Here is a 52,497-nt window from a genome sequence, read left to right on the forward strand (position 1 = left end):
TAGGCCAAGACCCTTCATCAAGACTGGAAAGGAAGGGGGCAGAAGCCAGAAGAAGGAGGTGGAGAGAGGGGAAGGAGGACAAGCTGGTTGGTGATCAGTTATACCAGGTGAGGGTGAAGGAGGGTGGGTGGGGGGAGTGGGGTAAAGTAAGAAACTGGAAGGGAACAGGTGGAAGAGGTAAAGGGTTGAAGGAGAAGTCAGAGGACTATGGAAGAAAGGGAAGGTGGAGGGAGGTAATAGGCAGGTGAGGAGAACAAGTGAGAGGGAAACCTGAATGGGGAATGGAAAAAGAGAGGAGGGTGAAGAAATTATTGGAGTTTGGAGAAATCAATATTCATAACATCAGTTTGGAGGCTACTCTGACAATATGAGGTGTTGCTCCTACAACCTAAGTTTGGCCTCATCATGGCAGTAGAGACCGACATGTCGGAATGGGAATGGAAAGTCACCTTGAATTGGGTGACCACCAGGAGATCCTGCCTTTGTAGTGGATAGACCCAAAGATACTTAAACGGTCCCCCAACCTGTGTTGGGTCTCACCAGTGTAGAGAAGGTCACACCAGGAGCTCTCTCACTGCTCTCCCCTCTGTGATCTTCGCTGCTCTACGCTTAACTCGACTATGTGAACTGGTGCTCAAAATAATCACATAGAATGGCCTCTCTTCAGTAAGATGTCAGTGCATTTGGATGCAGCGCCAACCAAAGGAGTTTCTGTTGTTTTTAAATGTCTGTTTTATGATTGCAGGACAATGCTGGACATTAAGAACCCCAGATACTGTATGTCTACTCCATCAGTGAGCTGCCCATTGGTGGGGGAGCTAGAAGACCTGGACTTGGTGCAGACAGTGTAATTGCCTGCTACAGGAAGGCATCGGAGTCAGTGTGTGGTGTATAGTCTAACAGCGAGTAATTGTCTTGGGCATTTTTCTTGGGATCACAAGACCCAGTTGGACATTGGTAATGTAAAATACTGCAAGTCCGCATCTCTTGTTTATTGGTGAGACAGATGGCAGGGGAGCTGCATAGCCTCAATTGTAGCAAGGACTAGGCCTCAAGCTGTGGGTTTGCCTATTTCAGCAGACAAGGAGAAGAGACGTCAAAATCAGTGTGGTGTAGCAACTATGCCTGGGTTGGGGTCTGGCCCCGACCATAGTGCTGCCCTCCTGTGTTCACTCAGTGAGAGACAAGCTGGATTTTGTGCACATGTATCTGCCGCTGCTGAGAACTGCCTGTTCTTGCCAGTAATACCCATTCACCATCAATTTACAGGACACATCACTCACGGACTTGGGATATATATATTTGTGTGACTATATGTCTACTGCTATCTTATATGTACCTTGTGCTGTGTATGACTGTTGGTAGTGTGTTTGCACCTTGGTCCTGGAGTAATGCTGCTTTGTTAGGCCGTTTTCGTGGGTTGAGATGTATGATTGAATGATAATTAAAATTGAACTTGAAATCCATTTTCAAGCGCAGCTATTTTGTGTTTCTGCTGGTTAATGTTCCACTGACTCTCTCTCCTTCTTCCAATGGTGCTGGTTGGCTTGACTTGTCCATAGCCTTACCATTATTTCACAAAGATTGATATGATCGTAACTACTCATGGACCGTTTGTCCCACTCCCATCAGGGAGAAGGCTATGTAGCAACCACACCAGGATCAAAAATCAGTTACTTTCTCTGAGCAGTAAGGCTGATCAACACTTCCACCATTACTTTATTACTTCCTGTCAATCACCTTATGTACATACAGGCACTCCTGTGCCTAGTCACTTTATGGATATACAATTAATCTATGTACATAAGCTATCTTACATATTTACAATATAGTTATTTTTATTATTATTATTGTGGTCCCCACCACCCAGGAAATGGCCTCTTGGTAAGGAAATACAGAAGCCTGAAGACACACACTCAGCAATTCAGGAACAGCTTTTTCCCTTCTGTTATCCACTTTCTGAATGAACATTGAACCCATGAACACTATCTCATTGTTTTATTTGGGTTTTTTGCACTACTTATTTTAACTATACTGCTGTTGTAAATGAATTTCACGACAAATGCTGGTAACATGATTCTGACTCTTATCTTACTGTATTTTTTTTGCCAGATCCAGAGTAACAATTATTTTGTTCGTTCACACTTGTGTACTGGAAATAGCATTAAACATCTTTAATTTTGAATTAATTCACCCAGTCTTGCCCTACCAGCGATATTCCCTCTCCCATATCCACTGCTACTGAAAACTAATGGTCCCAGACCTGAAATGTTCATGCGTTCTCTTTCCATAGATGCTGCCGACCTACCGAGCATATCCAACAACTTGTGTTTACGGTGACTCCATACAGCTCTAGGAGGGAACATTTTCTTGCTCTGCAATCCCAAAAGAGCTGAATGTACACATCAAACAGGCTGTTTGCTATCAACTTATTTACATTTTAACACCATTATGTTATATAGTTCAGTAAATAAAATTCTCTCAGAACATAGACAAAATGGTTAAGAGACCAGACAGTTGGTCTCACTTCAGCAGGTTTTTGGTTATGAGAATAATTATTGTCCTAAATACAGGCAAACCTGGAAGACAACAAACTTTCTATCTAAGAAATCAAAGGGAGCCCCCTTCCCCGAGAGTCATGGAAAAATCTCCCAATATTTTTGATTCCCAAGTTTCCCAACCCCACAAATTTTCTCTGATCACTCCAGCGATCAGACAATTTAAGAAGGTAGGTATGAACTCCCAACATTTGGTAGTCCAGCTGTTCTGTACTTTTCACATCTCCTATGGCTGAACTGATTGAAAGCTCAACTTCAGTGCCATAAATCATGCTGAGATTTTCCTCTGTGCTTAGCTGGCTACCAGTCCCACTTTCCTCACCCTGGCACAGAATCGCACCAACTCACAACTTCTCTTTCTCCAGTTCTCAAAATCAAGGTCTCCACACTCTTACAACTCCAGCCTTTGGAGGAATCCTCATTGTACCATTGTTTCACTGGTGATGGCTGTGTCCAAATCCTAAGTTATAGAATTCCTTCCCTTAAAAAACCCCCTCCCTCCCTCTTTCTCTTCTCACAGAAAGAAACTTCTTTCAACATCAGACCCATTTCCCTTTTGTGACTCAGTGCAACACCTACTGGAACTTCTACTGTAGAAAAGGCACATCATCAATGCAAATACTTTAAGTAAATTTATATCCTTTGCATATTTAGGTGAATCACACTTTCTAGCAGTTGAGTGCTGGTCATTTCTGTCTATTGTGCATCTAATATTATAGCTGTTTTCTTACTAATATCACCTGACTATTGGGCATCAGCCAGGAATTACTGTTAGCAACATATAGGAAAGCAAAGAAGCAGAGGCGTCAAGCGATCACAGACATTCACTTTGTTCCATCCATCATTCCTCCAACTTTCCCAGCGACAGAAAGAAGCTGAGTTTTCTTATTCCGGGGATGCTGCAGGTGCTCACTTCAGAACCCCACTCCCACACAGATTGTCTCTGAATCCCTCTCGTTAATCACCAGGCTCCAGACCGTCACATGACCGCACGCCATCTCTGTGACCTGATGGCGCACATATGTTGCACTGGTCGTGCTGAGACGAATTGAGAAGAACACACACCTCAAAAGCCATATAACTTTGTTGGATTGGTGACAAATGATAAAGGATTTGCACTTCCATTGTAACTTTTTCACTGCCAGGATTCTCCAAATAGCAATGAAGATAATTTTAAAGCACTTCATGCAACTTGCTGCATTGGCCAGAAAGTCCAATCTGACCACTGGGATTTTCACTCCAGTGAGGAAATTCAGTCAGGGTCTTATGCTCCTGACTGCTAGGATGGGATCCCCTATGCTTTACAATAATCATTAGTTAGCAAGATTTCCCAAATTAACTTCACCATGGACAGTCCCAAGCCTGGCTGCAAATGGAGGGTTGGAACCCCATCCCATAAAAACTCAGAGCTACAGAGTAAACACCAGAAGAAGCTCCAAAGACCTCATCGCTGGGAGAGGAAGGATCAATGAAGATGTGCTACACCTTGAGTGACAGAGGACTGAAGGCTCTGGCGAGCTGCTGTTGGTGACCTATTCTCCATTAGTGGTGACGGGGTTAAGAAGATTACCTCAGTTGGACAGATGCAAGAGGGTGGTAATGGAATCATAGCAAGGGAGAACTAGAATTTAACACCGCTGCCACAAAGGTCTTGATCACAGAGGCGAGTAGAAACTGTTTCCAGAGTATCATGGGACAAAAATCAAAGACAGCTTTTAAGCAAACGGGAAGGAAGATGAGGAGAATTTTAATACAAATTACAGTCTGGAATGTGCTGCCTAAAATGCCATGAACCAGACTGAATGGGAGCCTTCAGAAGGAAACTAGATAACCACTCGTGGGCAAAACTCAAGCAGAATGAAAATTAAACTCTTTCAGAAACCAGCATAGGCATAATGGGACAGAGAGCTTCCAAACTACAACTTCCATTTCAATTACACTTTTACAAGCGAAAAATTAGCATTTCTGAAATTATTGCATCAAAAGTCCTAGAACTGGGGAGGTTTAGGGCAATATTGAAATAAATCCAGCCAGTGTTTTAAACAATTCAAAATGCATTTTCTAGGTTGAGTAAAAGTCATTGGGTATATTTAGGGCAGAGGTAATTAGATTCTTGATTAATTGAAGCGTCAAAGGTTATGGTGAAAAAGCAGAATAGGATAGACAGAATTATGATAGAATGACAGAGCAACTTGATGGGCTGAACAGCCTAATTCTGCTCCCTCGTCCTATGGTCCAAATGTTAAATTCCAAACACTCTGTTTAAAATATATTAACCTGCTACTCCACTGACTTGAGGGGGAGAGAGGGGAAAAAGGAAGAAAGAGACAAATACCTTTTTGTACCTTTGTACACCATTTAAAAATACACACATTGAAAGCACTATTACACCTACAATAATATTTGGTTATAGTGCTCTGTAGTTGTATCATGTCTGAATTTGGTAATATCTCTCTAATTTTCTTCAGTTCTTTGGGTTCAGGCACTGATATATAAATAAAATAGTTCAATTTCTATAGACAATTTCTCATCCTTCACATCTGAAGGGCAAATTTCTAAGCCCAGTCATGTTAAAGGCAGCCCATTTACACAGCTCTGAGACTGCAATGTGTTGACCAGCTCGTCTCTTTTTATGGAGAAGGGTCTTGAACTGGTGAAGGGTCTCCAGTTCCACAGGCATCAGGCTGGGCTGAGATGAGCAGAATTATTTTACCCCCAAGCTGCAGTCTGACTCCTGCTCCCTGAAAGGGCAATGGAATCAGATCCGCGGGGCCTCTCTGGGGTTGAATACTTGAGAAAAAAGCAATTGCTGGGCTCTGAAGAGGAAGAGAACAGGGAAGGGAGTGGGATCAAACACAGGCTCGTTGTACTGTTCCATCCCTTGAACTTTCCCCGGCCTGCTCAGGCAATTGGGAATCACCCAGGAGACCAATTTATTGTGTGTGTGTGTGTGTGCGCGCGCATGAGAAAGGCGGGGGGGGGGGGGGGGAGAGGGGGGAATGAGAATCCACTAGGATCCAGGGTCTACTATCTGGATCGATGCTTGTTCATTGACAATGTTACAACAGAGGACTGAATACAAAGAATGTCAGTGGGAAACAGTTTCAACAAAATGTACTTGAACAGTTCAGGAAAAGTGACTTGGAATAAGTCACCCCTGATGTGACTTGGAGTAAGTCCACAAAATCTGCAGGGAAACAGAAACAAGAGGTTCTGCTCATGCTGGAGGAATTCAGCAGGTCAGGCAGCATCTAATGGAGAAAATCGCCAGGATTCCCTTCATTTATTTAGGACATGATGCTGCTTCTTTGGGACAGGAGACTGTTGCCGAACAGTTTCTAATGTGCATGGTCACTAGACACACCATGCTTGAGCGAAAATAAGTTTTAAAATAGCGTCAGTTTTTTTTTCCGCGATCTTTGGACACGGAGCTCGAAAAAAGCAACAAAACAGACTTTTAACATTTTAAACCAGTGGGATGTTGTTTTGTCTCCCGCTCGCTGTGAAAATGGGGGACACCTCCCTCTCCCTTGCCAGGGAGAGGGAGAACCTGTGGTGTGTTGAATGTCGGATGAAATGCGAAGCCTTTGGGGTAACTTTGGTCTGTGTTTTTGCTATTGCTTAGCACACGCTTGTGCTCAGTGATGGAACTGTTGAGCTTTTTTTTGTTGGTGGGGGAGGGGGGATCGTTGCTTGCCGCCGCTTACGCGCAGGAGGGGGGAGCTGGGGACTTCGGGGTTCTCACGTTTAACTGTCGTTCATTCTTTGGGCCACTTCTCTGTTTTCGTGGATGTTTGCAAAGAAAAAGCATTTCAGGATGTAATATACATTTCTCTGACATTAAATTGGACCTTTGAACCATTGAAGTGCTTGTGCTCTAAAAGCAGTGATTTTCCTCACTGACAGTTGGTGACATTAAGAGTAAGAACAGATTTACTCACTGCGGTTTCAAGCGTTCAGACTTGGAGATGCTAAAAACAGCAGAGAGTGAAAATCACTACTTCAATAAGTTAGAAACTACGAAGAATTTGAAAGTATCGACAATCATCTTGGATGTTACAATGAAAATGAAGATGTGGAGGATGCAATCATTCACAGCATTGTATGAAGGCAGTCCATCATCTACACTAGGAGTCTGTGCTGATTTTGTTCATAGGCAGTCAAAAGAATGCGATGCAGATGAATTTTCCCATCGATAAGTATTAGGAAATATTACACGGTTTTCATAGCACCTGATGAGGGGACTCAGCCTGCAACATCGACTGTTTATTTCTCTCCGTAGATGCCGTCTGAGTTCCTGAATTCTTCCAGCATTTTGTGTGTGTTACAACAGAACACCCTGTCTCCTCGTGTTCAGATATGGACAGGAGGCAAGTCCCTGCTTCCCTCTGCACCATCCCTAGAAAACTTCTTTCCAGTCCTGAAGAAGGGTCTCGGCCCAAAACATTGACTGTGTGAACATTTTCATGAGTTTCACCAGACCTGCTGAGTTCCTCAGTGTTTTAAGTGTATTGCTCTGGATTTCCAGCATCTGCAGAATTTCTTATGTTTAAACAAAAAGCAATGGCAGAGACTGAAAGAGCAGGGGGTCAGCAGCTGTTAGAGAGGTTGAAGCAGTAGCAAGCACCATTTTTGGCATAGGTCAAAAGACTGGCAGGATAACACAGGAGAAATACCTTGCCAAAGTTATATGAGCAACAACACGGTAACTGTGGTGAACAGGGATGGCAAGATCAATTAAAAATCGATTTGGCTGCAGTAGATGATGACACAGATCAAAGCTAAGAGCTTTGGTTAGTTCCGCTGTCAATCAGCCTGGGGGCCACACCAGGGTTGACACTGGACACTTAAATAAGATCATGTAACTCTCCTGCAGTCACTGTCAGAATAATTTGTTTGCTTCTACCCATGAAAGACACTGCAGTTTTGTAACATGTATTTTCCACAGTGCACTGAGGCTTTTTTCAATTCGATGCCTTTATTTCAACTCTACGAGTAAACACCTTGCTTGAGGAATGATAGATTTATTTAGATATACAGCACTGAATTGGCCCTCCGGTCCTTCAAGGCAACCCTAGCCTAATCAAAGGACAATTTGCAATGGCCAATTAACTAACTAGTCCATCTCAGGACTGTAGGGAGAAACCAGAGCACCCAAAGGAAACCCGCACATTCCACGGAAGGACATACAGACTCCCTACAGAATTGAACTCTGAATTCTGCCGCCCCAAGCTGTTTATAGCGTCGTGCAACTGTGGTGCCCAGCTTGCTGTCAATTCTGCCATTCGCCCCCTTCACCTTCAACTCAACTGAAACACTGACAGACGCCCTGGGAATGATTAGTCAATATTGTCTCTCCCCAGACAAAATCAGCATTAAGAGGAAATAATTTTAACATAGATTTCTCATTTTTGGAACCATTAACACGTGTATCTGTCAAATATTAAACAGTTAATCAGTTTTTAAACAGAACAGCATGTAGAAAAGTAGATTGAGTTCACAAATCATCAGGTCCCTCCAAGAGTGGGGTAGGAGAGGAAGAGGCTTTAAATTCCTTGCTGGGTGATGTTGAGCAGGCAAAATAGTCCCGTAGAGTAACTGTGGGACTACGTAGCGTGCGTGTAACTTGTAGATACGATACCCCCACTCCCCCACCTTCCTGGTGCTCACTTCTGCTCACCCAGTCAAGCCTTACTGAGGGCGAGCGGCCGCCGCCAGTGAGTCCTGGGGGTCCTGTGTGTCACTGTTTCTGCTCACGGAGTCCCGGCAAGCCAGACTGGGCAGTGGCCTGATCACAGAGGTCTGGCGCACTCCCAGCTCCACGAGCCCACAGTTAGTCCTCAGCTGACTGGGGACTAGGGGTGAGGGTGAGGGTGAGGTTCTCTCTGGCAGTTTCATAGTGTTATCCACGGGCGAGGTGACTGGCAGAGGGGCTGTGGTATTGGCACCTGTGCCCAGTTTGGTGTGACGTGTGCTCTCTAGCAGGCAGGCTGCAGGCATGTCTGTGGTGATGGCCATCCCGCCAGGATCCCCCTTCCCTTCAGACACCTTTCGAGGACGGCCCCTTCTCTTCTTGGAGGGCTGCCTGTCTTCGGAGGCTGGCATCAAACTGGCCGGGCGCTTCCGCGGCGAGGAGCTGGCCGGCGGGCTCTTTGGCTGGTCAGGCCAGTGCTTTCCATCCTTAGGCTTGCTGCTGACAGGACCCTTGCCAATGGACAGGTCGAGTAAGCTGGCACAGGGGGTCACCTCTGGCGCAGGACCCGGGAGGATGACAGCCACCTTCTTCAGCACTGGCACACTTCCCGCAGCCATGATCCCTGCGCTGCTGGCCCCTGGTGGCAGAGTGAGTGGCACGGGAGGTGGGATGGCACCCATACGGACGGGCAAGGCAGAGGGGGCGACGCAGGGACCAATACTGGCAGTCGGAATTGTAAGCAGTTTCTTGGCCTGTGCCTTAGGCCGAATGGGGGCGAAGCGATTTATCACGCTGTCGACATCAGCCGTGCTGATCTGCTTTCCCCGGTTGGCTGGCAGCCCGTCTTCCTTCCCACTCTGGACACTCGGCACTGCCCCCTTGGAAACCTCCGTCTGCGAGATTGAAACAAATGGGAAATTCAGTTCAGAAACGCAATGGGCTGAAAGCTCAAAGAGTGCGCCAAACACACAGGACAAGCAGCTAGGAGCAGAATTAGGTCATCTGGCCTAACAAGTCTGCTCCGCCATTTCATCATGGCTGATCCATTTTCCCTCTCAGCCCCGTCTCCTTCCCATATCCCTCCATGCCCTGACTAATCAAGAATGCATCAACTTGAGCCTAAGATACACCCAATGACTTGGCTTCCAGAGCCACCTGTGGCAATGAATTCCACAGTTTCACCACTCTCTGGCTACAGAAATTCCTTTTCATGTGTGTTCTTAAAGGACACCACTCTATTCCTCGACAACGTCAGCACTTCCTATCTTAGATAAAGGGCCCAAAACTGTTCACAATACTCAAGTGAGACCTCGCCAGTGCTTTATATAAAGTCTTAACATTACATCTTTGCTTTTCTATTCTAGTCCCCTTGAAATGGATGATAACATTGCATCTGCCTTCCTCACCACTGACTCAACCTGCAAATTAACTTTTAGAGAATCCTGCACAAGGACTCTCAAGTCCCTTTGCACCTCAGTTTTTTGTATTTCCTCTCCATTTAGAAAATAGTCAATCCTTTAATTTCTTCTACACACTTTCTTCCATACACTTCCTAATACTGTATTTCATCTGCCACTTTGCTCATTCTCCTAATCCAAGTCCTTCGGTAGCCTCTCAAAACTACCTGCCCCTCCACCTATCTTCATATCACCTGCAAACTTCACAACAAAGCCATCAATCCCATCATCCAAACCCTTGACATATAACGCAATAAGAATTGGTCCCAACACAGACCCCTGTGAAACACCATTAGGTACTGGCAACCAGTCAGAAAAGGCATCCTTTATTCCCACTTTCTGCTTCCTGCCACTGCTTTATCCATGCTAGAATCTTTCCTGTAATACCATGGGCTCGTAGCTTGTTAAGCAGCCTCATGTGTGGCAACTTGTCAAAGACCTTCTGAAAATCCAAGTACACATCAACCGATTCTCCTGAGGTCTGACTGACTGACTTAAAGTTTTCTTCCTTCTGTCTCTCTCTCTTCATGAAGCGTGGAGTGACATTTGCAATTTTTCAGTCTTCTGGAACCATTCTAGAATCTAGTAATTCTTGAAAGATCATTACTAATGCCTCCACAATCTTTTCAGCCACCTCTTTCTGAACTCTGGGGTGTTCACCATCTGGTCCAGGTAACTTATCCACCTTCGGACCTTTGAGTTTCCCAAGAACCTTCTGCTTCTCCTTCTCAAATTGCAGAGTGTATTCTAACATATAATGATCTCTTTTCCTTAAGGGTTCTTTTACCTTAAGCTCTCTAATCAATTCTGGTTCATTCCACAACACCCAGTCCAGAATAGCTGATCCCCTAGTGGGCTCAACCATAAAGTCATCTCGTAGCCACTCCAGAAATTCCCCCTCCTGGAATCCTGCACCAACCTGATTTTCCCAATCTACCTGCATATTGAAGTCCCCCATGACTACTGTAACATTGCCTTTTTGGCATGCATTTTCTATCTCCCATTGTAATTTGTAGACCACATCCTTACTACTGATTGTGGGTCTGTAAACCACTCCCATCAGGGTCTTTTTACCCTTGCAGTTCCTTAGCTCTATCCACAATGATTCACCACCTTCCAACCCTGTCACCTCTTTGATTTCATCAGAGGAACGCCACCCCTCTGCCTTCCCGCTTGTCCTTTTGGAACAGTGTACATACTTGGACGTTAAGCTCCCAGCTGTAATTTTCTTTCAGTGATTCAGTGATGCCTATAACATACCTGCCAATCTGTAACTGTGCTACAAGTTCATCTACTTTATTCAGTACACCGCACGCATTCAGATACAACACCTTCAGTCCTGTACTCACCCTTTTCAATGTTGTCCTCCTTTTACATTGCAACTCATCCTTTTGACTGCAATTCTGCCCATTCAACAGCCTCTCCTCACTACACATTGCCTCTGTAAACCAGCTACCTCGCCCTCAGTACTATCACCTGCCTTTCCTATGATATTTCTTGCATTGAAATGTACGCAGCTCAGGACACTACTCACACCATGCTCAACCTTTTGAATTCTAACTTTTGTCTGAGGTCTTACCAACATCTGCCTCCACAACCTCTCCCCTGACTGTTCTGGCACCCTGGTTCCCATCCCCTGGCAACTCTAGATTAAACCCCACCATGCAGCATTAACAAAATTTACTGCTAGGATATTATTCCCCTCCAGTTCAGGTGCAAACCATCTCTTCCGTACTGGCCCCACTTTCTATTAAAGAGAACCCAATGTTCCAAAAATCTTATGCCTTCCCTCCTACATCAATTCTTCAGCCACATATTAAACTGTATAATCTTCCAAGTTCTGGCCTCACTAGCACGTGGCACAGGTAGCAATCCTGAAGTCACAGCCCTGGAGGTCCTGCCCTTTAACTTAGCACCTAACTCACTGAACTCCCCAACTTGTCACTTGTCCTACCCAACTTCTGGCTGCTCACCCTCCCACTTAAGAATGCTGAGGACTCCATCAGAGATATCATATATAACCATATAACAATCACAGCACGGAAACAGGCCATTCCGGCCCTCCTAGTCCGTGCCGAACTCTTAATCTCACCTAGTCCCACCTACCCGCACTCAGCCCATAACCCTCCACTCCTTTCCTGTCCATATACCTATCCAATTTTACCTTAAATGACACAACTGAACTGGCCTCTACTACTTCTACAGGAAGCTCATTCCACACAGCTATCACTCTCTGAGTAAAGAAATACCCCCTCGTGTTTCCCTTAAACTTTTGCCCCCTAACTCTCAAATCATGTCCTCAAATCATATCCCTGACCCTGGCATCCAGGAGGCAACATACCATCCAGGAATCTTATTCTCATCTACAGAACCTCCTGTCCGTTCCCCTAACTAACAAATCCCCTATCACCACAGCACGCCTTTTCTCCCCCCCTTCCTTTCTGAGTCATAGAGGCAGACTCAATGCCAGAGACTCGCCCACTGTGAGTTTCCTCTGTTAGGTCATCACATCCCGACAAAAGTGACTGAAGTGATATACCTATTGTTGAGGGGGATGGCCACAGGGTTACTCTGCGCTGTCTCCTTAACCCCTTTCCCCTTCCTGACTGTCACCCAGCTTCCTGTGTCCGGCACCTTGGGTGTAACTACCTCTCTACATGTCCTATCTATCAGCGTCCCGAATGATCTGGAATTCATCCAGTTCCAGCTTCAACTCCTTAAAGCGGATTTGTAGAGGCTGTAGCTGGAGGCACTTCTCGCAGTTACATCCATCAGGGACACTGGAGGTCTCCCTGCCTTCCCACATCCTGCAAGAGAAGCATTTCACTATCCTGCCTGTCATCCCTACTATCCGAGCTGAGCACATACAAAGAAGAGAATGAGAAGAAAACGAGCATTTCATTCCTTTGCTTTCTCTGAGTGAAGTTTCTCTTCATTGAAGCCTCAAAGAGCTAAAGCTTTAAGATTACGACGGCCACTGCGTTTCCCTCTGCCTTCCTTTGATTTGCTCTTACTAATCAACCCCAAATGCCGACTGGTCACTAGTCAAGGCTCTATTACATTGCTGCATCTCATATTTAAAACATCCATGGTCACAGGTGGGGTATCGGAAGATTGCGGGATAGCTAATGTTGCTCAATTGTTTAAGAAAGGCTCTAAGAATAAGCCATGAAATTATTAGCTGATGAGCCTTACATCAGTAGTGGAAAAATTACTGGAAGGTATTCTAAGGGACCAGATATACAAGCACTTGATCTAGGCAGGGAATGATAAGGGTCAGTCAACATGGCTCTGTCCATGGTAAGTCGTGTCCAACCCACCTTATTGAACTTTTCAAGGAAGTTACTGGGAAAGTTGATGAAGGCAAGGCAGTGGATGTTACCCACATGGACATTTGACAAGGTCCTGCATAGAAGGTTGGTTCAAGAATGTTCAGTCACTTGGCGTTCAAGATGAGGTAGTAAATTGGATTAGACATTGGCTTCGAGAAAGAATGATTGAGAGAGTGGTTGTAGATGGTTACCACTCTGACCGGAGATCTGTGACTAGTGGTGAGCCACAGGGATTGATGCTGGGTCTGTTGTTGTTTATCAACGATCTGGATGAAAATGTGGTAAACTGGATCAGCAGATTTGTGGATGACATGACGATTGTGTGTGTGGTGCAAAGAGGAGGACTATCAAAGCTCACAGTGGGATCTAGACCACATGGACAAATGGGCTGGAAAATAGCAGATGGTATTTAATGTAGACAAGAGTGAGGTGTTGTATTTTGGGAGGACCAACCAGGTTAGGTCTTACACTGAGGAGTGCAGTAGAAGAAAGGGATCTGGGAATACAGATCCATAATTCCTTGTAAGTGGTGTCACAGGTAGATGGGTTGTGAGGAAAGCTTTTGACAAATTGGCCTTCATAAATCAATGTATTGAGTACAGGAGTTGAGATGTTACATTGGAATTGTATAAGATGTTGGTGAGACCTAACTTGAAGTCTTGCATCCAGTTTTAGTCACCTACTTACAGTAAAGATGCAAATAAGATTGAAAGAGTGTAGAGAAAATTTACAAGGATGTTGCCAGGACTGGAGGACCTGGGTTATAAGGAAAGATTGAATAGGTTAGAACTTTATTCCCTAGAATGTAGAAGATTGAGGGAAGTTATAAGGGACATAGGGTAAATTCAAGCAAGTTTTTACCACTGAGGTTGGGTGAAACTACAACTAGAGGTCATGGGTTAAGGGTGAAAGGAGAATTGTTTAAAGGGAACTTCTTCACTCAGAGGGGGATGAGAGTGTGGAACGAGCTGCCAGCACAAGTGGTGGAATGGGGTCACTTACAACATTTAAGATAAGTTTGGATAGATACATGGATGGGAGGGGTTTGGAGGTCTATGGTCTAGGTGCAGGTCGATGGGATTAGGCAAATTAATAGTTTGGCTTGGACTAAATAGCTGAAGGACTTGATTCTCTGCTGTAGTGTTCTATGACTCTATGACCATAACAGATAGGGTCTCATTGAACGTTGCATGTGAAGTACGGTGACATTGCCCACTGTACTGTGTGGGTTTGCCCAGTTTTTGAGCTCATGTTCAAATGAATGTTGAATCTGTGACTTCAAGAAAGGAGACACTAAGATTTTGTTCCAGGCCAGTCTGATCTGTCAGGAGGTTCTGGTTTTGTTTATGAGCCACTCAGAATCCTGGAACAACTGGCTCTGTCAGGGTAATGAGGAGTGGCAAGAATGTCAGTAATGCCAGTCTGATCTGTCAGGAGTTTCTGGTTTTGTTTATGAGCAACTCAGATTCCTGGAACAACTGCCTCTGTCAGGGTAATGAGGAGTGGTAAGAATGTCAGTAACACGTACAATGAGCAATGCTCAGCGCTCATCTGCAAGTCTTGTTGGAACATTAAACAGTACAGCACAGTACAGGCCCTTTGACCCACAATGTTATGCTAAACTTTTATATTTTTTAAAACTTAGTTTTGTTTATCACATGCAGGTTAAAACATACAGTGAAAGGCTTAATTTGTGTCAGTTCTGGGGGAGCTTGCAAGTGTCACCATGCTTCTGGTGCCAACGTACATGCCCACAACTTACTAACCCTAACTTGTACGTCTGGGAGGAAACCAATGTGGCCACGATGAGAACATTCAAACTTCTTACAGACAGCAGCAGGATTTGAACTAACTCTGTAAAACAAGGTGTTAACCACTAACCTACACTAACGTCAGTCTAATGCTCCCCATCCTTCAAGTTTCTATCCATGTGCCCATCGAAAAGTTTCTCAAATGTCCCCAATGCATCTGCATTTACCACCACCCCAGTTCCTTAAGGCTGGCATATCCGGGGGGGGGGGGGGGGGGGTAGCGGAGATAAGCTCCCACTACCTATTAAATACTCCCAGTAGTGTGCGTTTCATATATCCTTTCACTCTCAAGTCCAGCTCCTGGCCTTCACACATAGCTTAGCTATGAAGCCCAACAGAACTGTTTCTACTGACAGGAAAAAGGGCAAAGACAGGTTATTGGTGCCTTAAATCTGGTCGCTTCGGGCAGATGGGGCTTGTCAGCCATGGTTGGCAGTTCATCTACGAGAAGGAAAGCTGTGATCTCAAATCTCTGCTGCCTTGTGGCTATGCCCATTCATGGGGAAGGCTTCGGGAATAAACTGTGAGGAAAAATCTGGAGCTAGAGTTCCTTAGGCAACATTGAATTCAACATTGACTGGCAACTCCTGCAACATGCTTTTCACTCAAACTGTACTGGTCTCTGCTCTTTTTTCTGAATCCATCAGCTACATGGAGAGGGGGAGCCTGTTGCATGGGCATACTGCCCTGTGTTAAATTGACAGCTGGGGCGCAGCATCAACGGAGAACTTCATCACCCCAGCAGCCCAATCCACACACTCACCACACTGTAACAAAGAAACCTACCTCTGACATTCCTGTTCTCTCCTCAGCTTCCTTCCCAGTGATCTTGGACTGCTGTCGCTGCATTGGGTCTTTCTGGGTTTTCAATATATTTTCTGCAGGTTAAGTAAAGAGTGGAAATCAACAGAATGGAAGTGCAAGTGTAAAGTTTTTAAAACTGAAAGTGGGGGAGGGAATGGTGAAAATTTCTTTCATGTCAGCATGACCTTCCATTACGGTGTTTGTTGCTAGTGTGGTTCAATACAGCACCTTTCCTCCTGAACACGAAACGATGCAAGATCTTCTGTTACAGAAGCACACCTTTCAGCCCAATGGGACTTGACAGATTTATACTCGAGAAAAGCCTCACTGCACTGCACGTAGGGTATTAACAGAGGAAGTCTAGGCAACTGTTTTCGCTTCCACTTCACTGGGCCGGAAGGGCATGTTCAGCGCTGTATCTTTAAATACACAAATCACTGCTGTTGTTATTTCAGGTACTTTACGTGAAATAAATATTGGAGCACCCTCCTGGTTTTCTTCACAGAAATCTATATCCATCAGAGAGGAAGTCACTATTCATGTGAAACATGTTTGAGAGGAAATCATTTGCAATCCTTTGGTGGAACTGCATGGTTGGGGGAGAAGCAGCACATTGAACACAAGAAACTGTAAATGCTGAAATCAGAGCAACAAACTAGGAGCTGGAAGAAACTGGCTCAGGCTGCATCTGCGGAGGGAAATGTTTCAGGTCAAGGCCCATCATCTGGACAGCTTTTTGAAAAGGAGCCACTTTGCTTGTTGGGCTGAAGGGCCTTTTGATTTGCTGCAGAGTTCTACCAGTTTGAGAAGGAAATTCAACAGATTAGAGAAGATTCTGGTTCAAGGACAGGTGCAAATGCTTCACTCACCAGTCATAAGCTCCTCCTTCACCAGCATTGCGTTTTTGGTCCTGGGGCTGATGAGGTGCTCCATCACGAGGAAACGGGCCAGGTCCACAACTGAGTCGAACTGCCTCATCAGCACCCGCTGAGCCCACTCACAGATCAGGCTGATGGCCGCTGACACCAGCACATCGTTCTGCTGGGACTTGTCCGCTTCCTTCGCCTCCAGCTAACATGGGAGAGAAGCAGAAGGGGAGGGGCAGAGAGGGGAGAGAGGTGACAAAAACATAAAGAGAGGCAAAGAGCATTGGCATATATCACGTTACATAAATTGGCATGTCTGGTCCTTAACAAAGGATTGGACAAGTATGGCACAGCCTTGGTCCAGCTCTATATAATGTGCCCTTCTCCGTACCCCAGCACCAATCAATCCCACTGTGTACTATCTCTCTCCCCATCGTCCCTGACCATATCTCTCCCCCACTCTCTTTTCCCCATCGTCCCTGTGTACCATCTCCCTCCCTCATTCCCTGCTCCCCATTGTCCCTACTATGTACTATATCTCTCCCTCATTCCTTCTCCCCGTCGTCTGTGTGTACCATATATTTCCCCCATATTCTCCCCATTAATCTGCTCTCTTTCTCTCATCTCCCTCATTGCAGACCTCTCTCCTTGCTGTGCATCGCCAACTCTGCTGGCGGGTTAGGTGTCTCTACAGACCCACTCTGTCTATATGTCACTCTTCTACATTTGGATTGACATCCCACACAAAAAAAAAGCACTTCTGACAGTGGTGGACTCCCAATAACACAGCAGACTCCCTCAGTATAGCATTTAGTATTGAACTGGGCAGTGTGCTTAAGTCTTTGGAGTTATGAACTTGTACCCACGACCCTGCAAAGAAAAACAATAAAACTCTGACCACACTTGGGAGTATTGTGTTCAGTTCTGGTTGCCTTACTATAGGAAGGATGTGGAGGCTTTAGAGAGAGTGCAGAGGAGATTTACCAGGATGCTGCTTGGATTAGAGAGCATGTCTTATGAAGATAAGTAAACTTGGGCTTTTCTCTTTGGAGCGAAGGGGGATGAGAGGTGACTTAACATACGAGATGATAAGAGTGGGCAGCCAGAGATTTTTCTCTCCCAGGGCAGAGATGGTTAATATAAGGGGGCATCATTTTAAGATGATTGGAGGAAAGTACAGGGGGATGTCAGAGTTAGTTTGTTTTTAATGCCTTTCCAGGGGTGATGGTAGAGGCAGATACATTAGGAGTATTTAAGAAACTCTTACATTGGCATATGGGTGATAGAATAACGGAGGGAATGATTAGATTGACCTTAGAGTAAGTTAAAAGGTTGACTCAACATTGAGGAGTGAAGGGCCTGGACTGTGATGTTCTATACTGTGTCCATTACTGATAAGAGAATGAAAAGTTACATAATCGTTCTGTGACTGCAGAAGTGGGAAGACAGGAGTCAGTGAAGGGTCGGCTCAACCTGGCAAGTGATCGCTTTTTTAGGAATGTACATAATGACATGGCCAATCCTCCTGGTCCAATGAGTCTACAAACATACTAACGCAACAATATTTTGCAATCCCACTTACCGGGTCTGGGAGCTTCAAATCCAGGCTTGGAAGGGAAGGCATGCTGACCACGGTCTTTCTTCTAATTCCACCGTAGCAATATGTTGGAAAGAGTTAAGTATATAAACAAAAACCACCAGATTCTGCAGATGCTGGAAATCCAGAGCAACACACACAAAATGCCAGAAGAACTCAGCAGGGAAATAAACAGTCGACGCTTTGGGCCTTCTTCAGGACTGGAAAGGAAGGGAGAGGAAGTCAGGGAAAAACCTACCTGGTTCACTAAGGAAATGTTTCATAGTCTGGCCTATTTCTCCAGCATTCTGGGTGTTGCTCAAGTATATAACTGCCTCTCAAAGTCCAACCCTACATCCCCATCATGAGAGGTGGAAATGGGTAAGGATGGCCAACGCAGCGCTGATAAAGCTGTATAGGCCAATCCCCTGTACAGTGGATACAATGGATTATAGGAACATTGATGAACCATCAACTTTGGACAATGGAAAAGAGGATGTCATCAATGGGAGCTAAGGGCTCAAAAAGAAGTAGTACGTGAACACCACCATTGCAATTGTGGATTATGATAACATTGGAATTAATTACCTGGATTAGCATACAGTAATAGATAATAATCTTTATTTATTTAAATGTTTTAGAGATACACTGCAGAATAGGCCGTTCTGGCCCAACAAGCCATGCTGCTTAGCAACCCACCTATTTAATACAAGCCTAAATACAGGACCAATTAACCTACTAATCGGTATATTTTTGCACTGTAGGAGGAAACCGGAGCACCCAAAGGAAAACCACACAGTCACAGGGAGAATGTACAAACTCTTTACTGACGGTGCCAGAAATGAAGTCCGAACTCCATTGCCCTGAGCTGTAATAGCATCACACTAACCACTAGGCTACTGTGGCACCCCAAGATAGTGATCTGGGGGGGGGGGGGGGGGGGGGCATGTTCAAATACCACCCTGAAAGCTGAGGAATTTAGATTCATTTAATTACTTGAAAAACTCACCTAAGGTTCGCTAAGGATAAAATGTTTCATAATCTGGCTTGTAAATTACTGCAGACCCACCCAGATGTTGGTACAGGCAGAGATGCTGCCTCACTACTCCAGTGGTCCAAGTTCGACCCTGATCTCTGGTGGCGTCTGTATGGAGCTCTTTTCTCCATTTTCCCTGAAACTCTATGTTTGCTCCAGGCTCTTGTGAATCCTCCTACATCCTCAAGTTGGGCAGCCAGTGGGTTAATGGCCCCTTGGAATGAACGTGAGGGGGAGCTGAAGGGAATAAGGAATTTGCACAATCAGCTTGATGGTTGCAAGCACACAATGGGCCACAGGTATGATCAAACATCATGCTTATGATTCTTTTTTCTCTTTAGTTTCTGAGAACCAGAGCAATTTGGGCAAATAATATTCTGCTGACTCGCGACTGCATTGTCAGATTCAGCTCAAACTGCACCATCAAGTTAGCTGATGACACTATAGTGGTGAGCCAAATCAGCAACATTGATGAGTTGGGCATGCAGAGGTGCAGGCTTGTCAAATGGTGTGCGAACAACAACACGAGTCTTAACATGATCAAGACAAAAGAGATGACTGTGGACTTCAGGAAGGCGCAGGTCACCCACTCTCCATTGCACGTCATTGTCTTTGCCGCAGAGTGAGTGACGAGCACAAAGTTCCTTGTGTGTACATAACAGATGATCTGACCTGGACCCACAACACCTCCTCACTACTCAAGAAGGCACAGCAGTGTCTACATTTTCTGAGGAGACTGAGGTGTGCAAGGCTCCCCACCCCTATTCTAACAACTTTCTACAAGAACACCATCAAGACTATCTTCTCTGGCTGCAACACTGTGTGATACGGAAGCTGTAAGGCATCAGACCACAAGAGCCTACAGTAGATAATAAAAACTGCCAAGAGCATCATCAGGGTCTCCCTTCCCTCCCATATGTGACAGTCACCAGGAGCATTGCAGATGATGGACCCAAAGCATCATTCCGAATCCCTACCACCCATCCCACAATCTCTTTGACCCACACCATCAGGGAGGAGGTACAGGAACATCGGGACTAGGGCTGCCAGACTGGGTAACAGCTTCTTCCCTCAGGCTGTGAGACTAATGAACACTCTGTCACCACCGAGGTCTCGTCACTAGGACAGTGAGCTGTTTACCTGTGCTGTGCTTTACTACGTACATTTTGAATTATATTTTAATAACTCATTTATGGTATAACATTGTGGCTTACATGCTGTGTGAAATATATACTGAGTAGGTGCACCTTGGTCCAGAGGAACATAGTTTGTGTTGGCTGTATATATGTACAGTAAAATGACAATAAACTTCAACTAATATAGGGGTGGCAGAACATTACAGTTAGCAGAACACTACTGCACCAGTGATGTGGGTTCAATTCCCATCGCTGTCTGTAAGGAGTTTGTATGCTTTCTGCGTGGGTTTCCAAAGACATATGGGTGAGTTGTGGGAATGCCACGTTGTCACCGGAAGCTCCTAGCACAGCCTCGGATCACGTTGGTGGTTGATGCAAAAGATGCATTTTGTTGTACATGTCACAAATAAAGCTAATCTCTGTAAAAACATCTTGACATTAATATTTCAAAGAATAAATAAGTTAAAACATTGATGAGGGGTGTACAGTTAACAAAAGAGAATGCAGAAATGACCAAAGTATAAAGAAATGGCTTTCTTCATCATAGTGCCTCACATCACAAATTGTTCCACAGTCAACGAAATTGTTTTGGATGTAGCAATTAATTTTGGAAGAATTGATTATGGAATAAATATTAACCCTGTTTGTCTTCATTTTTATACAGTGGGTTCTGCGCTGGCTTCCTGTATCTTTTAGAATTGATTCCAAAGTTCTCTTACTGTTTTTAAAGCTCTTAATGATCTGGGAGTAGAGCACATCACAGAATTGTTTTAGTTTTATAATCCTGCTCAAGTTCTCGGGTCTTCTTTTGCCCTTCCTTTAAATTTAAGCAATCTCCGTCAAAAGATAATTGGCTGGTCAGATTTTATGAACTACACACCTAAATAGTGGAATTCAATACCTAAAACTACAAGGGATGAAGACTCAATTGACACTTCTAAATGCCAGCTCAAAACCTATTTATCTACTGTAACCTTGCTTTTAACTAACAACTTTTTGTCTTTTACTTTCATGCTTGCACTTTATAGCTTTGCAATGCACTTTGAACTACATTGTCCGTATGAAAAGTGCTCTGTAAAGGAAGTCATTATTATTATATTGTACATCGCTTGAATGAGCTCCATTCTAATATCATGCCCCAAACGTGACATCTGCAATAATATTGATCTTTCTGCACTTCACTGAGGGTCCTTGAACACCATCTTGGAGGTTACTACTCACAGAGGCCTCGGAGCACCACCATGATGGAGTCACAAAACACAAGCTGCTTTTAAGAACAAGAGTAAAAGGATATTTAGACTGGCCTCGCCCTCCCAGCCGTCGAGCCTTGAAGTTCGGAAAGACATCGCGCATGATTTTGCCAAAGTTTGCTGCACTCAGGAGCCGGTAGGATAAATTATTACAGTAACGTCTGTGTTCAAAAACAAAAGATTATATTTTTCTTATGTTAAAGGTTGTGAACCCTTTTGCTTATTAGAATCAGAATCAGGTTTAATATCACTGACACTGTATGTTGAAAAATTTGTTTTGCAGCAGCAGTACAGTGCAATACAGAAAAAAATTATAAATTACATTAAGAAATATATATTAAAATTTTAATGAAACAAGTAGTGCAAAAAGAGAGTGGAAACAGAGGTAGTGTTCATGGCGTTATCAATTTATATCTTGTTTGACAAATCTTTCTGTCAGCCACCGTGATGCGTTAGTAACCATGTGATTGGTAAACCAGCTAACAACCCAAATAACCTCGGTCCCTGAAGAACTCTAGAACCAGAGGGGGCAGACAAATCATTCCTGTGCACATTAGATATCACTTACGTACTTGTAAGCGTCGTAGACATCTTGCTTTGGTAGACAGGTGTCCGGATGTTCCTCCAGGTGGTTCCTTATCCAGTTGCAAGCGTGCATTTGGTCAGCAGTGCTTGTGGGATACGGGTCACTGCTACTGATGCTGGAGCTGTGATCAAATAGGGGTAGTGATAAAGATAGTCTTATGCTTTTAGATCCGTACACTACCTCACAAATCTTTTGAGAGAATAACAAAGCAGGGGATAAATAAAATCAAACACAGGCTAAAAACTAGAATATAAAAGCCAGTATGTAATGGTGAAGGTCAGACTGCAAGGATTATTGTAAGCAGTTTTGAACTCCTTATTTAAGAAAACATTTGCTGGCATCAGGGAGGGTCGGAGGATCGATTATTCCAGGAATGAAAGGGTTAATGCACAAGGAGTGTTTGGTGGCCCTGGGCCTATACTAGCTGGACTTTAGAAGAAAGTTGGGGGGAGGGGGGGTTTATCTCATTGAAACCTATCAAATATTGAAAGGCAAAGACAGAGTGGACATGGAGAGGAATAGTGGGGGAATCCAGGGCCAGGGGGCACAGCCTCAGAATAGAGGGCATATCCAGTTAGAACAGAGATGAGGAGGAATTTCTTTAGCCAAAGGGTGGTGAATCTGTGAAATTCATTACCACAGATGGCTGTGGAGGCCAAGTTATTTGGGTATATTTCAAACAGGGGTTAATAGGTTATGGGGAGAAGGCAAGAGAACTGGGTTTGAGAGGAATAAGTTAGCCATGATGGAATGGCAGAGCAGACTCAATGGACTGAATAGTTTGATTCTGCTCCAATATCTTATGGCCTTGACCATTTGGATGGAAATGAAGTATCATATAAACTGCCATAATAACTGACATTCTGGCCTAATTTTGCTCCTGTGTCTTACATAATATAAATCAAGGGTGTGCCTCAAGATTAAGATGCTAGCCATTAAACATCACTCACACTGACAAAGGGGAGGCAACACTTAATAAACCATGGAGGCATCATATCCTCAGTGTGTTATGATTTGAGGCTGACTTCTCAACCAAGTCATCGAGGACCCCCACCATCCAGGTCATGCTCTCTTCCTGCTTCTGCCTCCAGGAAGGTACAGGAGCCTCAGAACCCGCATCAGCAGGTTCCATAACTATTATTAGTCCTCACCGAGCAACCTCCTAACCCAGAGTGTATAATTTCACTCACAACACTAAACTGACTGCAGAAACTACAGACTCACTTTTAAGAACTCTACGATATGTTCTCAATAATATATATTTATTATTTTTATTTTGCTTTTCTTTTTGTATTTGCACAATCTGTTGTCTTTTGCATATTGGATGTTCGTCTATTTTTCCACTGATTTTATTGTGTCCTTTGTATCTACCTTGAATGCCCACACGAAAATTAATTTCAGGGTAGTATTTTGTGACATTTACGTATTTTGTTAACAAAATTCACTTTGAACTTTGGTTTTTTGCTCTCTCCCTAAATCAGTTGTGCCATCAGCAGCCAAGACTCAACATCCCCTACCTAAATAATCCTGTATCACTTTCCTAGTCAAAGACGCTTTTTAAAGCCAACCTACTCTACTCTAATTAAAGCCCTGATGAAGGAACTTGGCTCGAAACATTGATTGTTTATTCCACTCCGTAGATGCTGCCTGACCTGCTGAGTTCCTCCAGCATTTTGTGTGTGTTGCTCTGGATTTCCGGCATTTGCAGAATCTTGTGTTCATAACTCTAATTATGTTCTTTGCTGTTGAATTTTGTTTGATAAACCAGTTAATGCATTTGGGATCACTTGCATTTAAAAATCTAATGCATTGCTTGAGAAAGCTGTAGGAAGACTTACTAAGATACTTTTATAACAAGTTGAAGAGGAAGGAACTGCAGGGGAATGAAGAGAGGGCTTGGTGCACTCTTTCTAAGAACTGTATCACAAGCAGAATAATTTCCTTCCTCACTGCATTGTTCATCAGTCTCAGCTGAGCGAGTGGCATTGTTACTCCAGGTCATATGTTTGAACAGCATCAGACAGTTCATATGAAAAGTCTCAGCCCAAAATATCTACTGTTGATTCACGTCCATAGATGCTGCCTGACCTGCTGAGTTCCTCCAGTATTTTGTGTGTGTTGCTCTGGATTTCCAGCATCTGCAGGAACTTTCGTTACTTCAGACCCAGTGACAGGAGCATAGAACATAGAACAGGCCCCTTTGGCCCATGTATACCTTCGCCACAATCAATCCCACCCTTCCCTCCTACACAGCCATAACCTTCCATTTTCTTACACAGTCTGGGGGGGGGGGGGGTTGTGGAGGTGGGAACAACAATCCTTGAAGGAATCAGAATAGTGTCAGGTAATTGCCAAACCCTCATTTCTAGTGCAGGTAGGTGGAATTTGAACCCTCACCCCCTGAATTACAAGTTCGTATCTTAATCCTCCATGCTACCATGTCACTCAGTTTGTAGGAAGACAGACACAATGTATTTATTGAGATACACCGTGAAACAGGCCCTTCTGGCCTTTCGAGCTGCACTGCCCAGCAATCCATCTATTTAACACAGAACAATATCCACTGACCAATTGACCTACTAACTGGTATGCCTTTGGACTATTGACGGAAATGGAAAGAACTGGAGGAAACCCATGCACACACGGGAAGGGTGTGAAGCAATTGAGCTCTGACCACCCACCCCCACAAAAGCTGTGATCATGTCACTTTAACCACTTTTACCGTGGACAGGGAGACACGACCATAGAAACATAGAAAATAGGTGCAGGAGTAGGCCATTTGGCTCTTCGAGCCTGCACCTCCATTCAGTATGATCCTGGCTGATCATCCAACTCAGAACCCTGTACCTGCTTTCTCTCCATACCCCCGATCCCTTTAGCCACAAGGGCCATATCTAACTCCCTCTTAAATATAGCCAATGAACTGGCCTCAACTGTTTCCTGTGGCAGAGAATTCCACAGATTCACCACTCTCTGTGTGAAGAAGTTTCTCCTCATCTTGGTCCTAAAAGGCTTCCCCTTTATCCTTAAACTGTGACCCCTCGTTCTGGACTTCCTCAACATCGGGAACAATCTTCCTGCATCTAGCCTGTCCAATCCCTTTAGAATTTTATATGTTTCAATAAGATCCCCCCCTCAATCTTCTAAATTCCAGCGAGTATAAGCCCAGTCGATCCAGTCTTTCTTCATATGAAAGTCCTGCCATCCCAGGAATCAATCTGGTGAAGCTTCTTTGTACTCCCTCTATGGCAAGAATGTCTTTCCTCAGATTAGGGGACCAAAACTGCACACAATACTCCAGGTGTGGTCTCACCAAGGCTTTGTACAACTGCAGTAGACCCTCCCTGCTCCTGTACTCGAATCCTCTTACTATGAATGCCAACATACCATTCGCCTTTTACACCGCCTGCTGTACCTGCATGCCCACTTTCAATGACTTGGTGTACAATGACACCCAGGCCTTGTTGCACCTCCCCTTTTCCTAATCAGCCACCATTCAGATAATAATCTGTTTTCCTGTTCTTGCCACCAAAGTGGATAACCTCACATTTATCCACATTAAATTGCATCTGCCATGAATTTGCCCACTCACCTAACCTATCCAAGTCACCCTGCATCCTCTTAGCATCCTCCTCACAGCTAACACTGCCGCCCAGCTTCGTGTCATCCGCAAACTTGGAGATGCTGCATTTAATTCCCTCGTCTAAATCATTAATATATATTGTAAACAACTGGGGTCCCAGCACTGAGCCTTGCGGTACCCCACTAGTCACTGCCTGCCATTCTGAAAAGGTCCGTTTACTCCCACTCTTTGCTTCCTGTCTGCCAACCAAATCTCTATCCACATCAATACCATACCCCCAATACTATGTGCTTTAAGTTTGCACACTAATCTCCTGTGTGGGACCTTGTCAAAAACCTTTTGAAAATCCAAATATACCACATCCACTGGTTCTCCCCTATCCACTCTACTAGTTACATCCTCAAAAAATTCTATAAGATTCGTCAGACATGATTTTCCTTTCACAAATCCATGCTGACTTTGTCCGATGATTTCACCGCTTTCCAAATGTGCTATTATCACATCTTTGATAACTGACTCTAGCATTTTCCCCACCATCGATGTCAGGCTAACTGGTCTATAATTCCTCGTTTTCTCTCTCCCTCCTTTTTAAAAAAGTGGGGTTAGATTAGCCACCCTCCAATCCTCAGGAACTAATCCAGAATCTAAGGAGTTTTGAAAAATTATCACTAATGCATCCACTATTTCTTGGGCTACTTCCTTAAGCACTCTGGGATACAGACCATCTGGCCCTGGGGATTTATCTGCCTTTAATCCCTTCAATTTACCTAACACCACTTCCCTACTAACATGTATTTCCCTCAGTTCCTCCATCTCACTAGACCCTCAGTCCCCTACTATTTCCGGAAGATTATTTATGTCCTCCTTAGCAGTTATATACAGAACCAAAGTAGTTATTCAGTTGATCTGCCATGTCCTTGTTCCCCATGATCAATTCACCTTGTTTCTGTCTGTAAGGGACCTTCATTTGTCTTAACCAATCTTTTTCTTTTTACAGAACACGGATGAAAGAAAAGAGAGTTATGTGGGAGGATAGGGTTAGACCGATCTTGGAGTAGCTTAAAAGGTCAATACAGCATTGTGGGCTGAAGGGCCTGTACTGTGCTGTAATGTTTCATGTCCTCTGTTCTAAATTTAAATGATCGGCATGCACAAGACCTATGTATGAAGGACCAAACAACTTCAGTGGAGTCCAGCGCATTCTCTAGCAATAGTCCTTATAACATGGGAACGGGATACTGGAGCTGGCACCATTTTAAGAACCTGCCCACCCTGTACCTTTTGTCTCCATGGCTGGGGCCCGAAGGGAGCTGGAGGTAGAGGTAGAGCTTCTCCGAATCCGTAAACCCTTTGACTTCTTGCTGCAAACAAAGTGAGAAAGTGAATCAAAACCCTAATCGAATGTTTGAAGAGTGATGAGATTGTTACGGTGGGAGAAGCAACTGAAATGATGCTCAAAGCATTGACAGGGTTCAAAAATGGCTACGTGTCTTGCATACTTACCACTCATGTTCTCCATATTTATTGCCTAATTATCCATCGTTAATGTATCCCTCTGCAATATTGTTGCAGAATATCACTATGTTGTGTAGTACCTGCATACCACATAGGCTCAGGAAACAGATATTACCCCTCAACCATCAGGCTCTTGAACCAGAGGGGGTAATTTCACTCGTCCCATCACTAAACTGCTCCTACAACCTATACATTCACTTTCAAGGACTCTACATCTCATGTTCTTGATATTCATTGCTTGCTTGTTTATTTAATTATTTATTATGCATTTCTTTTTCTTCCTTTTTGCATTTGCACAGTTTATTGTCTTTTGGTTGTTTGTCCATCCTGTTGGGTGCGGTCTCTCATTGATTCTATTGTGATTCTTGTATTAACTGTCAACGCCTGCAAGAAAATTAATCTCAGGGTTCTATATAGTGACATATATGTACAAACCCCATTTCCAGAAAAGTTGGGATATTTTTCAAAATGCAATAAAAACAAAAATCTGTGACATGTTAATTCACGTGAACCTTTATTTAACTGACAAAAGTACAAAGAAAAGATTTTCAATAGTTTTACTGACCAACTTTATTGTATTTTGTAAATATACACAAATTTAGAATTTGATGGCTACAACACACTCAACAAAAGTTGGGACAGAGTTAAAATAAGATTGAAAAGTGCACAGAATATTCAAGTAACACCGGTTTGGAAGACTCCACATTAAGCAGGCTAATTGGTAACAGGTGAGGTATCATGACTGGGTATAAAAGTAGCGTCCATCAAAGGCTCAGTCTTTGCAAGCAAGGATGGGTCGTGGCTCACCCCTTTGTGCCAAAATTCATGACAGAATTGTTAGTCAGTTCAAAAGGAACATTTCCCAATGCAAGACTGCAGAGAATTTAGGTCTTTCAACATTTACAGTACATAATATTGTGAAAAATTCCGAGAATTCAGAGACATCTCAGTGCGTAAAGGGCAAGGTCAGAAACCACTGTTGAATGCGCATGATCTTCGAGCCCTCAGGTGGTACTGCCTAAGAAACCGTCATGCTACTGTGACAATTATAGCCACCTGGGCTCGGGAGTACTTCGGAAAACCATTGTCACTTAACACAGTCCGTCGCTGCATCCAGAAATGCAACTTGAAACTGTAATACGCAAGGAGGAAGCCATACATCAACTCTATGCAGAAATGCCGGTGAGTTCTCTGGGCCCAAGCTCATTTCAGATGGACCGAAAGACTGTGGAACCGTGTGCTGTGGTCAGATGAGTCCACATTTCAGCTAGTTTTCGGAAAAAACGGGCATAGAGTTCTCCATGCCAAAGATGAAAACGACCATCCTGATTGTTATCAGCGAAAGGTGCAAAAGGCAGCATCTGTGATGGTATGGGGGTGCATCAGTGCCCACGGCATGGGTGAGTTGCATGTATGTGAAGGTACCATTGACTCTGAGGCGTATATTAGGATTTTAGAGAGACATATGTTGCCATCAAGGCGACGTCTCTTCCCAGGACGTCCAGGCTTATTTCAGCAGGACAATGCCAGACCACATTCTGCACCAGCTACAACAGCGTGGCTTTGTAGACACAGAGTGTGTGTGCTTGTCTGGCCTGCTGCCAGTCCAGATCTATCTCCTATTGAAAATGTATGGCGCATCATGAAGAGGAGAATCAGACAACGGAGACCACGGACTGTTGAGCAGCTGAAGTCTTATATCAAGCAAAAATGGACAAAATTTCCAATTGCAAATCTACTACAATTAGTATCCTCAGTTCCAAAACGATTAAAAAGTGTTATTAAAAGGAAAGGTGATGTAACACAATGGTAAACATGCCTCTGTCCCAACTTTTGTTGAGTGTGCTACAGCCATCAAATTCTAAATTTGTGCATATTTACAAAATATAATTAAGTTGGTCAGTAAAACTATTGAAAATCTTTTCTTTGTACTTTTGTCAGTTAAATAAAGGTTCACGTGAATTAACATATCACAGATTTTTGTTTTTATCGCATTTTGGAAAATATCCCAACTTTTCTGGAAATGGGGTTTGTACTTTGATGATAAATTTACTTTGAACTTTGAATTCAAACAATCAATCTAAATAGAAATTCCTAATGGCATTACTGGTGGAATATTTCAGTGTGTTTCAGACAAGATATAAAACAAGGTCAGTATCTATCTTCTCAGGTGATCATAACAGTTCCCTTACACTAGAGGAAATGCAGGCCATCTTGACCCCATTGTCCAGCGGGCAAAGCTTGCCCCTCACCCAACTTTAAAAGGCAAATGATCCAGTCGTTACCATGTTCTTTGTGGAAGCCTACTGTGTGCAAATTCAATGTTACAGCAGTGGTTACATTCAACAGTATTTCACTGGAGCCATCACAGGAATATAAAAGGAAATTTAGGAGAATGATCCTGGGAATGAAAGGGTTACAGTAGAAGCATTTGATGGCTCTGGGCCTGTACTTGCTGGAGCTTAGAAGAATTTGGGGGGGGGGGGGGGTGGGAAGGGCAGGAGGATTTCATTTTATATAATGAAATGCCCAGCTAGAGTGAATGTGGAGAGGATGTTTCTATAATGGGGGAGTCTAGGACCGGAGGGCACAGCCTCAGAATAGAGGGACATCTATTTAGAAGAGAGATAAGGAGGAATTTCTTTAGCCAGATGGAGGTCATTGAGTATATCAGATAGATTCTGGATTGGTAAGGGTATCAAAGGTTATGGGTAGAAGGCAGAATGGGGTTGAGGGGGATATTAAAAAAATCAGAATGATGGAGCAGGCTTGATGGGCTGAATGGCCTAATTCTACTCCTGTCTTATGATCATAAAAATGCAGGTTCCCCAATAAAGGTTTCATCAATGTTTCAGGCAAAAAAAGGGACTCATTCATTTTTAAGAAATAAAGCATCCTTTGTCATTGCCCCACAACCATTGCTATTGAGGTATTGACGGACTATTTATTGATTGAGAGCCTCTTGGCCGAATTCTAGAGATAAGAGTTGAATGAAGAAACCTTATTTCCATATATTTCACACCCTTTCAAACTGCTCGCCTGTATGCCGGGGCGGAAAGAGAAAACATCAGAGTGTAGGAGACTGAACAAGTGCTTACCAGAACATTGTCGACCTTTAACTGAACATTTTTGCTGTAAGGAATAAAGAGAATGCTGTTAATTGTAGCTTGGATCTTGTAATGCAGATGAAGCACTGAAGTTCAGTAGATCATAGCTGATCACAACACCATGAGTTCCTGATATTAGGAGCCATATATGCAGACTCTATGCCACTTCTCCATTCTGCTCCAACATCTCCTGTACACAAGCCCAATTCCTCACACACTCTTCCAGATGTGTAAGCATGTAACAAGGCTTACACAAAACATCGGAGGAACTCAGCTGACCGGGCAGCATTCATGGTGGGAAACGTTTCGGGTCAAAACTCATTGCCCCAGATGAAGGGTCTTGACCCAAAACTCAGTAGGTCAGGCCCTTCATCAATGCTGCCAAGTTCCTCCAGTGTTCCATCGCCATCTTACTCTGTTTTCAGCTTCTCAGTTTGGACCCACTGAGGCTCACCTCACCCCCTCCCCCCTCACCTTACTTCACCCATCACCACCACGCTTGCCCTTTTCCCCTTCCTCCACCTTCTTTTTCTGGCTTCTTCCCCCTTTCTTTCCAGTCCTGATAAAGTCTCAGCTCGAAAAGTCAACTGTTTATTCCTTTCCAAAGATTCAAGATTGTTCCAGTACAGAAGTGTAAAGGGGAACACAATAATTGTTACTCCAGATGCAATGAAGCACAAAAAAACACAATAACTTAAAGAACGCAATAATAGAAAAATGCAATAAATATAAACACATGAGATACTTTATATACAATAGAACAATTCCATATCCATAAAGTGACTACACACAGGAGTGTCTGTACATAAGGCAACTGACAGGAAATGATAAAGTAGAGGTGGTGCAGATGTGGAGGGGTGGGTTAGTGGGTGGAGGTGTTGATCAGTATTACTGCTTGAGGGGGTTGGGGGGGAAGCAACTGTTTTTTGATTTGGTGGCCCTGGTATGGATGCTATGTAATCTCCTCCCTGATGAGAGTAGGACAAACAGTCCGTGAGCAGGGTGGATGTAACTGACCCTTTTCTGGCACCTTCCTGTCCTTGATAGTAGGTAGGCTGGTGCCGGCAACATGTTGGGTAGTCCTGACATGTTGTAGGGCCTTCCTGTCTGTTACAGTGCAGTTTCTGTCCCATACAGTGATGCAGCATGTTAAGATGCTCTCCACTGTGCATCTGTAGAATGATGCAAGTAAAGATGTGCATTGAAAGTGGAGGTGTTGGTGAGCTTTCCTGATTGTGTAGCATATGCTCTGGGACCATGACAAGTTGTGCAGGATTTGCACTCCCAGGAGCTCCCTGACTTGCTGAGGTCCTCCAGCATTTTGTGTGTGGTCTTCCAGTGTTTTGTGGGTTGCTCAAGATTCCAACATCTGTTGTCCCATAGATCTCTACGGAATGAGGATTGCCTTGCCTTTGGGAATTGGAAACCAAAGGAAACCAACCCCACGTAGTAAGAGTTGATGTATGGGCCAAACCAGCTGGAATTCAGGGCAACAGTCAAACCAACCTGCAGACATCAGCAGGAGACACCTTTGAAAGAATGTGTACGTTTTCGGGAATGGGCTGTATCTGCTGAGGTATAGCCAATTGGTTAGGACACAGCATAAACAACACAGGACAGGAGTGGTGAACCAGTGGCACACACACTCAAGATGGAACGCATAAAAATTTTGTTAGCACTTGGTGCCCCTCGATTCCTAAACCCCACCCATTATGAAAAGATACATCATGATTATCTTTACCTCCAAATGAAGAAGCAAATAATTTTTTTTACAACCCGAGAGCAGTGAGATGATTTCATACACCAGCTTGGTGCCAGCTAGACAGTTGGAACAGCAGGTCATATTGGATGACACATTTTGAAATCCATGCAGACCTGGTGTAAACATCAGTGTTTGGATAGTAAACAGCTGGGCCAGTTGGTATTGGCTTCGTTCTGCTTATATTTTTTTCTTCTGTCATTTGTGAGTGGACTGTTATTCAGTGATAATGGTAAATACTGTATGGAGCAGAGTGCCTCCATTTAGTCATGAATTTGGCCAAGTCTAATTCTAGGAGTACAGCTTACTGAAGAAACTTGTGCTACGAGCAAGGCTCTCAAATCAACCAAGTAGAAACTAGATATAAAATATTTGCCATTGTTCATTCAGCAACAAAGGTCTCACTGAGAGTAAAGTATGTTTATTTTTTCTTTCCTTCAGCTTTTATAAATTTCGAGTTTCGTTTCATTATCATTCAACCATATAAAGCCAGGGTGCAAAACACATTACCAACAGCACATAGCAACAAACAGCATATACAATCACGATTTCAGAAAAACATACATTCACAGAGGGAAAAAATTGCCCTGGTCCCTGAGTGGCATGACTATAGATTGATGGTAAATTGACCTGGTCCAGTTTGCACCAAATCTTATTATTTCACGTACATTTTTCTTATGTTATATATGAAATACAGTAACAATCCCATGTAGAAATGATTCTGCAGGTGTGCACATTGTTCTGGATATCCAGCACTTGCAGAATCTCTGATGTTTATATTTTCAAATGTGTTGTTAAAAAATAATAATTTTTGAATGTTTTTCCTAAAGTGCTTCATTTGTTTCAATCTGTCTCTGGTATACTTTTATTAATAGTCAAACAATGAATACATATAAAAAAACAACAGGATTCATCCTTTTTCCTTAAAAAAATCTGTAATTATTATCAAATTCATTAATCAATGGTAATCTCTGCTCAAAATTACCCTGGCACAAGGTAATTTTTAAAGTTTTTTTAATATCCCAGAAAAGGATCGCCATCCCTGACATAAGTAGACGCACTTTATGTTGTGATGGAAATAACTGAGCCTCAACAGTAGAGGCCTGGACACGCACAGTTTTAATAATAAGGAATTTATTATTAAAGGGGAAGTCGGGTCAACACAAGCAACTACAATACACAGGAAGCGGTGTGGGGACAGGGTACTGTTACACATACAAGGAACAAGGGAAAAGCACTACAACAGCTAACCCCCTTGACCTTGGATAGCTGCGGCTCCCTTACCAGGACAAACGATAGACCTTCCCACACATAAATCAATGCACTTACCTTCAATGAGGTGGTCTGTAAGAGAGACCGTGCCAGGGACAAGTCTCACCTTTTATAGCATGGGGCTGGGCGAGATAATCCAATTAAGGTGACCAATAATTTAGGTGTGCATTGATTAGTTGGGAGGGACCAAATGTTGATTGGCATGTGGTGTGTCCTCCGACCAGCCAGGTGACAGTGCATCTGTCACGTGGCCGGTATCTCTGGATACACCTTACTACTATTGTGATGACAATCAGAATAGCATTGTTACTGTACTCACTAGAGGCATTTATCAGGAGCACTGTGTACACAGGATATTAGCATTGTCAATGATCCTTCCCATCCAATCTTTGGCTGCACCCCTCTCCAACTATCCACCACCCACCATCAGGCAGGAGGTCCCGTAGCATTAGGACAAGGACTGTTAGGATGGGAAACAGTTTCTTTCCACTGGCCGTGAAACAAATGAACTTCCTGCCACCACCCCGGTCTCATCTCGTATGTAGTGCCAGTAGCGCTATACTGTTTACTTAGTAACTTGTGTTGCGTTTAATTTCTTTGTGATATTACTTTATGTCTTATGTGCAAGTTATATGTTGTGTGTTGTGCACCTTGGTTCAGAGAAATGTTGTCTCGTTTGGCAGTGTAGATCGAATTACAATAAACTGAACTTGATATAACATAAAAACTGTGAACATGAAATAAGCAGAAGCCCTGCTTTATCAAACAAATACTTGCTATTATTGCTTTTTAAACAGCACAGCCACGATCCAATCTTTATGGAATACTACATTTCTAATAGTCTCTTCCACTCCACTATGGCATAGGAGAACCAAAACACCCCATAGGGAAGTAAAGTTGATAGTTTACTCTTCTGCAATTATGGATAAGAATAGGAGCCCCATGCTGAGTAGTATTCAGACTGCTTCTCACCTGATACCACCCTTTAACTTGTGGAGCAGAGTACTTGGCTCGGTATCCACTGCCTCTGAATCAGGGGGTGTTAGACTCCCTCGGTTCGGTGATTTCAGATGGGCCTCTTCTTCCTCCATGGAATCCAGTCTCTAGGATAAATGACATAACATTTTCCCAGTGAGTCAAATGATCCTACCCACCACAGGTGTTAGTGAGGCTCAGTGAAAACCCATAAAGTTTTGCTCATTAGCACAACAAGTTCACGCTTACTGTCATCTGACTAAACAGGTGGCCCCTGTTTTTCGAACGCTCGCTTTATGTTAGCTTGCTGTTACCAAAGACCTACATTAGTACCTGTTTTCACTAACCAAAGAGGATTTTCACTTTTACGAAATAAAGACACCCGCTTTATACGTGTGTTTACCCCGAGAAAGACTACCATGACTGTGAAGCCTTGTGCGGGCAGTTGTGTGCGCATGCGTGTACATGCGTATGTGTGTATGTATGTAGGCGTGTACGTGCATAGGCTTGTATGTATGTAGGCATGTTCGTGCCGATTTTTTTCCCTCCAAATTGATTTTGGCTCGCTGTCTTCCCGATTTCGATAAGTGAAACTACACCATACATACAATATTTCTACTTTATATAGGCTGTGTATTTATCATATCATTCCTGCTTTTACTATATGTTAGTGTTATTTTAGGTTTTACATGTTATTTGGTTTGATTTGGTAGCTTATTTTTTGGGTCTAAAATTTTTCCTATATAAATTAATGGTAATTGCTTCTTCACTTTATGACATCTCGACTTACAAACAGTTTCATAGGAATGCTCTATATTCGGATAGCGGGGGAAACCAAACGAATTAACATTTCTCTGGACAACGGTACACCCACAAAACATATATGGTGCACAGCACATAAAACAAGATAATACTATAAATAAGTTAATAAAATATCATTCGAAGTGCATGTAGTGCGCAGCATAGGGTTCCTCAATAATGCTTTGAGCCTTGTCTACAACACTCCCGATGAATGTCATAAATCGGGTCGAGGGAAACCCTGGTGATCCTCTTGGCAGTTTTTACTATCACTGGAGGAACATTGTTTTTATTATTTATTTAGTGACACAGGCCCTTTGAGCAACACTGCCCTAATATCTCATCCAAGAGAATGGCACCCGTGGTCATTCATCACCCCGCAGGATTCTCAGCCTGGATTTTTCTGCAGCAAATACAGCACCGTCAGTCTCATTCTCAGAGGCCATAGTGCTCTCAGCTGGGCTACAGTTAGCACGAGCACTCAGCTGAGCTAGCACTGGTAGGTTTGGGCAGGAAAGGTGCATAATATCAAAGTACTGGGGTCAATTAGACCTACTCCATGCTCAGCTCATATCAATTCCCAATTAAACACACATGACAGGTTACCACAAGCAAAAGAGATTCTGCAGATGCTGGAAAACCTGATCAACACACAAAATACTGGAGGAACTCAGAGGTCAGACAGCATCTATGGAAAGCAATTGTTACGTACCCGTGACACGTGACAGTGGTACCCTTGTCACGTGACTGGGGTTGAAGTTATACTGGACATGAGGTAATGGTGGAGTGATGTCATTTTCCCGCCAGTAGAGGTCATGTGACAGGTTTTTTCTACAGGGTATAAAAGGGAGACCCACCCTGTCAGGTGGGGCAGTTCGTGGCTGGATTTGCCAAGATGACTTCATGTTACTGTGTGATTTAATGTGATGACGCAGTTTAGTTAAAAATGAAGTTTTATATAATGCCTAAAGTTTAAAAGGTCAGAGCCAACGGTTTCTTTGCTAATGGAGAGTGAAGTTTGGAAGACAAATCGAGAAGAATCGATTTTCGACGATGGATTGACTTCGACCTTGTGTGATCCTCATTCGGAAGGATTCCGTTTACTATTCTCACGATAGTCTCCGCTGGAAAAAGCGGGAGATTGAGAATATTATGGAAGGAAGGTCAGTCACTTTAAGCTGTTATATTTAATAAAATTCGACGTGGGAGTTCGACGCTGGGAATCGAAGGACATCGACGTGGAAGAGAATTTACATCTCTTTAAAAAGTCTCTCCTTTTAAAAGTACCGTGAGCTTTTGAACTTTCGCCATATCGTTCTAAAGAACTGATTTTTTTTCAATACCGCTTTAAAGACTGTTTGGGACTGCAACGCTATTAAGGACTGTTTGAGCAGCTGAGCTCGGATCATTGTTTGGGTTTGTTTACATTTGAAGGGGGTTTGTTATCAGTGTTTAATAAACGTGTTATTCGTTATAAAACCCCTTGCCTAACTCATCTATATTATTGTTGCCCGAATACGTAACACAATAAACAGTCAATTTTTGGGGCCAAAACCTTTTATCAGGACAGTTGTCATCTATGTAGAAAGGAAGAGGGAAGAACCATAGAACATTACAGCACAGAAACAGGCCTTTTGGCCCTTCTTGGCTGTGCTGAACCATTTTTCTGCCTAGTCCCATTGACCTGCACCTGGACCATATCCCTCCATACACCTCTCATCCATGTACCTGTCCAAGTTTTTCTTAAATGTTAAAAGTGAGCCCGCATTCACCACTTCATCTGGCAGCTCATACCACACTCCCACCACCCTCTGTGTGAAGAAGCCCCCTCTAATGTTCTCTTTAAACTTTTCCCCCTTCACCCTTAACCCATGACCTCTGGTTTTTTTCTCCCCTCGCCTCAGTGGAAAAAGCCTGCTTGCATTTACTCTATCTATACCCATCATAGTTTTATATACCTTTATCAAGTCTCCCCTCATTCTTCTACGCTCCAGGGAATAAAGTCCTAACCTATTCAACCTTTCTCTGTAACTCAGTTTCTCAAGTCCTGGCAACATCCTTGTAAACCTTCTCTGCACTCGTTCAACCTTATTAATATCCTTCCTGTAATTCAGTGACCAAAACTGCACATGATACTCCAGATTCGGCCTCACCAATGCCTGATACAAACTTACCATTACATTCCAACTTTTATACTCAATACCTTGACTTATAAAGGCCAATGTACCAAAAGCTCTCTTTACGACCCTATCTACCTGTGACGCCAGTTTTAGAGAATTTTGTATCTGTATTCCCAGATCCCTCTGTTCTACTGCACTCCTCAGTGCCCTACCATTTACCTTGTATGTTCTACCTTGATTTTTCCTTCCAAAGTGCAATACCTCATACTTATCTGTATTAAACTCCATCTGCCATTTTTCAGCCCATTTTTCCAGCTGGTCCAGATCCCTCTGCAAGCTTTGAAAACCTTCCTCACTGTCCACTACACCTCCAATCTTTGTATCATCAGCAAATCTGCTGATCCAATTTACCACATTATCATCCATACCACTGATATAGATGGCAAATAACAATGGACCCAGCACTGATCCCTGTGGCACACCAATTTAATCCAATTTACTACCTCACCATGTATACCCTAATGCGACTGAATTTTCCTAACTAACCTCCCATGTGGGACCTTGTCAAAGGCCTTACTGAAGTCCATGTGGACAACATCCACTGCCTTCCCTTCATCCGCTTTCCTTGTAACCTCCTCAAAAAACTCTAATAGATTTGTTAAACATGACCTACCACGCACAAAGCCACGTTGACTCTCCCTAATAAGTCCCTGTCTATCTAAATACTTGCAGATCCTATCTCTTGGTACTCTTCCAATAATTTACCTACTACCGATGTCAAACTTACCGGCCTATAATTTCCTGGATTACTTTTAGAGCCTTTTTGAAACAACGGAACAACATGTGCTATCCTCCAATCCTCCGGCACCTCACCTGTAGATACTGACATTTTAAATATATCTGCCAGGGCCCCTGCAATTTCAACACTAGTCTCCTTGAAGGTCCGAGGGAATACCCTGTCAGGTTCTGGGGATTTATCTACTCTGATTTGCCTCAAGATAGCAAACACCTCCTCCTCTTCAATCTGTATAGGTTCCATGACCTCACTACCTGTTTGCCTCATTTCCATTGACTCCATGCCAGTTTCCCTAGTAAATATAGACACAAAAAACCCACTTAAGATCTCCCCCATTTCTTTTGGTTCCATACATAACCGACCACTCTGATCTTCAAGAGGACCAACTTTATCCCTTACTATCCTTTTGCTCTTAATATACCCGTCGAAGCTCTTAGGATTATCTTTCCCCTTGACTGTCAAAGCTACCTCATGTCTTCTTTTAGCCCTCCTGATTTCTTTAAGTTTTTTTTTGCACTTTTTAAACTCAAGTACCTTATTTGCTTCCTGTTTCCTATACATGTCATACATCTCTCTCTTCTTCTTTATCAGAGTTCTAATATCCCTAGAGAACCAAGGTTCCTTATTCTTATTCACTTTGCCTTTAATCCTGACAGGAACATACAAACTCTGCACTCTCAAAATTTCTCCTTTGAAGGCCTCCCACTTACCAATGACATCCTCGCCAGAGAACAATTTGTCCCAATCCACGCTTTTTAAGATCCTTCCTCATTTCTTCAAAATTGGCCTTTTTCCAGTTTAGACCCTCAAGAAGCCAGAGTAAATTTACTTATTTAGCAATACATACTGATTAGGGCTTTCTGGCCCTTTGAGCTGTCACCCCAGTAGCCCCAATTTAACCCTAAACTATTCAGGGGACAATTTACAGTGACTGATTAACCCACCCAGTACATCTTTGGATGGTGGGAGAAAACTGGAGCACCCGGAGAAAACCTACAGTGAGGATGCACAGAGGATGCCGGGATTGAACTCCAAACTCCGACACCCCAACTGCAACAGCGTTGTGCTAACCACTACGCCAACGTGGTAATAAAGTGGGGGGGGGGGGGTGCGGAGGGAAAGTACAGCTAAAGGCAATAAATGCAGGTGAAATGAGAAGAACTGGGTTTCTCAGCGGGTCCAGACTAGGAAGCCTCAAAAGTGAGCTGGAAGCCATGTGCAACAAGATGGCAGTGGAGAGACGGGTTCCCAGGAAGCTGGGGTAGTGAGTCTGTGTGACCAATATGTTGGCCAATTAGGGACAGTAACGTATCTGTTTTTGTTTAACACCATGACAGACAGAAGAACCAAAGGCCTTGCATCTGAATTGTACATTTCCTTTCTTTTCAGGCCCGCTGAAAGGAGAACTTAAAGGACTTTTCAATTATGACTTGATTCTTCCCACAGCAAACTTAACGATCCAATCTGGCACTGGGTCGAAAGGGCAGCATGCCAACAAAAAAGCCGGGAGTACCTCTCAAGACAGGGACTTGCCATATTTATCACCACCTTCAAGGAAGGAGAGAAATCCAATGACTGTAATTGTTGACGGATCACCCTGCCATCAGCCATCGGGATATCACTCAGTGGCTCAAGGGCAGCTGCCCGAATCACATTATGCAGAGTGAACATAACATTCACCACATGACAACTCTAGTGATATTAGAGACCTGGTGAATCAGAATCAGGTTTAATATCACAGCAATACTGTATAAAATGAAATTTGTTGTTTTGTGGCAGTACAGTGAATAAGCTATAAATAACGTTAAGAACACAAATAAGTTAAAAAAATAGTGCAAAAAAAGAGCAAAACAAGAAGAAAAAAATAGTGGGGGAGTGTATATGGGTTCATTGTTCATTCAGAAATCTGATGGAAGGAGAAAAAGCTGCTCCTAAAATATTGAGTGTGTGCCTTCAGGCTCCTGTACCTCCTACTGGATGGTAGCAATGAGAAAAGGGCATGGCCTGGGTGGTGGAGGCACTTGATGGATACAGCCTTTTTGAGGAATCACCTTTTGAAGATGTCCTCAATGCTTGATGCTGAATGGTCCTGACCTAAAATGTCAACTCTTTTATTCCCTTCCATAGATGCTGCCTGACCTGCTGAGTTTCCCCAGCATTGTGTGTGTCTTACTTTAGTGACATTATGGTCTTCTTGATCTAACTGTCTATCAATCACGAGGAACCATGAAGAATCTTTTGGAATTTCAGGAATCCTCAAAAACTTATCTCCATCCTAAATCTGTTATAAACTTCTGTGATGGATGGTCCCAACCCTGGCAGTGAAAAGAGGAGGGTTGGGCATTGGGCTAGTAACTCCGTCCTGTAAAAACCCAGTGCTACAGAAACACCAATTAAGACCTCATCCCTGGATCTTTGCTGGGCTACACCTGGGGACAATTTGAGAGACTGGCCCAGGATAGAGGACTCTGGTGAGTTGCTGTCAGCAGCCTATGCCCTGGTAGGGGTGATGGACTGAAGTAAGTAAATAAGTAAGACAGACAATCTGTGATTTTAACCACAAGATCCAATTTCAATGCAAGCTGGTGTTAAGGAAGCCCACATCATCCCAAAAATGTGATTTTTAACTTTTCTTATCATAATACTTTCATTGGAGTGCAGCTAACTGGAAAGACAAATAGGAAATCTTTCACTCTACATAACCTCTACTCCAAGACCAATGTCCATGAACCCTCTGAACTGCAGTAATCTGATGAAGCTTGGATGTACACCCTCTTAGAAGCCAAGCTCCAAATGACCATCAATTCACTTGAGAAAACAGACAAGGAAACAGGTTTTTACACTTAACAGCTGCAACTCAAAGGCCCTCTACCAAACTGCCCCAGGTGGACAACACAGCCCACTGACAGCAATGCAAGGCTATAGACCCTACCAAACCAACTTTTCTTCCTAAATCATAAACACCCTCAAACAAGGCAGTACCATTGATGAAAGTTATCAATGCCATCAGTGAGCCACCGTAGTCAATTGAGGAAAAAGGTGTTTTAAGATGCAGAACTCACAATTGGCAGAGTTCATGGTCTACTGGTAATTGTACTACTCTTTGCTTACATAACAGGCAACTGAAAGAAACGGCAAGATACAGTCACCACTGTCTGTGCAAAATTTTCCAAATTCACTGAAAGTAAACACACATCGCTTTCTCTCCTAAGCCAACATCTGATTAAAGATCTAATTACACCACCTTCAGTGAGCAGGACACAATGTTTGCATGCCCTAAAGATTTAATAAAAAATTAACTCTAATTGTCTTATGTACATCGAAACATACGGTGCAATGCATTGTTTGTGTCAACAACCAAAGAGAGTACGAGGATGTGCTGGGGGCAGCCCGCAAGTGTCACCGTGCTTCCAGTGCCAAGACAGCAAGCCCTCAACTTAGTAACCCTAGCCCGTCCATCTTTGGAGTATGGGAGGAAACAGGATCACCCGGTGGAATCCCAAACAGTTATGGGGGAGAACATACAAACTCCTTACAGGCAACGGCTAGATTTGAACCCCAATCGGTGCTCATTCCCATTGTAAAAATGATACACTAACTGTGACCCTAATCTGATGCCTTAAGAAGATAGGAGGGAGTCACCGCTACTGGTCATGCGCAAATTTCTTATAGACAGCAGCACAAATTACACTAACTGCTACACTACCAAGCCATCCTAGGATCCCAAAATAAGAGTTCTGTCCAAACTGCATTACAGATGGAAAGAAGAACCAACTCAAGAATGATTCTCAAACTTATGCCTGTCAGTTTGTGGGGATGAATGGCCCATCATCATTCAAAATGGAAGACCATTCAAGGCAACACCAAGAACTAAGACTGTCTTCAACAGAACCCCAGAAATACAAAGTATTCCATAATGTCAACCAACAAGAGGAGTACAACTCTGTTGGGGTTTGGAGGCTCAGTGACCCAGACAGCTATGATGGCTGGAGTCAGGGCTTCATGCTTCAGCTCCTGGTAGGCAGGCAGGTCAAAGGGTAGAGGGCAGACTAAAAGTGGTCTACCGGTCCTCCAAGTTTGGGGGTTCAGCTAGAGCTAACAACCCTGACTGGTCAAAGTAAACTATTACGGAAACAGCAATGAAGAATCCTTTGACGTCTGTGTGCGACGGTATTCCTGAGTCTCCATCTGGGACTTGCATGGCTGCCAAGGACAGAGAGAGATGGAGGAGTTTCACTGCTGCCCTAAATGCCTGTGGTGTAACGGGAAGTAAATATAATGCTAAATGGAGGATAAATATTGACAGGACACAGGGCAAGAACTACAAACAGGATGCTGGAGGAACTCAGCGGGTCAGGCAGCATCTGTGGAGGGAAATGGACAATCAACATTTTTGGTCCAGACCCTTCATCTGAGTTGAAATCTCAACACATGACATTGACTACTCATTGTGTGTGGACAGCACAGTAGTGTAACGCTTCACAGCATCTGCAATCGGGGTTCAATTCCCGCTGGCATCTATAAAGGGGCTTTTGCAAGTTCTTTCCGTGAGCACATGGTTTTTCTCCAGGTGCTCTGGTTTCCCCCCACATTCCGGAGACAGAAAGGTTAGGGTTAGGGAATTGTGGGCACACAAGCATGACGACACTTGTGGGCCGCCCCCAGCACACACTTGGACTGGGTTGTCCGTTGATTTTGTTGCTTTCAGATTCCAGCATGTGCAGTCGGTGTGTCCATGAAGAATTATATACAGAACTAAAAGGGCTAAATTCTGACTGACAGTTGCAGCTTGACTAGTCACGCTATGCCAGCAATGTTGTAAGGTGTTAGATGTAAGGAACACAGGAGTGCTTGATGCATGAGAAAACTGCTTTGTGTAAGCACTAATCAAGGATGCCTGACAATGATCAGAGTAATATATGATAATGAATGTTTAACAAGCAGCCCCAGACAGTGTTCGGGGCTCAGTTGATTACAGATTTCCAGGCTCTATGCGTGAGGCTCTGTAATATCAACTGAGACACAAGCTTGCTATTAAACAGCACGTAATCTTAAGTAAACTGAGTTTGACAATTATACCCTTGGGCTGAACCTAAAGTCCTCTGGTAGAGAGGCAGAGTGATATCTACTTCCTAGCTACATTGTGCCTCACATCTTTCACATCCACCCACAGCAGACAGGGGTTCGGTTTAGAGCCATTCAAAAAATCATTACCAATGACAGTACACAGCTCCCTCAGTACTGTGAGGAGGGTCAGGTTGGGCCAATCTAAGCACAAGCTTTGAGGTCTTCAACATGCAACACGGTACAGTAGTGTAGTGGTTAGAACGACTAATACAGCCCAGGGCGTAAGAGTTCGGAATTCATTCCTTTGCTTGTGGCGCGGTTTTCCGCTGAATGCTTTGTTTTCTCCCACAGTTAAAGATGTGCCAGCTAGTAGGTCAATCTGTCATTGTAAATTGTCCGATGATTAGGCTAGAGTTAAATTGGGGTTGCTGGGTGGTGAGGCTCGAAGGCCTGTAAGGGCCTATTCCGTGCTGTATCTCTAAAATAAACGCCCTTTACCTCAGACTGACAAAGGGTGCATTGATACACCAAAGGCCACTAGTATCTGCCCTCACCGAGAGCTGGCTACTGAAATGCAGGAAGAAATCCACGATTTCCAAGTCTCTCAGTGCTAACAATCTGCCTGCTGGTTGAGCAGCATCTGCAGGAGGAAAGGAACTTTTGACTTTTCATAGTCAAAGCCCCACATCAGGAAGGCAAGGCCTCTGAAGCACAGCAAAGACAACTGCTTTGTGCAAGGTCTGAGCTTTTTTTTTTAAACACTCTTCACCTCAGACTGACGTAAGGTTTCAATCCAGAACTTTTAGATTTACGAGGATGGTTGGATTGAGTTGTCCTGACCTTGGCAATCCATTTACAAATGTTGCATCACTATACGAGGAGACATCATTAGTGCCCTGTTCACTTGTGGGGTCTCCTCCGAATACTCATCAATCAGCTGAGCGGTTTTCATTACGGAAACAATTGTGACGCAGGGTTGCGGAAAACCACGCGTCTAGGAATTCTCTTGCAAGATTAAGAGGGGCACAAATTTGACTGGGCGCCAGTGAAAGTCATGGTGCAAGCAAACATACAAGAGGATTCCTAAAAGCATGGCTTTCCTCAGAGAACTCTGTAAACTGACATGTAGACCTCGATCCCATTTATAAGCCAATGTGGGCAAAATTCCAGACCACAGAGTTCGCAATGCAGCCAATCAGCAATGAGACCCACCCCCATGTAATAACGACCAATCAGCTGATTGGCCAGTATACAAAGGACCCGGAGCATACACCACAAATAAACAACGATGACGTCTCCTCGTACTGTGAAGAGATGTTTGCAAATGAATTGCCAAGATCGGAGAACTCAAACTAACCGTCAACCACCTGAGCTATACATTTTCTGAGTTTTTCCATTATGAAGACGTTTCTGGGACTGACGGGACTGCGTTGCCAAGAGTTTGAGCCGATCGGGACTTCATTCATTCCAGTATATGAAAATGAGACATTTAAGTGGAGCACAAAATCATGAGGATCCTTTCCCAAATTTGTGGAAATCAATAACTAGAGGGCAGAGGTTTATAGTAAAAGGGAAATTTAATAAGAACCTGAGGGGCAACTTCTTCACACAGAGTGTGTAATGAGCTGCCAGATGGTGTTTTGGGGCAGGTGAGCCCTTCGTTGGTCAGCGTTGACCATGGATGGTGCGTTCTAGTTGTCTAGATACACAAGCCCAGGGCAGTACAATGTGGAGAGCAAGCTGTTGACCATGCAACTGGCTCCCCCTCCTCTCCCCCTACAAGCAGCTGATGAATCCAAAGGAACGGCAGAGACCCATACAGTTTGGCACCAGCTACGTCGCAGGAGTTGCTCGTCAGCATTGAGCTCAATGTGGAACTGCCTTAGGGCCTCCACCCCTGGATTTTTCCTCAGGGTTTACTCCTGAAGCCTTCCCCATGAGTGGGTACAACTGTAAGGCAGCGGGTGTTTGAGATCAGAGTACTGGGCAATAATTTGCTTTATTTGAATACAGTGTTGGGAAACGTGAGGTTCTTCTCTTGGGTAAGGTGAATTGAAAGGTATAATGTTGTTTCATTTGCACAAGGAACAGAGTGCTTGAAAGGGTCTTGGAAGTCCCTGTACAAGTTAGCATGGATGTGTAGCCAGTAATCCGGGTGATAAATTGTTCCCTGGAAGATCAAAGTGATATACAAATAAAGGTATACAAAATTTTGAGGTGTATAGATAGGGTAAATGCAAGCAGGTCTTTTCCACTGAGGTTGGGTGAGACAACAATTAGACAACTTGGATTAAGGGTGGAAAGTGATATGTTTGAGGGAAATATGAAGAGGAGCTTCTTCACTTAAGAGGGTGGAACAAGCTACCAGTGTAAGTGGTGGATGCAGGATCGATTTCAACATTTAAGAGAAGTTTGGATAGGTACATGGATGGGAGGGGTTTGGAGGGCTATGGTCTAGGTGCAGGTTGATGGGACTAGGCAGATTAATGGTTTGGCACAAACTAGCTGGGCTGAAGAGCCTGTTTCTGTATTGCCACGTTCTAGATGAGCTGCCAACCACAGCTGACGAGTCCTAACTGCCCGAAGCAACTGGCTTTAAGGTGCCAGTAACCTACCTTTGCCCCTTCTCCTGTTAGTAGAAATGGTTCCATCGGACGTAATAGCTAAGCGGCAGGTAATAGCCAGGAGCTGGACTTTGCTGTCAAAGCTGAGGCAGGTACACTAACAACATTCAAAGGTCACTTGGACAGGTTCATGGATAAGAAAGGTTTAGAGAGGTATTGGCCAATGGCACTAGCTTGGATACAAATCTTGGTCAGCATAGGCCAGTTGGTTCTGAGGGCCCATTTCCATCCAGTATGGCTACAATCTACTGAGTTCCTCCACTTGTTGCTCCAGATTATAACATTTGCAGTCCCTTGTGTCTTCCATTACCACCTGACTTGCACGACAGGGTCACGCCACAATAATTCTACAATGCCCCATCTAAGGCGGAAAAAGGAGCATGAAAATCTGGTGCAGCATATGCCTGCAGACACCCTCACCAAGACTGAATTTGGTTCATTGGCTGTGCTCATTAGTTAAAATCAGGGCTGGAGCCCTGGTAGTTGGGATAAACAGTGATAGACTGGAGGGAGACGGTGAGAATATTGACATTATTGAAGCCAATGTCACCAATCTTTCTTTCTTTCTTTCTTTCCCTCCCTCTCTCCGGCCGGCCTACCACACCTCCCACCGTCTCGTTTACACCACCACACCATTCCTCCCCTCACGCCCATTCCTTCTCTTCTCCGCGATAGGCGATCCCAAATTCGTACACAAACCACCACAAACGTGGCATGAAGAATAAACACATAAAATTCCCCTAATTGCCCAGCAGCCTCGCGCAAATTAAATATAAATTATACCTTAAACAACTCGGCCTCGGCTCAGAACTCATGCCCCGCCCCCGGCACCCGTGATAATTGGACAATCTGCCACCGGATGCGCCGCATCCCCTCTTCCATTCGTCCGCCACCTTGTCAATTAGTGCGCGGTATAAACACGAAGCCCGGACCAGCGGTTTCACATTTGAAAAAAACAGTCGATTTTATTTGTAGAAGATTCGGTTCCTTTGTATTCTCCATCCGTGCTTTTTTTAACACCTGTTCGGTATTTACGGTTAACGACAAGTCACGTGCTTTAAAAGAAACGACAACAGATGCAGATCAACCGAACTTACTCAACGAGAAGATCCAACCTTCACATCACTTGCACATTTTTATTGGATGGTTGGCTTCCACCCCTACCGAATCAAATTTCTCATTGGACAGGATTGATGTCAATCAAGCAAGCAGCAAATACACAAGGTTGAGAGCGCACTAAATTAACGCCGCGCAACCCGAGGCGCGCAAAATGTCAATAACGTTTGTGTTGTGAATCAGACTTTCTCAAACGCTGTTTTCTTGTATTATTCGTAGTTATTTGAGATTACTTAGGCATTTCTAATGGAAATGTTTAAAAATATGCTTTTGTTCTCAAGTATTGGGCAGTGGAAGTTACTAACTTCACATTTTAACTTAATAAATCCATGCTTTTGGTTGATTGGCTTACGGGGATGGCGTAGACCTCAAAGTCTTATCCCTATAGAACAGGTTTGATGTCAATCATTCGAGTAATTAAGAGCGTGACAGGCAGTGGCTTAATGCTAACCTAAATATATCGGCTATTTTTAAAAATATTTAATATGGGTTGGCAAAAAAAACTGGAGTACAAAGTTCCACACTAAGTTATTTTTCGATTTTAACCTTTTTTTAAAAAAGGGGAAGATTAATTGATTCCCAGGACCATTCTCAAATTTTGAGTGACCTTAGATGTGAGATTCAGATTCAGATCTTTTTATCACATATTCAGATTCAGATTCAGTTTATTGTCATTTAAAAACCACAAATGCAATGCAGTTAAAAAATGAGACAACTTTCCTCCAGAATGATATCACAAAAGCATATGACAAAACAGACTACACCAGAAAATCCACATGACATTTGGCAATCCCCAATCCAGAGTCCGGAGAGGCTGCTGTGTATTAATATCGCGCTACCATCTTAGCGTGTATCCCGGAAAGGAGCTCCAAATCCACCAGACAAACAAGACCAAAAACTAAAGCTACAAGACCTGCACAAAACCACATAGTTACAACAGTGCAAACAATAGAATAATTGATTAAAAAAAAGACCATGGGCACAGTAAAAATAGTCCAAAGATGTTAAAGGACTGTAAGTTCAAAAGAAATCACCACACAGTTTCCACAAGTCCCCAGGGTCCCGACAGACTCGCCATCCCATGCCTGCGGCAGAAGGGAATACCCCCGCTATGGACTTCCACGGCGCCGCCCGACTCAGCCTCGCAGACGCAGCACACAATGAAAGCTCAATATACAATTTCAATACACATTGAAATATATATAGTGAAATGTGTGGTTTGTGTTATCTACCAATACAATCTAAGTACGTGCTGGTGGCTGCCCACAAGTGTCGCTGTGCATTCCAGCGGCAACATAGCACGACCACAATGTTCTGCAGAACAACACAAGCAACAACAGCACAAACACCCTTCCCCTGCCCACTCACGTACGCAGGCGTACAGGCCATGGCCCAGGACTCGTAGAAATCAGCTCTCCAACCTCCGGTCCCAGGCCAGGTCTCACAGACTCGCGGGACTCCAGCTCCAGGCCCACCAACTTTTTGAAATATTAAGTATGACACAGATGAAATCCAAACAGGTGATCATATTTGTGTGGTTAATTTCAGAGCACTTGTGAATTTGCCAACTGCAAATTATGAAACAAAGTGCACTGCCTGCAAGGAGTTTGTACATTTCCCCATGTGCACGTGGATTGCCCCTTGGTACTCCAGTTTCCCCCTGCAGTCCAAAAGAGTTTTAATTCGGAGGTTAAATCGGTCTTTGTCCTGTGAGTCTCTCTACTGCCCGTTATGTCACTGGTGTTTGGGGTGGCAAAGAAGGTCCTCCCATCTCTGGCAGTGTCCGGGGCTTCCTTCATCATGTCAGTAGCTCGGTTTTCACTACTGCTAGTCATACAAGTCCCAGGTGGGGGCTCAGGAATACTCAGATGTAGAATGACTCTTCATTGCTGCTTCTGTAATAGTTCTGTTTTATAATCACAGTTGTTAACCCTGAGTTGGGCCCCCCCACCCCCCCAAACCTGGACCACTCTTAGCCTGGTCTTTACCCTTTGACCTTGTTTGCCATGGTTGACCCTAGCAAGAGCCAAAGCATAAGTCATCTAGCTTGGGTCAGTGAGACGTGGAAGCCTCAAACCCTACGATGAGGCTGTGGTCCTCTTAGTGGAGTCCTGTGATTAGGCTAGGGTTATATAGAGGATGCTAGGCCTGTTCCGTGCTGTATCTCTAAACAAATAGATAAATAAAATCAGAAATGGTTTGGAAGGCTGTGAATTATCTTTCTATGATTATTCATTCATCTGCCCAATGAAAGTTACAACTGAAAGATCTTCCAGTTTCCTATGTCAATGTTAGTAATTCATCGTAAGGGAAATTGTACTTACCTATTGTGTGTTTACATGCCAAAGATTCCTTCTCAACAAGCCATCAATGAACCATTTTGAATTGATGCTGACAACCTGAGTTCCTTTTATTTTAATTGAACTGAAATCAGACTTTTTTCTGAAATCTTTTATAAAGTGAATTTTTTTAATGAAGTTAAATTGCAAAGATGAGATTTAGTCTTGAGTTCTTTATACAGAGTGTCCTTCACGAAGTAAGGGGGAGAAAGAATAAATTTGAGTGCGTTGTTGGAACCTGAAATATTTTGGAGGATATACCTTGGTACTATAAAGTACAAAATCAGTTTTCATTGGAAAACAGTACAGTTGATGTTTCAGGCCGAGACCCTTCATCAGGCTCAGACTTCTCATCTTTTATTCCAGTCCTGATGAAGGGTCTCGGCTGAAGCGTCAACTGTACTCTTTTCTATAGATGCTACCCGGCCTGCTGAGTTCCTCCAGCATATTGTGTGTGCGTTGCTCAGGTTTCTAACATCTGCAGATTTTCTCGTTTGAAATCAGTTCTCAGTTTACAGGCAATGGGAATGCTGAGGTTCGAAAGACATTTTTCATGAGAAGGTCTTGAACTGTAACAGATTGCAATATTAATGTGAATAGCCAAGACTTAATTGCAGGGATTTAGATAAAATGCCAGAGGAGTTGAGGATGGCTATTTCTTCTGGGGGTTGAGTCCCAATCAGGAAGGAAAATCCCAGATTTGGAGGTGGTGTTGGGAGGTTCTCTGTACATAAGGGAGTAGGGTGGTGATGCACCATCAATAACTCTGAGACGTGGGTTAAGGTAGGCTTTTATTGGCTGGAAGAAAGCACAAGCAGCAAGTGACCATCACACTACATCCTGGAGACTGAGGGTCTGTGCCTCCAATTGCCTTTATACAGGGGTCTGTGGGAGGAGCCACAGGAGCAGTCAGCAGGGGGCGTGTCCAGACAGGTATATGTAGTTCACCACATTCACCTCCCCTTTGTTTTAAAAGAGAGTCCCCATGGGGCAAAGTTTCCTACAAGTATATTTACAGGTTAAGTCTATCAGGTGGTCGAATCTGTCGCTGCGATCTACGTAGCACCGGCTGTGATTGCACAGGTGCCGGTGGTGATTGCACCGGAGACGGGGGTTGTGCTGGTTCCGGCCTGACTGGAGGTATCAGCCCACTAGGCGTCAGTGATCCCTCATGCGTGTGCGAGGCGCCTGGTATGGGAGTGTCGTGAGGATTCTGTGTAGGGCTCGGTGTGCGCGGTGTCACCTCAGGAACAGGGTTCATAGTTACCGTGGAGTGTTCGGGGTAGTGGTCTGCTGCTCCTGTGGGCGCCAGGTCACGGACGGAGACCGTGTCCTCCCGCCCATCAGGTAAGACCACGTAGGCATACTGGGGGTTCACATGTAGTAGGTGAACCCTCTCGACCAGCGGGGAGTATTTATTGCTCCGTGCATGTTTCCGGAGCAGCACTGGCCCTGGGGACGTCAGCCAAGCCGGTAGGGTGGTCCCAGTGGCAGACTTCCTGGGAAAAGAAGAGGCGCTCATGAGGGGTGGCATTGGTGGACGTACATAACAGGGAGTGGATAGAGTGGAGTGCCTTGGGGAGGACCTCCTGCCATCGAGAGACCGGCAACCCCTTTGACTTAAGGGCTAAAAGTGTGGCCTTCCACACTGTGGCAGGTGGCTAAGAAAATGTATGGTGCGTTGGCCTTCATTAGGTGGGGGATTGAGTTCACAAGCCATGAAGTATTGTTGCACCTCTTAGAAACCCTGGTTTGACCACACTTGGGAGTATCGCCTTCAGTTCTGGTCAACTCACTACAGGAGGGACATTGAAGCTTCAGAGGGACGCAGGGGAGATTCTCCAGGATGCTGCCTGGATTGACTGACAGACAGACAGACATACTTTATTGATCCCGAGGAAAATAGGGTTTCGTTACAGTCAAGGATAGTGTAGAAATATAGCAATATAAAAACATAAATAATAAAGTAATAATAAGGTAATTCTGTCAAGATCAGGAGCAGCCTATTGGCTCAGGGTGTCTGACACTCCGAGGGAGGAGTTGTAAAGTTTGATGGACACAGGCAGGAATGACTTCTTATGACGCTCAGTGTTACATCTCGGTGGAATGAGTCTCTGGCTGAATGTACTCCTGTGCCTAACCAGTACATTATGGAGTGGATGGGAGACATTGTCCAAGATGGCATGCAACTTGGACAGCATCCTCTTCTCAGACACCACCGACAGAGAGTCCAGTTCCACCCCCACAACATCACTGGCCTTACAAATGAGTTTGTTGATTCTTTTGGTGTCTGCTACCCTCAGCCTGCTGCCCCAGCACACAACAGCAAACATGACAGCACTGGCCACCACAGACTCATAGAACATCCTTAGCATCGTCCGGCAGATGTTAAAGGACCTCAGTCTCTTCAGGAAGTAGAGACGGCTCTGACCCTTCTTGTAGACATCCTCAGTGTTCTTTGACCAGTCCAGTTTATTGTCAATTCATATCCCCAGGTATTTGTAATCCTCCATGTCCACACTGACCCCTTGGATGGAAACGGGTCACCGGTACCTTAGCCCTCCTCAGGTCCACCACCAGCTCCTTAGTCTTTTTCACATTAAGCTGCAGATGATTCTGCTCACACCATGTGACAAAGTTTCCCACCGTAACCCTGTACTCAGCCTCATCTCCCTTGTTGATGCATCCAACTATGGCAGAGTCATCAGAAAACTTCTGAAGATGGCAAGACTCTGTGCAGTAGTTGAAGTCCGAGGTGTAGATGGTGAAGAGAAAGGGAGACAGGACAGTCCCCTGTGGAGCCCCAGTGCTGCTGACCACTCCACAGTGTTGCAAGCGCACGTACTGTATTGGAGAGCATAGGCTGAGGGTAGGCTGAGTGAACTAGGGCTTTTCTCTTGGGAGTGAAGAGGATGAGAGGTGCTTTGATGAAGATGTACAGGATGGTAAGAAGCATAGATGGAGTGGACAGTCAGAGACTTTTTCCCAAGCTGGGAATGGCTAATACCAGGGAGCATAATTTTAAGGTGATGGGAGGGAAGTATAGAGAGAGAGGAGTGTCAGAGTTACATTTTTTCCCCACAGAGAGTGGTGGGTGTGTGGAACACCCTGTCAGGACTGGTGTAGAGGCAGAAACTGTCAGATAGGCACATGGATGATAGAAAAATAATGGGCTATGGGGGAGGGAAGAGTTAGTTTGATCTTAGAGTAGGTTGTAAGTACTGAAGGGCCTGCACTGTGCTGTAATGCTCTGCACATCTGGAATTCCCTCCCCTTCACTTGAACCAATTGAAGATATCAAACTCCGGCAGAATTTTGT

General features: G+C 44.0%; 1 protein-coding gene across 2 annotated transcripts; it reads right to left on the bottom strand.

The window, feature by feature from the left end:
• Positions 1 to 7,517: 7,517 nt before the first annotated feature.
• On the bottom strand, positions 7,518 to 46,838 carry rfx5 (regulatory factor X, 5). 2 transcript variants are annotated; one of them, XM_073061082.1, is made up of 10 exons: positions 46,507 to 46,838; positions 34,316 to 34,446; positions 30,304 to 30,337; positions 26,969 to 27,051; positions 22,094 to 22,228; positions 21,562 to 21,682; positions 18,106 to 18,183; positions 16,527 to 16,728; positions 15,640 to 15,731; positions 7,518 to 9,146 (listed from the first exon to the last, which is right to left on the bottom strand). In XM_073061082.1, exons 2-10 carry the CDS (start codon positions 34,432 to 34,434, stop codon positions 8,250 to 8,252), a joined length of 1,761 nt encoding a protein of 586 aa, XP_072917183.1. In that variant the 5' UTR covers positions 34,435 to 34,446; positions 46,507 to 46,838; the 3' UTR covers positions 7,518 to 8,249. The 2 variants fall into 2 exon arrangements, with proteins under 2 accessions (XP_072917183.1, XP_072917184.1); XM_073061083.1 differs by lacking the exon at positions 46,507 to 46,838 and having other exon boundaries at positions 26,969 to 27,047; positions 34,316 to 34,420.
• Between the last annotated feature and the right edge of the window lie 5,659 nt (positions 46,839 to 52,497).

Source organism: Hemitrygon akajei, chromosome 11, assembly GCF_048418815.1.
Source record: "Hemitrygon akajei chromosome 11, sHemAka1.3, whole genome shotgun sequence".
Classification (NCBI taxonomy): domain Eukaryota; kingdom Metazoa; phylum Chordata; class Chondrichthyes; order Myliobatiformes; family Dasyatidae; genus Hemitrygon; species Hemitrygon akajei.

Excerpts from the sequence above, each read along its gene's own strand:
- rfx5 (XM_073061082.1), bottom strand. The coding sequence starts at position 34,434 with ATGGAGGAAGAAGAGGCCCATCTGAAATCACCGAACCGAGGGAGTCTA. Across the intron at positions 27,052-30,303 it reads TAAAGGTCGACAATGTTCTG|CAAGAAGTCAAAGGGTTTAC; the intron begins GTAAGCACTTGT and ends CTTTGTTTGCAG. Across the intron at positions 16,729-18,105 it reads ATTTGAAGCTCCCAGACCCG|CTGGAGGCGAAGGAAGCGGA; the intron begins GTAAGTGGGATT and ends CTCCCATGTTAG.